The sequence below is a fragment of the Triticum urartu genome, chromosome 2 (genome assembly GCF_003073215.2).
Source record: "Triticum urartu cultivar G1812 chromosome 2, Tu2.1, whole genome shotgun sequence".
In the NCBI taxonomy this organism is placed as follows: domain Eukaryota; kingdom Viridiplantae; phylum Streptophyta; class Magnoliopsida; order Poales; family Poaceae; genus Triticum; species Triticum urartu.
In genome coordinates, this window is record NC_053023.1 from 123,445,302 (window position 1) to 123,517,390 (window position 72,089).

Consider the following 72,089-nt stretch of genomic DNA (forward strand, 5'->3'; position numbering starts at 1 on the left):
TCTCGACACAACATGCATCGCTAATAATACAGTCAGAAATCTCACAGTATTTAATTGCACATTTTTTAGACGATAGCAACTTTGCAAATTTATTGAAGTGTTATTCATCACGTGTTATTCATCACAGGATTGTAATTAACTTCTGACTTATTGTGCCCGTTCAGAGGCCCTCCGCTCCACAACTCTGTCACGGAGCGGAGTGGGCTGCAGTTCAAATTTCCAAAGCGATGGAATAGGTGCTCCGCCAGATTCGTGGAGCCGGTGGATTACCAAACAGGCCCATCATATCGACGTTCCTACTCTTAAATTGTGTGTACTGAGTCTTACGAACACGAACCTGTCAACATTTTAACAGCTAAAACAAGCCAAATCAAGCAATTTTACGCCCTTCAAGTGCTAAAATAGTGAAATATTTTAATAGCATCACACTGCAATAATCAAGCCACGACGACGGATAACATAGTGATCTCCTGACAATATTTACATGCGTGGACACATACTTGCAGTGAACCCACCCAATAAAAGCTGTACATTTTTTTCTGGGATATTTTCTCCCAAGGACTGTTCCTAGCATATTTTAGATATATGTACACCGCTGAATGCTGAGACTACAATGGCTAGAACTAGCAAACCATTTTTGAGAACAGATCATCGAGAGCCGAGTACAAGGGTTGCGCAGCTCTGGGCTTCTCCACCCTCCCAAACAGGATATCGGTCGTGGTCACGTAGGCGTCCCCATAGAAGCGCAGATTGGTGTCTGATCTTGTTGTCACGACATTTCCTTCAAGGGAGACCCCAACAAAGGCACCTGTTTCAAGTTTTGAGATGAAGCTATGAATCAGAAGGATACTGAGATACCTGTAATGAAGCCTACAAGATTCTTAACAGGGAAAGCCAAACATTGGAGACAGAATGTGTGCCTATGACCTTTTTTTCCTCCTTAAAAATGAGATTGTAAAGTAACTTTCAAACATTATTTTACATGACACAATAAACACTCTTAAACTTGACAAATAACTTCAGAGAACAAGCTCAGTCCAAAGTTTAAAAACTTAAATTTGTTTTTTTTTAGAGTTAAATACACTGGAGGTGCCTCAACTTGTCCTGGGCGGTCAGTTTGGTCCCTAAAGTTGCAAAATACATGAAACTAGTGCTTGAACTTGTCTAATCGTGCAAATATGGTGTCTCCTTCCATATCCAAACGTACGTCCAATCTGCATGACGTCCCAGCATGGCGGTGGCCCACCTATAAGTGGCTGAGAGTGGGAAAGTGTTGGGTACTCCGTGCATGAGGAATTATTTTACAAAACCCCCCTTATATTTATTTTAATCACATAGGAAAGACGTGAAATACAGTGTATGCTAGCGAGAAATAAGATAAAAAAATCATCATGAAGGGGTTTAAAACCTCCTGGTCAACTACGGCTGATCTGTCCACTTGCCCAAAATATGTATTGTGTTCACCTCTTAGCTAGAAAGCTATGTGGACGCACGTATCACTCTTTAATTTTCCTAATTCGTTATCTATCAGTTTCATTTTTATTTTTATCCAATTTCTTGTTTAGTTTCATGAGACGTAACTTTCCCATATAAAAAATACAATATGCAATTATTTTTTATTTTAAATATTTTTTCTTTTTTGTTATTGCATACTTTGAAGAGGTAGACATTAACTTTTCAAAAATTTATGGGGATTGAAATAGTTCTGCCTATATTAGAAATTATTGTGTAAATTTATGTATGTTCATTCTGGACCACAAGCACACACTATTATTGTTTATCTTCATTGTATTTCTAAAATACCTAATTATTAACAATTTTACAACGTTGTATTCTGTAAACTATTTAACATGCATTAAAAGGTATTTTGGTGAGTTTTTTAATACAATTATTCAAAAATGTTACAGAATAATTTTAATACACGTTGAACTCTTTTTAAATACACATTGCCAATTTTGTAATGCGAGACAAACATTTTTTAAATGCACATTCTAATTTTTTAATACATGCTAAACATTTTTCAAATGCACTAACACTTTCTTTGAGTTTATGGCAGTCGTATTTTTTCTTACATTTTTTCTTGAACGAAAAAAACAGTGTGAAAAATAAAAATAAAGAACTTGAAAAACTGAAATAAAGTTTGTGCGGGTCCATAGAAGTGCCATATATAAATAAGAATCGCTTGAAGAGGTACATAGCAACCAAAGAGGATTTTTAGAGCATGGTGGCCACTGAGCACATTTTTTAAAGGCTAACATCTGCCACTTAAAAGTTTCAAAAGGAGTTGATTGTTTTCACACAAAAATGTATGCATGTGCTCTAAGTGACTTTCAAATTTCATTTGAAATTATGTTATATTATATCCTGCAAAAAACAAGAGAACATCACGGCCAAACAAAAAGCCAATTTTTGCATGTATTTGTCTTTTTTATCTCTCGCATACAAGCACATATATTAATGAAAATTCACAAGGATATATTACACTTCTATGTGTGCATGTACAAAAAATCAAAAACATTCAGAAATTTTTTAGCTATAAAAAATCCGTTTCTTTGAACTTCAAAAAAATAGGACACAACCCGTGCTCCAAAGTTACTTTATGCATAGCGATGCAATATATGGAGTTCGACCTCAATATTTACTGAGCTATGTATGACATGGTGGACAACCTTTGCGTACAATGCAATGTGTGACAACGAGGGTTCGATCCTGTATCACATTTTTTTCCCTTTTCTAATTTCTAATTCATGAGATTTGCCTGCATGACTAATTATATGAGGGGGTCTTGTAAAAAAATCCTCACGCTCGGGCCACCTAGCGCCTTCCAACTCTCAGCCACTGCCACGCTGGCACGCCACGCAGGCTGGACGTACGTCCGGATACAGATGGAGGCGCCGTATTTGCATGTCAGGACAAGTTCGAGCACCAGTTTCATGTATTTTGCAACTTTAGGCACTAAACTAACCGTGCAAGACAAGTTGAGGCACCTCCAGCGTATTTAACTCTTTTTTTTACTTGATAACAGTGTTAAAATTGTGCTGATCTCCACCCATTTCAGTCATGTCTAATGCACATCTGAAACAACAGCAATAATTCTCGGACGCGACTTTCTTATTACCTTTGCTGCAGCTATAAGTGTAGCATATCCCAGAACCTTTTTCACTTGCTCGAACATCTGCTTCAAGGGCTCTGCCAATTGGTCCTGCTGCCGCACTCAATCCTGCCCCAAGAGAAAGATGCATGCGGCTGCTGAATGCCTTGACAGCTTTAAGATCATGAAGCACAATTATAAAATCTGTCAATTCTCCTCCAATCTGGAAAACACAAAGAAATGTCATTATCATGGTGAGATGATCTTAAGTAATGACATAGTGTAGTTCAGTGTCCAAATAACAAGAGTGCTTCAACATAAACTTGTCTCTGATATCATGCCAATCTCATAAGCAAACAGGACATGATGCTTAATGCATTTCATGGAAATTATTCTGTGAAGATCACAAGAATGAAATGAGTAACATGCATGTTCCTTTTGTCTGGTGAACATCACAAGAATTATATCACCAGCAGATAAGCTTAGGCGTTGCCCGTGGATTCAGAGAGAAGATTTTACTGGAGAAATACCTGCACTCCCCATCCCAATCCAACAGATAAAATCGCTGATGGCGCAGACCATGATCCATCTGATCGGCGAGCAACTACAAGACCAGTGCCCATTTTGTACGTAAGAACTGCACCTGCTTTGGCCACTGTGAGCACAGCAAGCCCCTTTGCTCCCTTGAGGATAGATGATGGTATTGACTTCTCAGGATTTAATCTAGAAACCTACACATACCAAAACAGAAACACTTCTCAGCTCTGGAATGCAAGTATATATCGGTTGGGTACAAAATTAAACATACCTGGCAATATTTCCTCAGTGTGTTTGTTGCCTTGTATATTTCATACTCCATTGATAATCCAACAGGCAAGTTCAACCAGCTCCTCGTACTTGTCCAATCCATGACGTCATGTTTGGCAGGCTGCATGGCATTACTGTTGTAGTTGATCAATAAGGCCTGGAGTGGATCAAGTCTATCGTAGCAAGCATCACACACTCTCTGAGGATCACGCAGTCTGAACTTCATGGGCATCAAGCATCTTCCCTTGGAACATTCTTTGCAGAATATACCTCCACAGAAGCGGCAATGGTGCCTTCCACGAGTCAGAGCTGTGAAAGGACAGCTGCACTGCAGGCATACACTGGTAGAGCTATCCGGTAACCATTCCGGGGGATCTGCCTGAAGCACCTCCCTGTATGCACTGAACTGTAAAGCATTTGCCTCAAGTAGCGGCGGTGCACTCGGAACGCAAACAGATGAATGCAAATCACCATCCTTGCCAGCACCTAGAAATGATACATCCGTGCTGAAACTTTGCTGCCGTGATGCATCATCCCCAATCTTGCTTGGACGCGAAACAATTGCAGCAAGACCACCTAGAACGGTCTTCAGGTTGATAGTTGAGCTAGCTTGAGCTGTCGGAAAGGGATCTTCTCTTGAACCATATTCAGATGGAAAGTCTGGTTCCAGAGATGGCTCATAGAGATAGTCATACACTGGGTATGTGTTTTCTGGAGCTAGATCGGACATAGGAGCCGCCTGGCTGTGGTAGCTATCAATTTTGGAGAGGGATGAGTACGATGTCACTTCATTTGGGGTCTCCATGGGATCATGTAGATACAGCACTCATGTAGGTAATAAGCAATGACACAGAAAGACCTGATAAAACAGAGATGGAAACAAAGATCAATAAGGTGCAGATCCTTCAAAGTGTCGCTACTCTCTAGTTCATAATACAACATTATTATAACAAGCCCATTCTTTCACCCAATTCATTCTGTTTATTGTCTACTTCTAGCAAATATATCAAACTTTATAGTGTATACACGTATGTGAGATATTGCTAACAACTTTGAGTAGCCTTCTAATTGTGCAATGTATTCAACATCACGCATTGCAACAGAGCCACTAACAACCCGTGTAACTCTGTGCATCATGACTCCAAAACAAGAGGTGAAATCGCAGCTGCACTGCAGCAAAACACACCCAAAGTAACTCCCAAAACGCGACCGCTTAACCACGCATGCCTAGCGTCCACGGGTAAGCAACTAAGCAAGCAATTGGGGGCAATTTCTGAAACCCTAGACGAAATAGATGGGTCGATCAACGGAAAAATCAACCCTGCCTAGCCAGTAGAACAGCAACCGCGAACAAACACCACAGATCAATCAAAAAAATACTTCATGATCGCATCAAACGACTCGGCAAGCGTAAGGCAGCTAAGCTAAATCAATCGTCTCCACCCGTCCGCCCTAACGAATCGCCCCGCCGTAGAACGCGCGAGCCACGGAGGAGAATTGAGGGGAGCAGGCGGTACCGACCTATGGCCGCGCCGGATCGGAGGGCGGGGGCCGGGGGCGGGGGTTCGAGGCGATCGTCGCGGGAGGAAGCGTCGGGCGTGGGGATTGGGGTGGGTTTCTTCCGTTCGCCGGCGTGTGAAGGGGAAGAAGTTGAAGGAAGTGCCGATGCGGGCACGCCGCACGCGGCTGCCTCATCTGTACGTTATCGGGCTCGGGCTTGGGCTGGGTCCTGGTCAATCCGGTCCGACCTGGGTGGGCAGAGCCGTGACGGATTCGGTTTGCTTTTCGGACCCGCGGGGCCCACTTCAGGCCCAGGAAGGCAGGTGATGCGGGATGATGGGCCGGCCGGTTTTGCGCCCTCTCCTATCGTGCTGCCGTGTGACACCGGCCGCTCCGGCCTCCGGCGGCCGCGGCAGAAAGCGAAGCTCGACCGCTCGAGACTGGAGCGGCGCGACGGCGTGGCTCGCCCGGGTTCTTGTCGGCACCCGCGGCTGCGAGCTGGCAGTGTGGAGGAGGAGGGCGGCCGGCGCCCGCGTCCGGGTCTTCCGTCTGCGCGCCTATCGCGTGTGAGTCCTCTGCTTAGCTTGTTGCTTCGGTTCCGTGGAAATATCGCTGAAATCTTCCGGGTTAGACCGAATGCTCAAATTATTTTATCGTCGGTCGTAGATTTTGATCTCGGGTGCCTCGAAATCGATCGCCCAGAACTACCGACCAGCGAGCTCTGAAGGTTGTCACGCGCCGCTCCTGCCAAAACCAAGAAATTATTATGTCTTGGACTAAAAAAAGAATCGGAATGGGAAGTATTCGATCTTATATTTCTTTGAATGGGAGTACTATTTATTTCTTGATTCTCCGGCTAGCATCATTACTTCCTTCTTCAATGGAAACTCTCTGTTTTGGCTCGGTTTAAACCCAAAAAAGGCTTCTGCCACACGAAACCTGCTACGGTTAGGAAATGAACAAAAGGTATCAAGAGGTCCCTCACCGTCATTTGCAATGCAATTGCCCCCTATTTGTCAAGTACCCTTCTTCCTATATAGTTTAGGGAGTTAATGTAGCCCTATCGAGTATTTTAGTGGTAAGATTTATAGGAACGAAAAAATATGATTTTTTTTTCCTTTCATTTCATTAGGGTGCGAGGGGTTCTTATTCCACAAGAACGAAATTACCTTTTTCAATATACTACAGGTTTTTATTTAGAAAAGACAATATTTCATACTGAAGGATTTGGATCCATAACCACGAGTTCCAGTGCACTAAGGTCTTGTAGCCCTTGGCAACGAGGCCCTATCCAATAGTATTCCTCATAGAAAATCCATTCTAAAAAAACAACTAAACAAACTTGGGGTTTGTGAGCCAAGGTAAGATTGAGGCGGAGGAGGATGGAGAGGTGCTAGCTTGGCAAGATAGGAAGTTCAATGTGTATGTAGACCTCATGTAGATTTGGTTTCACTGTTACCACCCTTTTCGAGATCTTATAGGATTAGCAAGATGTTCTAGTGTTAACTATAGAGAAATTTAATTAATGAAATATATCTAAAAAGAAAGGAAGCCATGTCTTTGTGAAAGTCTGAAGAAAAAGGATTTTGAATCTTCCTTTTCCCTTTTCCCTCAGAAAAATGACTCAATCAAAATCCGGTCCTAATAAATGTTAATTGCACAGAATTTTGGGAAACTTGGGAGTAAAACAAAGACTATCTTATTCATTCATTCAAATACTGTATCCATGAGAAAGTACCAACAACACAGCATCCATCCAGTTCCCCTACCGCGACAACACGGGGACTCAACAGGAAAAAGTTCATCACTGAATCAAGAACGGTAACAAAGGACAAGCAAAGGCATAACACCCTCCGATCTGTGCTCCATCACTGAATCAAGAACGGTAAAGCGGAGCGCTCGCCCGCCATTTATTTCTCTGGTAAGGACAAATCATTTGCCCGAGGTCTCGCCCTCAACAGCCAATGGGACAGTTTCAGCCTGCACACAACAAAGGCACAGAGAAATTAAGTCTCAAGACATGAACCGAGCTGAAATTATCAAGGTGGTCGAACGCAATGTCATGGCACATACCATTTTGCGGTACTTGAGGGCGTAGAGCATTTCAAGGTAGCGACGAGTCTCGCGCCTGTCGAGGTTGGAGACGTACTTCCAGAAACCATAGACACCAGAAAGGGTCATCAACCTCTCAGAGTACAGCTTCCAGGTGTACCTGCGTCAAGATCCCAGGGCATCAATCTCAGCTCAGTGCTGTTAAAAGAGTCAGAGCATGTGCATCAGATGGTAACATAGATAGGTAACAGAGAATTGCATATGTACTTCTCCTCGATGCGCTGGAGTCCTCCCTGCGAGATCTTGTTCCAGTGGCTCGGGTCTTCCTTGCACTTCCCAAAGAAGTCCACAAGCAGTGCGGAGGCCTTGTCATTCTGGTAAGGATCGATGTGGTAGCCGGACACACCATTCACAATGATCTCAGCTGGACCACCATATGCAGTGGCGAATGTTGGAAGGCCACATGTCATGGCCTCTATCACAGTAAGACCGAAAGCCTCATAGAAAGCAGGCTGAGCACAGGAAGCCAAACATGAAAAAAGAGCGTCAGAACTAGTAAATGTCGTGATTCAGTCATAGTGAGTTCCTAGGTTGACAGTGTCCTTCACCTGCACAAAGGCTCCCTTCATGTCGCAGATGTAGCGGTAGAGCTCACCATTGCGGACACGGTTCATCTGAGCAGAGATCCAGCGGATGTGTCCAATCAGGTTGTACTGTTCAATAAGATCAAACATCTTCTTGAACTCTGCCTGCTCCTCCTTGTCCTTGGACACCTTTCCATGGTCACCACAGACAACCACTAGGTTTACCAGCTCCTGTAGGCGAGGATTCCGCCCATACATTTCTACCAGGCCAGTCATATTCTTGACACGGTCCAACCTAGCCATCGAGAAGATGATCGGCTTCTTCTTGTCCTTCAGCACAAATCTGGAGAGGTAGTCAAGTTAGATAACCAGCACGGTAGGCAATCTATTTTATAAGTCAAGAGTTATATATGATTATACTTGTGCTCAGCATTCTCAATATCACTGAAGAGTAGCTCCTCAATCTCAGTATGGAGGGAGGTAAGCCTCTTCTGCTGTTCAGTGTATGGGAAGTAGATGGACATGTCAGCACCAGGGGAGACGATGTTGAACTTGGGGTCGAAGACATCAATACCATGGACAACACGATAGAGGCCAGGCATTGTGAATGCCATGTGCGACTCGTACTGCCCTACGGTGTCCTTGCTGAAAATTGAACGATAAACATTAGATCAGTTTATCCTATTTGCAAATGACCACGGCGGTGTTTCTGTGAAAGAGAGAATCTTACTTTCCGGCAATCTCTTGGAAAGTACTGGTGATGATGAAGTCGGCATGGTTCATTGCAATCAGGTCGGCTGTAAACTGGCAGGAGAAGTGGTAGTGATCCTCGAATTTCTTCCAGTAAAGGTCGGAGTTGGGATACTTGGTTTTCTCAAGTGCATGAGCAATGGTACACTGCACATGAGGAAATAAGAATTATGATAGGATACTACGGAGATGAGAATACATCTTGTACTGAGCAAAGGGGTAGAATGCGTACATGGGTAACTCCCAACTTGTGAGCTAACAAACATGCGACTAGGTTGCCATCACTGTAGTTTCCAATGATCAGGTCAGGAGTGGCCTGCAGCTCTCCGGCGATCTCGTGTGCCACATCCTGAAAGCAACAGGAAAAAAATTATGGATTGCCATTCTAATGAAACGCTACAAACAACCTGCTGGAAAGTGAAATGCATACATCAGTGTAAGCTTCCAGGTAAGGCCAGACTTCAAAACGCGAGATCCATTTGCGAACAATACCATCTTCTGTTTTGAATGGCACACGCAGGATGTGGGTGTGCTCGGTGCCAAGGACCTTCTCGAGGCGCTGGCCACAGGTGGTGCCATGTGCATCAGGGAGCAACCTGGTGACCTATGTAAGGCCAAAGAGACCTCATTAGGAATCAATTATAAGTTTATAACAGAGAGCTCATATTCGATCATGTTGGGTACTAAACTTACAATTAGAATCTTTGGTGTAATGTCGAGACCTTGCTGCTTGATTCTCAACAGCATCTCATTCTCCATAGCACGGACTTGGTCCAAAATGTAAACAACCTATGGGTTGCCATGACATAAGATAATTGGTGATAACAAAGATTTCATAGTGTTCATTTTATCAAGAGGAAATATGTCAAACTGTCAAAAATGATGTAGGGGATTCTACCTGTCCACCAGTATCAGGGTACCCCAAGACATTGGCCTGAGCAAAGTAACCATGAGGAGAGAGGATAACGACATTGAACACCATTGGGATTGTTCCGAGGAACTTCTCCAAGGAGGATGGATCAGGGGCCTCGAGAAGGTCCAAGAGAAGGTGGATAGTCTCGCTCGCACGCTGAGCACAGTCGCCCCAACCTTTCTCCAAACCAAGTTCCTGGAACCTGAATTATGCAACGATTTTAGTTCTTTGTTGAGAACAATAAGGATTTCAGTGATCATGTGTATGATGATTATATACAGTACCGGTGGTGGAACTCTGAGTAAGGGGTGTCAGCTGGAAGGCCTGACAGATGTGTCTCTGCCTTCCTGAGTGCACCTTGGAGGGTACCGAGACTGCGAATCCTGTCGTTCAACATCATGGTCTGAAGAAAGAAAGAAAATATTACATGCTCGTCATGATTAAGCAGCAGGTATGGTAGTTCCAGTTTAAACTTTCAGTTGGCTCATAGATAGCAATCAGGCTTTTGCACTTACTTAAAGAATTTGTTCTAAAACTTTTTTTACATACAAAATGCACATATCATCAGGGCAAATGCCTGACACATTAAGTAAGATCGTGTCTATATTTTCTTGCAGGCTGACTATGCTCATATGCTGCCTTTAGATATATCTAAGAGATCGCCATGCCATTAACAAATGATGTAAGCCTGTCAGTTTTCAACAACAAAGATGTAGTTTCTATAGAATCTTCAGCAAAGATATAGTCGAATCATCCAATCTACAAAGCCAAACGATCCAATCTACAAAGCAAGACACTGGAGAGTGTAACCTACCATCCCCTTGTAGTTGTGCGCGCGAAGGAAGTTGAGCAATGGGTACATGCTCTCCTTGTCATGGAACAGCTTCGATGACAAGTGCCTGTTCAGGAACTGCACACCGTTGCCAATGGACTTCGACAGCGATGGGCGCGGGAAGGAGGCGTTGAATGGCTCAAAGTCCAGCTCAAGCACAAAGTTGTTATCGATGCTGCAATTTGAACAGAAGAAGTGTTATATAATAAAAACTAAGGTATAATCTGACTTCTTGAATCTTAATAATTTCACAAAACCACAGATACCTTCCATTCGCCAGTTGTTCCTTGAACTGCAAATACTCAGCGACGCTCAACTCCTCAACACCAAGCTCGCTCACATTGACCCTCACATACTCCCAGACGCCGGGCCTTGGCCGGATGGCGAGAGCAACCCATGGAGGGATGACAATTGCCTCCTATATGAGAAACCAACAGATCAAGAGCTGAACATCACTGGAATGACAGTGCAGTGCGTTTTGGTGGTGCAAACCTGTGCGCCCCTTAGGAGATCCTCAAAGGCGGTGTCCTTGAGCTTCTCGCGCTCGGCCTCAGGGATCGCGGCATTGTACTCAGCAGTGATCTGATGGGGCTGCAGCATCCCCTTTCCTTGGTTAACAAGCCTGAACAAGTTATCGTGTAACAGCAGGTGGGTCAGATCTATCAACAAACGTTACTTGAACAAAGTGTGGTAACAATTGTAGCAGTAAGAAAATGTTCAGGTACTTTGTTATAGTATGAATACAACTAGTATTAAGAAAGAAGTTAAAAGACAAATGGAAGGAGCGGTATTATATAGAAATGCAGGAACAATTGTTGAAACTTCATCATCAGTTCTTTTAATGGCCCTTGGTACAAATTTTGTAAAGAAAAAAATCATTGATCCAGCTCATACTATAGCATGACATAGAAATACGCAAGGCAACCACAATTCATCGCTTAACCGTGTCTCACATGCAGAGATTTGTACAAATTGGCAGCCAGTCTAGCCTGCAAAAGATCAGGGACAGACCTTGAGAAGACGGCGACGAGCTCATTGGTGTGCGCAGAGAGGGAATCACCGATGCGCTCCCTCACGCTGTGGATGCGGCTCAGGGCACGCTCTCCGGCAGTCTCCCCCATTGCTGTCCTCAAACCTGAACAGCGGAAACAGTCATGTAAATCTGAACAGCAGAAACAGTGGAGCCTCCTCCCACACAACAGGGCGCTCTGTCCTGGCAACGATGCATGAGCTCTACTGATATATAGAGCCGGAGGAAGAAGAAAGGTTGGCGTGGCGTGCAAGAGTGCCTAGAAGCCTGTGCTTTGGGAACCAGATCATGGGATTAGCGTGAGATGTATTGTAGCCGTTTCTTGCGTGGCTTGGCAAGCTAATTAAAACTGACCAAAGTATATGAGTGAGCACAGGAGCACGGAACTATTGCCGGGCAGGCTCTCCAGTTTTCCAATGGAGGACATGCAGATAATAGAAACGGATCAAGTAATTTAGTACTCCTAGTATTATACAATGACATGCACATGATCCACAAGGCAAGAAGCTTAATTAATTACTGGCCTTGGAAAAACTTTGGAGTACAGAGTTAATAGCTTTGGTCTGCAGGAAAAGTTAATAGCTTTAACAAGTTGCATAAAATAGGAAGCAAAAAAAAAACTGCTAGATTTACTTTTGCATTCCAGAAACTCCGAATATGCTCAAACTGAGGATAAGCCTGGCCTCCCCGAAGGATCCCACACAGGCGGACATGCATGGTATGCAACTCTGCACTGGATCTCTACAGTACTGACATACGCCCATGCGCCTACACTGATTTAGTGTACAGACCGGCGTAATAATCACATGGATCTCCAAGCAGTTCACCCACTCTGCCACCCTAGTTCCAGCTTGCGAAAGAAGAGAGAAGATCTTCTCCTTTGGGCTGGCTAGCTACAGCAACCAAGAGCATGACACCAGGGCTTGGACCCAAAGTGCATGCAGAGACCGAGAAGACCAGATTAATCCACAATCTTTTTATCAGTATATATGCTCTCGAACCTAAGCTGAAGAAACTAGAAAGAGAATTTCGCAGCACCCCTCTTGAATCACTGAAACTAGGCTAGCCCCAGTTATCTCCGTAGTGTCCCAACCATAGCCACTCTTAAAGTACAGGGAAACTGGACATGGTTTCTTTACCTTGCTCCAGAGGAGGAGGGCGAGGAACAAGGAAACGTCACCGGGGAAACGCGAGGCGAACTGGCCCGGGTTTGGTGCGCGGTGAGAGCGAGTGAGATGGCTGGGCGACGGTGCCCGCGCCCCTATTTATACACGGGCGCGCGCGCCGGAGGAGCTGGCTGCCAGGAGGAGGAGGAGGCGTGGGTCAGGTGCAGCCGATGCCACTGCCAGCTCCCCTCGCCGGGCGGCCGGGGAAAAGGACGCTCCCCTTTCCGTCGCTTTGCTCGGCGCCCGCACTGGTTCTTGGCAGCGTCGCATCGACGGCCGTGGAGGCTCCGGTTTGGCTTGGAGATTAGCGCCCGGCCGGTTCCCGAGGCGGTGAAGACAGGTGCTCCGGCTCGGAGGAATGCACCGCGCCAAGTGTTTCGCTTTGTGGCAGGCGCGCCGTGACAAGTGTTCCGTGCTGGCGAGCCATCGGCTGCATGCACTGCCGCTGTCTGCGACAAATTCTGTTGCGTGCGACCGCATTTGTTTTCTTCTTCTTTTGCTGGGAACCGCATTTGTTTTACCTCTCCGCGAAAAGAAGAAGCCGCGTTTGTTCATGCACCTGCACCTTTTTTTTTGCTAGTAAAAGAGCTTTATTGCTAACTAATCAGGCATACAATTATGATACAACGTATCCGTTAGGAATACTGGAATGCAATTAAGCCATAAGCATCTCCTCCTAACATTTGTCGCCTGCTTCGCACATAAGTGAGCCGCCTCATTAGCGTCTCTTCGTACGAAAATTAGCCTAAAACTCTCAAATTGTGCACTCAGTTCTTTGATCTCATGAAGAACTCCAACGATCTCAGCACGATCAAAATCTTTTGTCTCCCACAGCTTTATGATTGCTTGAGCGTCGCTCTCGACGACAACTCTACGGAAGCCTCTCTCCAGGGCCATTCGGACCCCATCCCGAATCGCCTCAGCTTCCATTGCCATCGAGCTTGCTGCAAACTCATACCAAAGGGCCTGTGCACGTAAGAGATTGCCAAAACTATCACGGATCACCAGCTCGGAAGACCCTTGATTGGTATTCTCATCAAAGGAGGCATCAACATTCACCTTGATCACTCCATTTTCAGGTGGTGACCATTTAGCTTTCACCTTCGACGCCTTAACTATGGTTTCTTTTCCTGCCATAACCAAATCCATCACTGTATCAGTAACCCATTTGACAGATTGCGCTATGGTACGTCCAGCCTCCCCATGTCTTCTTGCATTTCGCTCAGTCCATATTGCCCACGCACCACAACAAATAACGCAAGCATCTGCTTGAGAAACCTTGGTTCCATCAACAAGATCAAGTGTCCACGACTGCGGGTGAAGTTTGGGAATTTTAATGCCAGTTAGACTTTTAATCTCGTCCCAAAAACTCCAAGCCCAAATGCAATAAAAAATTGCATGCATTGAAGTTTCCGGCTGCCCACAACTTTCACAGAAGTCAATTTCCTTCATATGTCTTCGCTTCAGCACCGCGCGGCACGGAATGAAATCATGACAAATACACCACCAGAAATTCCTAACCTTTGGAGGAACTTGAAGTCGCCACATTATCTTCCATGCATTTGCTTGACTGCTACTGGAACCCGGCTGGACTCTTTGATGGCATTTAGCTACTAGCTCTCTATATGCTGATCTTACTGTGAAATTCCCATGCTTTTCAAAGTGCCACGCCCATGAGTCCTCGATGAAGCAACCGAGGGGGATCCTGCAGATTGCACTCACATCAGGTTCAACAAAATGCAATTTTATCATATTGATATCCCATTCCCCAGTGTCTTCATCTATCAGATCTTGTACTGTGTTCACGGCTGCACCTGGGAGCTTCACAATAGGTTTGAAACCATAATTAGATGGAATACATGGATCATCCCAAGGCCGAATAGAAGAGCCATCTCCAACCCTCTTCACCAACCCCGGTTTTAGTACCTCTCTGCCATGGAGTATTGCCCTTCAAATGTGTGATGACCCTCTCTTGTTCTTGGCTAACATAAAGTCATGATCATGAAAATACTTGCCCTTAAGAACTCTAGCACACAACGATTTTGGTGTGGTAATTAACCTCCAGCCCTGCTTTGCAAGCATAGCTTGATTAAACATTTCAAAATCCCTAAAGCCCATGCCTCCATCTCCTTTTGGTATAGCTATATCTCTCCATTTTTTCCAATGAAGCTTCATTCGGCTTTCATCTCCACTCCAGAAGAATCGAGCCACTATAACAGTCAACTTTTTACATAGTTTTTTGGACAACCTGAAACAACTCATGGAATATGTGGGAATTGCCTGACAAACCACTTTGATCAAAACTTCCCTTGCTGCGGTGCTCAGAAGTTTGGGAACATACCCATTTACTAGTTTACGGATACTGGTGGCAGTGTGTTCGAATTGAACATCGGATGAGCGACCAATGGCCGTTGGCAGCCCCAAATACTTCTCAACAAGAGCTTCCGTCTCAATCTCAATTTGCTCACGGACCACCGCTTTCATCTCATCGGAACAATTGGCACTGAAGAATATGGCAGACTTCGCTCGGTTCACCATTTGGCCTGAAGCTTCTCGATAGACGTCCAGAGTGTTATTCAATCTGGTAGCTGCCTCAGAAGAGGCATGTGTAAACACCAGACAATCATCTGCAAACAACAAGTGGGACACCCATGGAGCATGTATTCCAATTCTAACACCTCGGGATAGCTGGTCTGGGCCACGGAATTTCAACAAACTGCTCAACCCTTCCGCACATATGAGAAATAGATACGGTGAGATGGGATCGCCCTGCCTGATGCCTTTGGTAGGTCTGAAAGATTCTGAGAATTGGCCATTAACTCGAATTGAAAAAGACACAGTCTGAACGCATACCATTACCCGGTCGATCCACTCAGCAGCAAACCCAAGTTTCTCCATCATCGCACGCAAGTATGTCCGTTCAACCCTATCGTACGCCTTAGCCATATCAAGCTTCACTGCCATATCTCCAGACTTGCCCTTCTTTTTCTTAAGATGATGAATGCACTCATATGCCGTTAGGACGTTGTCCGAAATCAGCCGGCCCGGAACAAATGTTGACTGCTCTTCCGCAATGGTATCATCCAGTACTGGTCTCAGTCGTAGAGCAAGGACTTTCGAAGCTAGCTTATAGAGCACATTACACAAGGAGATCGGTTTGTACTGTGTTAAATCTTGTGGATTTTTGATTTTAGGAATAAGAACCAACACGGTACTGTTCACAATCTCCGGCATTTCTCCTCCCTCAAGGAAAGTGTGAATTGCATCACAAACAACATCTTTAAGTAAGTGCCAATGACGAATATAGAAGCCCGCCGTAAACCCATCAGGACCAGGGGCTTTATTGGGATGCATCATAAAGAGCGCATTCTCTATCTCTTCATTGGAAATTGGTGCACACAGCCTAACATTCATTGCTTCAGTAACTTTGTTTGGAACCCAGTCTGTCACTAGCTCCGGCCTCGTCTCATGTTGGGCTGTGAAGAGATCAGAATAAAAATTCATAGCGAGGGTCTCCAGCTCCGGCTGTGTCATCGCCACTGAGCCATCTGGCTTCTTCAATTTTTTGATCTTATTTATGCGGGATCTTTCTTTCATCTTAGCATGGAAAAATTCAGTGTTTCTATCACCTTCCGACAGCCATAGTACCCTGGAACGTTGCTTTGTCAACGCCTCCTCCCTAGCCAACAATTCAGATATACGTTTCAAGAGGTCTTTCTCGGCTCTAGTTGGTCCAGACCGCAGAGAAGTTGCTCGCACCCTCTCCAGCCGGTGTCTCATAGCTTTGAGCTGTTTTTGAACAGAACCAAACTCCTCCCTACTCCATTTCTGCAGCTTTTGGCGAACGGAATTCAGTGCGTCATATACCCCGGCCAGGTCATTTGCTTGAGGTTGCCAGCTCTCAACTACCACTTCCTCGTACCTCTCATGCCTCGTCCATGCATTCTCGAAACGGAAAGGTTAAGAACCGCATTTAGAAGTTTCTGCGGCTCATGAGCGCGCTGCACCGTCGGAAAATAGCTGGCTACCATTGTATACGTGATTACGTAGTAGTAGTATGTCCTGTAGCAATGAATGGCTCTCGTATGCCGCTGCCGTGTCGCTTGCGGTTTAATTTCCCACCGCACTTGCCTCTCACTCGCAGAAGCTGCACTTCGTGGGGGTTTTTTTTTTTTGAGTTGGACACTCCGTGGTATACTTCATAGTATCCGTGTCCCGTGTGTGACAGAAGTGACTATAGCACCGAAAATTCAATATGGGTTGTACATCCATATGCTCACATTATCTCAAGCATTGACATGTCTTGGGATCTGGGTGCTGCAGTGTATTGCAGTCCATATTTTTATTTTCTCGTCATATTGCTACAGTTCGCAGGCCCACATCTGCAGTGCATTCATTTCGTATGCTGATGTTAGAGCATCTTCAGCCGTTCGCCCCCCCCCCCCCCCCAAGGACGCATAAAAATTGCCCCCTGGGGGTGAGCCGGCGATACAATCGGTGTTGGGGGCGGTTTCGCCCCCCGGCACCGATATTGGCCCACTTTTCAGCCCCATTTTGGCGAATAAAGGGTCCATATGGGCGACAATAGGCCCATATTCGGCGTGGTTCGCCGTTGTTCGGCGTTCAATTACGCATATAAATTTTTTATTACATATTTCATCACAGAAATATCAAATACTTCAACAAAATAATACAACAATAAATAGTTCAATACAAATTATATAGTTCAATAAATAAAAACTCATATTTCATCACACGTCGCGCCCGACGTCACCCTTGAGCCTTCATAGATGCTCTATCAGATCTTGCTGCAGTTGATGATGCACCTGTGGGTCTCGGATCTCCTAACGCATACTAAGATAGGCAGTCCAGGTTGCCGGTAGCTGGTGATCAACTTCGGCTAGAGGACCCTGCCTGTAGTATGGTTCAGTGTCAAACACTGGGTCTTCTTGCTCGCTCTCGATGATCATGTTGTGCAAGATGACACAGCAAGTCATAATCTCCCACATTTGATCTTTCGACCAGGTCTGAGCGGGGTACCGGACAACAGCAAATCGAGATTGGAGCACACCAAATGCCCGCTCGACATCCTTCCTGCAAGCCTCCTGAACCTTCGCAAACCAGACGTTCTTGCCTCCTGGCACAGGGTTTGAGATCGTCTTCACAAATATCGACCATCTCGGATAGATGCCATCAGCTAGATAGTACCCCTTGTTGTAGTGCCGCCCATTGATCTCGAAGTTCACCGGAGAAGAATGACCTTCAACAAGCTTGGCAAAGACAGGAGAGCACTGCAGCACACTGATGTCATTGTGAGTTCCTGGCATACCAAAGAAGGAGTGTCAAATCCAGAGGTCCTGTGTGGCCACCGCCTCAAGTACCACACTGCAACCGCCTTTGACGCCTTTGTACATCCCCTGCCAAGCAAATGGGCAATTCTTCCATTTCCAATGCATGCAGTCGATGCTTCCAAGCATCCCAGGAAATTCTCTTGCTACATTCTGTGCTAGGATCCAAGCAGTGTCTTCCGCATTGGGTGTTCTCAAGTATTGCGGTCCAAACACTGCCACCACTGCCCGACAGAACTTGTAGAAACACTCTATGCTGGTGGACTCGGCCATGCGCCCATAGTCGTCGAGTGAATCACCGGGAGCTCCGTATGCAAGCATCCTCATCGCTGTCGTGCACTTCTGGATGGAGGTGAATCCAAGGGCGCCGGTGCAATCCATCTTGCACTTGAAGTAGTTGTCGAATTCCCGGATGGAATTCACAATCCTGACGAAGAGTTTTCGGATCATCCGATAACGGCGTCGAAATGTTTTCTTGCCATGAAGTGGAGCATCGGCGAAGTAGTCGAAGTAGAGCATGCAGTAGCCTTCGAGACGATGCCGGTTCTTTGCTTTCACCCGCCCGGTGCCGAGCCACCTCGCTGCGGCTTTTCATTGCTCGTCAGCAGCTGGGCGAGGGCGGCGAGCACCATGAGATGCTCTTCTTCCTGGACGTCGCCTCGGCTTCCTCCTCCAGCAGCGCGGCGAGCGCTTCCTCTTCATCCGAGTCCATCGCCGAGGCAGACAAATCGCCGAACACCTTGCATTCGGTGGGCGTGCCCCCGCCACTAAACTGCCCCTCCGCGGCCGAAAACGGCGGCCGAAAATGCCCAGCTGCTGTTGGAGGGGCTACCGCGGCGAAGCTCTGCTATCTTTCCGGCGTGGAATGGCTATCTAGTGGTGAAGGCGGCGGGCGGCGCCGGGATATAGCTACTGGCGGCCGAGTGCGCGGGGGGTGGGAGGCGAGTCAAGGAAGAAAACCTTGACTTTTCCCCTGACGGCGTGGGCCAGCCGCGCTTTTCCCTTGCGCCGGAGCCCCCAACTGCCGCTCCAGTGCGCCGGGTTCGGCCTGTGACCGCCGGGCGGAAAAAGGGCCGAACCGGCGTTTTTCGGCGTCCTGGGGGCGCGACTGGGGCGTTTTTTTGGCGCCGGCGCGGAAAAAGTGGCCTGGGGGGTCTGTTGGGGGCGCGGCTGGAGATGCTCTTAGGTGGTGTTTGGTTCTCTAGTCCTAGGACTTTTTTTAGTCCCAACTAAAAAGTCTCTAGTCCCTAAAAAGTCATTTCCTGTTTGTTTCCAGAGACTAAAAAGTCCCTAGTTCCTTACTAGAGGTTATTAAATGACCGTGTTGCCCCTAGTATATAGAAAAATAACAATCAAATAACACCATAGGGTGGCGGGCCAATGGGTGCATAGAGGGGCATTGTTGGAAAAGTCCTAAAAAGACTCTCCTTGAGAGAGATCCACCCTACAATATGGGGTCAAAAAGCCAAAAAAAATAAGTGATTTTAGCCCTTATAAAAAGAAAACGGATTCTTGAACCTTTTTCACGCTCATGTCATGTCGAGGTACTGCAGAAAAAAGAACTGCAAAATCCGATTCAATTTTTCGTAATCGATTAATTAACATGGTGGTTAACCGTATTATGAAAGACAAAAAAAAATCATTGGCTTATCAAATTCTCTATCGAGCCGTGAAAAAGATTCAACAAAAGACAGAAACAAATCCATTATTGGTTTTTCGTGGAGCAATACGTAGAGTAACTTCTAATATAGGGAGAGTCTTTCTTCATTTAGTCACAAATGCCTAGTTTAGTTCCTAAAAAGTTCCTCTCGTTTGGTCAAAAAGTCTTTAAAAAAGATTTTTTTTAGTCCCTACATAAAAAAGTTCCTAAAAACAAACACCCCCTTAGATGGCTGGTGGAGTGGTGGTACAGATGGATGTATTTTCTGTACAGTCTAGGTGTGATGCTGGTGTTGCGCAGCCGCACGGCATTTACTGGTCCAACTGCCACCTGATTACCACTGTACGTATGTCAGATGGTTAGTGCTCCAAAATCCCTTTGCTATGCCCTCACAAAACAAAAAAAATCACTTTGCAATGTAAAACTGGATGTCACGAGCTCTGGTAATGACATGTTTTTTTATTTTAAGTACATGTTATCCTGGAGCAATGGTTGAGCACCATTTGCGGTCCATTGGGTTGCATGTTCGGTTACTAGCAGGAAAACGAAAGGTAAATAGTACTACTCTTCACATGCACCCAAATTTTAAAACTCGCATTTAAAATGTTCCAAAAAAATCCTGTTTTTTAATGTTCAAAAGGCATGTGTGTACAGCTTCTACAAAACTCAAATTCAAATTCAAAATACACATAGAGCAGCAAAAAAGACAAATATATGATGAATTGTGTTTTTTTCCACAAAAAAGGGTAAAGACATGAATAGTGTCAAAAAGTCGACAATATTCACATCTTGATCAGTTATTTCAGTTTCTCTATATATGTGTTTCAAATTTGGATTTGAATTATTTAAGACCTGTGAGCATACATAATTTTTTTCAAGATATTTTAAACATTGAAATATTTTTCAAACTTATTAGGAGCACCGGAGTATGCAAAGGGTGGTATCACCCGAGTCTCTCCCCAAAACGAAGGGTAGAAAGGAGATTTCAGAATATCCTTAATCTATCCTGAATTTTTGAAAACGCAAATTAGGAGATTTCAGAATATCCTTAATCTATCCTGAATTTTTGAAAACGCAAATTGTATGGATCATGGGGAGTTCTCGAAAAATGGTTCGGCTGACTGGCTGAGTATGTAGAACTTACTAATAGCAAAAATTCAATATGGGTCGCACTTCCATATGCTCCTATTATCTACAGCCCTTATGCCAAACAGCGCCAGGAGGTCACTACCTCCATTCTTCACTATGTTTCGAGTCATTTTAGTGGCTAGCCCATCTTTACCTAAACTGTCCATCGTCCTCCTCCACTGTAAATCTGTAATGCTGCATGTTTTGGTTACTTTTTTTAGTTGCATGTTCGGTTACTAGCAGAAAAACGAAAGGTAAATATTAGGTGATGCTACTCTTCACATGCTCAAATGCTTGCAAATTAAAAAATGCATTTAAGATGTTCCAAAAATATCTTTTTTTGTGAATGCTTAGAAGGCATGTGCGTACAACTTCTACAAAATTCAAAATACATGTAGAGCAACAAAAAAGACAAAGCTAGGATGAGTTGTCTAAAACATGAATAGTGTCAAAAACTGACACTGCTCACATCTGGATTTATCTTTTTAGTTTACCTATGTGTCTTTCAAATTTGGATTTGAACCTTCTTGATTTGTAGACCCATGTCCTGTGAACATTCAAAAAAAATATTCAAGATGTTTATAAGCATTTAAATATTTATCAAACTTGAGAGCACGGAAGCATGTGAAGGATGGTATCACTTGAAACTCTTCCAAAACAAAGGGCACAAAGGAGATTTCAGCACCTCCTTAATCTATCCTAAATTTTTCAAAATGCCAATTATATTGGATTGTAGGGTGTACATGGAAAATTGTTCAGTTAAGTACGTAGAACTTCTTTTTTTCAGGGTGACTACGTAAAACTTACTTTTTTTTGAACATACACAAGCGCTCATATACATGCGCACACACTCACCCCTATAAACGCACACACGCACACCCTACCTCTATGAGCACCTCCGAAAGACTGAGTCGGTATATGCGAGCACCAGGATTTGAACTCTGATGGGTTGGGAATACCACAGTCCCTCTAACCATCCAAGCACACGTTGATTCGCCGTAAAACTTACTACTGCTATATAAGACTTGGTAAGACGAAGCAAATGACTCGGCGGATAAATACAATCATCTAGCCGAGTAGGACCAACGTTAGCCAACTAATGTATCCCCGAAAAAAAAAGGCAAGTACTATTATCTGTGATTTCACTCCAAGTCAGCACCGAAACATACGCACAGCTAAACCTTAGCTTTCCCAGCTAAAATAAAGAATTAGCTTCAGTCCGGCCAAATTCTGGACCAGGTACACTTATAGTGCAAATACCGTTACAGACGCGAAACGTCCATGGACCGTGCCTCCAGCCGTCCAACCCTGATCCACGTGCGTCAGACGTACATACGTACTATCACTGTATTCCGGCAAGGCACCAATTTCCCCAGCTCGCACCCATTCGCATTAACTGCTGCTGCACAGTTCATCATGTTGCTACTTACGGTCCAGATAATATGAGCAAATGCCAGTACGAGCCATATCGCAGCTCTCCTATAACACGACGGTTTTCCAGCTGTCTATCTATCTATATACCAATATAAAAAGACTCAAAGGAGTAGATCCAACCAATCTCAATCATTGAACTAAGTCAATCCAACGACCTAGACTGCTCCAATGGCGAGCGTTAAACGTGTTTAACATGCAATTAGTATCATATCAAATATTGCACTAATCACATGATTAACACATAAATAATAGCATACCTTATATCCGCGTGTAATTAATATATTGACTAAGTATTTAACGTGCGTTGCACGTGCGCAATTACTAGTTATAATAATGTTTGTCGTGTTCTAACAAGGGAGGGGCAAAGCTGTCGGCACGCCTTCGGCTCGCTCCGGTGCTTGTAGTCCTGACTAGGTGGTCTATGGACATCAATGTATATTTTACTTCTTGTGTTCTTTGTACTACATTGACAGTTGATGAATAGATCAAAAGAACCCTATATTTTCGCTACAAAATTAAGAGCATCTACAACTGAAACCTCAAACCTTATATGTTTGGGAAGAATCGTCCAAAAACGCCCCCCCCCCCCAATTGGGTCCCTTAAACTGTCATATATGTCTGATATGTCCGACACCTCCCATAACCAGCTCATATGTAGGGCAGATATGGGGACGTCCAAACATGTTCGCCACGTCGGATCCGGTCCACGTTGGCCCACCTCAACTCCACAAAATTGTTATTTGCATCCCGGACCAAACTCTAGCAATCCACTTTCATTCCGCTCCGCTCCACCCCTCGCCCCCCTCCCCCCCCATCATGCTCCTCTTTGACAATCACTAGCCTTCTTCGACATGGCTGATGGTTAGATACTTTGGATCTGTCTAGTGACTATAGCACTACGACTTTCCGACTGTCTAATACAACAATGTTTGTCCGGCTTCAATGAAGGACGGGTGAAGACGGTGGCGCGCCTTCGACTCGCTACAGTGTTTGTAGTCATCGTTCGGTGCTTTATGAACATCGATGTATTATTTTAGGTGTTCTTTGTACTACATTGACAGTTGATGAATAGATCGAAAGTTTTTCTCAAAAAAATCCTATATACTTGCTACAAAATTAAGAGCATCTACAACCAGAACCTCAAACCTTGTATGTCTGGGATGAATGGTCTGAAAACGCCACCCAACTGGTGTTGGAAATATGCCCTAGAGGCAATAATAAATTAGTTATTATTATATTTCCTTGTTCATGATAATCGTTTATTATCCATGCTAGAATTGTATTGATAGGAAACTCAGATACATGTGTGGATACATAGACAACACCATGTCCCTAGTAAGCCTCTAGTTTGACTAGCTCGTTGATCAATAGATGGTTACGGTTTCCTGACCATGGACATTGGATGTCATTGATAACAGGATCACATCATTAGAAGAATGATGTGATGGACAAGACCCAATCCTAAGCCTAGCACAAGATCATGTAGTTCGTATGCTAAAGCTTTTCTATATGTCAAGTATCATTTCCTTAGACCATGAGATTGTGCAACTCCCGGATACCGTAGGAGTGCTTTGGGTGTGCCAAACATCACAACGTAACTGGGTGGCTATAAAGGTACACTACAGGTATCTTCGAAAGTGTCTGTTGAGTTGGCACGAATCGAGACTGGGATTTGTCACTCCGTGTAAACGGAGAGGTATCTCTGGGCCCACTCGGTAGGACATCATCATAATGTGCACAATGTGATCAAGGAGTTGATCACGGGATGATGTGTTACGGAACGAGTAAAGAGACTTGCCAGTAACGAGATTGAACAAGGTATCGGGATACCGACGATCGAATCTCGGGCAAGCATCGTACCGATAGACAAAGGGAATTGTATACGGGCTTGATTAAGTCCTTGACATCGTGGTTCATCCGATGAGATCATCGTGGAGCATGTGGGAGCCAGCATGGGTATCCAGATCCCGCTGTTGGTTATTGACCGGAGAGGTGTCTCGGTCATGTCTCCATGTTTCCCGAACCCGTAGGGTCTACACACTTAAGGTTTGATGACGCTAGGGTTATAGGGAAAGTATGAACGCGGTTACCGAATGTTGTTCGGAGTCCCGGATGAGATCCCGGACGTCACGAGGAGTTCCGGAATGGTCCGGAGGTAAAGATTTATATATGGGAAGTCCTGTTTTGGTCGCCGGAAAAGTTTCGGGTTTTATCGGTAATGTACCGGGACCACCGGGAGGGTCCCGGTGGTCCACCAAGTGGGGCCACCAGCCCCAGAGGGCTGCATGGGCCAAGTGTGGGAGGGGACCAGCCCCAGGTGGGCTGGTCTGAAGGAAATATGCCCTAGAGGCAATAATAAAGTTATTATTTATTTCCTTATATCATGATAAATGTTTATTATTCATGCTAGAATTGTATTAACCGGAAACATAATACATGTGTGAATACATAGACAAACAAAGTGTCACTAGTATGCCTCTACTTGACTAGCTCATTAATCAAAGATGGTTTTGATTCCTAACCATGAACAAGTAGTTGTTATTTGATTAACGGGATCACATCATTAAGTGAATGATCTAATTGACATGACCCATTCCATTAGCTTAGCACCCGATCGTTTAGTATGTTGCTATTGCTTTCTTCATAACTTATACATGTTCCTATAACTATGAGATTATGCAACTCCCGTTTACCGGAGGAACACTTTGGGTGCTACCAAACGTCACAACATAACTGGGTGATTATAAAGGAGTACTACAGGTGTCTCCAAAGGTACATGTTGGGTTGGCATATTTCGAGATTAGGTTTTGTCACTCCGATTGTCGGAGAGGTATCTCTGGGCCCTCTCGGTAATGCACATCACTTAAGCCTTGCAAGCATTGCAACTAATGAAGTTAGTTGCGGGATGATGTATTACAGAACGAGTAAAGAGACTTGCCGGTAACAAGATTGAACTAGGTATTTGGAATACCGACGATCGAACCTCGGGCAAGTAACATACCGATGACAAAGGGAAAAACGTATGTTGTTATGCGGTCTGACCGATAAAGATCTTCGTAGAATATGTAGGAGCCAATATGAGCATCCAGGTTCCGCTATTGGTTATTGACCAGAGACATGTCTCGGTCATGTCTACATTGTTCTCGAACCCGTAGTGTCCGCAGGCTTAAGGTTACGATGACAGTTATATTATGAGTTTATGCATTTTGATGTACCGAAGGTTGTTCGGAGTCCCGGATGTGATCACGGACATGACGAGGAGTCTCGAAATGGTCAAGACATAAAGATTGATATATTGGAAGCCTATGTTTGGATATCGGAAGTGTTCCAGGTGAAATCGGGATTTTACCGGAGTACCGGGAGGTTACCGGAACCCCCCGGGAGCTATATGGGCCTTAATGGGCCATAGTGGAAGAAGAGGAGAGGCAGCCAGGGCTTGGGCCGCGCGCCCCTCCCCCCTAGTCCGAATAGGACAAGGAGAGAGGGGCCCGGCGCCCTCATCCTTCTCTCTCTCTCTCTTTTCCACCTCATGAATCCTATTCCAACTAGGATTGGGGGAGAAGTTCTACTCCCGGAGGGAGTAGGACTCCTCCTGGCGCGCCCCTCATGGCCGGCCGGCCTCCCCCCTCTAGTCCTTTATATACGGAGGCAGGGGCACCCCAGAGACACACAAGTTGATCCACGTGATCTATTCCTTAGCCGTGTGCGGCGCCCCCAGCCACCATAGTCCTCGATAATATTGTAGCGGTGCTTAGGCGAAGCCCTGCAGCAGTAGTACATCAAGATCGTCACCACGCCGTCGTGCTGACGGAACTCTTCCCCGACACTTTGCTGGATCGGAGTCCGGGGATCGTCATCGAGCTGAACGTGTGCTAGAACTCGGAGGTGCCGTAGTTTCGATGCTTGATCGGTCGGATTGTGGAGACGTACGACTACATCAACCAAACGCTTCCGTTGTCGATCTACTAGGTATGTAGATCATACTCCCCCTCTCGTTGCTATGCATCACCATGATCTTGCATGTGCGTAGGAATTTTTTTGAAATTACTACGAAACCCAACAGGTGCGCCCCCCCCCCCCACCAAGGCCCAAGGCGCAAGGAAGAGTGGAAGGGGGAAAACCCTAGGCTCAGATGGGCCTAAGGCCCACCTAGTGGTGCGCCCCCCTCTCCCCCCCTTGGCCGCCCCCCTAGATGGGATCTAGGGCTGGCCGCCACCCCTAGGGGTGGAAACCTAGGTGGGGGCGCAGCCCCTCCCCTCCCCCTATATATACTTGAGGTTTTGGGCTGCCAGAGACACGATTGAATCTCCCTGTTGGTGCAGCCCTACCCCTCTTCCTCCTCGTCTCTCGTAGTGCTTGGCGAAGCCCTGCTGGAGTCCCGCGCTCCTCCACCACCACCACGCCGTCGTGCTGCTGTTGGATGGAGTCTTCCCCAACCTCTCCTTCTCCCCTTGCTGGATCAAGGCGTAGGAGACGTCACCGGGCTGTACGTGCGTTGAACACGGAGGTGCCGTCCGTTCGGCACTAGGATCATCGGTGATTTGGATCACGACGAGTACGACTCCATCAACCCCGTTCACTTGAACGCTTCCGCTTAGCGATCTACAAGGGTATGTAGATGCACTCTCCTTCCCCTCGTTGCTGGTTTCTCCATAGATAGATCTTGGTGACACGTAGGAAAATTTTGAATTTCTGCTACGTTCCCCAACAGTGGCATCATGAGCTAGGTCTATGCGTAGTTACTATGCACGAGTAGAACACAAAGTAGTTGTGGGCGTCGATATTGTCAATTATCTTGCCGTTACTAGTCTTATCTTGATTCGGCGGCATCGTGGGATGAAGCGGCCCGGACCAACCTTACACGTACGCTTACGTGAGACCGGTTCCACCGACTGACATGCACTAGTTGCATAAGGTGGCTGGCGGGTGTCTGTCTCTCCCACTTTAGTCGGATCGGATTCGATGAAAAGGATCCTTATGAAGGGTAAATAGCAATTGGCATATCACGTTGTGGTTTTTGCGTAGGTAAGAAACGTTCTTGCTAGAAACCCATAGCAGCCACGTAAAACATGCAAACAACAATTAGAGGACGTCTAACTTGTTTTTGCAGGGTATGCTATGTGATGTGATATGGCCAAGAAGAATGTGATGAATGATATGTGATGTATGAGATTGATCATGTTCTTGTAATAGGAATCACGACTTGCATGTCGATGAGTATGACAACCGGCAGGAGCCATAGGAGTTGTCTTTATTTATTGTATGACCTGCGTGTCATTGAACAAAGCCATGTAATTACTTTACTTTATTGCTAACCGTTAGCTGTAGTAGTAGAAGTAATAGTTGGCGAGACAACTTCATGAAGACACGATGATGGAGATCATGGTGTCATGCCGGTGACAACGATGATCATGGAGCCCCGAAGATGGAGATCAAAAGGAGCAAAATGATATTGGCCGTATCATGTCACTTTTTGATTGCATGTGATGATTATCATGTTTTTGCATCTTATTTGCTTAGAACGACGGTAGTAAATAAGATGATCCTTCATTAAAATTTCAAGAAAGTGTTCCCCCTAACTGTGCACCGTTGCGGAAGTTCGTCGTTTCGAAGCACCACGTGATGATCGGGTGTGATAGATTCTTACGTTCGAATACAACGGGTGTTGACGAGCCTAGCATGTACAGACATGGCCTTGGAACACATGCGAAACACTTAGGTTGACTTGACGAGCCTAGCATGTACAGACATGGCCTCGGAACACAGAAGACCGAAAGGTCGAACATGAGTCGTATAGAAGATACGATCAACATGAAGATGTTCACCGATGTTGACTAGTCCGTCTCACATGATGATCGGACACGGCCTAGTTGACTCGGATCATGTAATCACTTAGATGACTAGAGGGATGTCTATCTGAGTGGGAGTTCATAAGATGAACTTAATTATCCTGAACATAGTCAAAAGGTCTTCGCAAATTATGTCGTAGCTCGCGCTTCAGTTCTATTGTTTAGATATGTTCCTAGAGAAAATTAAGTTGAAAGTTGATAGTAGCAATCATGCGGACTAGGTCCGTAAACTGAGGATTGTCCTCATTACTTCATAGAAGGCTTATGTCCTTAATGCACCGCTCAGTGTGCTGAACCTCGAACGTCGTCTGTGGATGTTGCGAACATCTGACATACACATTTTGATAACTACGTGATAGTTCAGTTAAACGGTTTAGAGTTGAGGCACCGAAGACGTTTTGAAACATCGCGAAACATATGAGATGTTTCGAGGGCTGAAATTGGGATTTCAGGCTCATGCCCACGTCAAGAGGTATAAGACCTCCGATGAATTTTCTTAGCCTGCAAACTAAGGGAGAAAAGCTCAATTGTTGAGCTTGTGCTCAGATTGTCTGAGTATAACAATCATTTGAATCGAGTGGGAGTTGATCTTCCAGATGAGATAGTGATGTTTCTCCGAAGTCATTACCACCAAGCTGCTAGAGCTTCGTGATGAACTATAATATATTAGGGACATATATGATGATCCTTGAGATATTCACGATGTTTGACACCACAAAAGTAGAAATCAAGAAGGAGCATCAATTGTTGATGGTTGGTGAAACCACTAGTTTCAAGAAGGGCAAGGGCAAAAAGGGATACTTCATGAAACGGCAAATCAGCTGCTGCTGTAGTGAAGAAACCCAAAGTTGAACCCAAGCCCGAGACTGAGTGCTTCTGTAATAAGGGGAACAGTCACTGAAGCAGAACCACCCTAGATACTTGGTAGATGAGAAGGCTGGCAAGGTCGACAGAAGTATATTGGATATGCATTATAATGTGTACTTTACTAGTACTCCTAGTAGCACCAGGGTATTAGATACCGGTTCGGTTGCTAAGTGTTAGTAACTCGAAACAAAAGGCTACGGAATAAACGGAGACTAGCTAAAAGGTGAGATGATGATATGTGTTGGAAGTATTTCCAAGGTTGATCAAATATCGTACGCTCCCTCTACCATCGAGATTGGTATTAAAACCTAAATAATTGTTATTTGGTGTTTGCGTTGAGCATAGACATGATTGGATTATGTCTATCGCGATATGGTTATTCATTTAAGGAGAATAATGGTTACTCTGTTTATTTGAATAATACCATCCCGATCGTAGTGATACACATTTTCATGCCAAAGGTATAAGATAGTAATGATAGTACCACACAAATGTGGCACTGCAATTTGAGTCATATTGATATAAAACGCATGAAGAAGCTCCATGTTGATGGATCTTTGGGCTCACTCGTTTTGAAAAGTTTGAGACATGCGAACCATGTCTATTGGTGTATATGCATGAAGAAACTCCGTGCAAATGGACCGTTTGGACTCACTTGATTTTGAATCACTTGAGACATGCAAATCATACCACATGGGCAAGATGACTGAAAGCCTCGTTTTTAGTAAAATGGAACTAGAAAGCAACTTGTTGGAAGTAATACATTTTGATGTGTGCAGTCCAATGAGTGCTGAGGCGTGTAGTGGATATCGTTATGTTCTTACTTCACAGATGATTTGAGTAGATGTTGAGTATATTTACTTGATGAATCATGAGTCTGAATTATTGAAAGGTTCAAGTAATTTCAGGGTGAAGTTGAAAGATCGTCGTGACAAGAGGATAAAAGATCTATGATATGATCATAGAGATGAATATCTGAATTACGAGTTTGACACAGAATTAAGACATTGTGGAAATTGTTTCACAACTAATACATCCTGGAACACCATAGTGTGATGGTGTGTCCGAACATCATAACTGCACCCTATTGGATATGATGCATACCATGATGTCTCTTATCTAATTACCATGATAGTTTATGGGTTAGGCATTAGAGACAACCACATTCACTTTAAATAGGGCACCACGTAATTCCAATGAGATGACACCGTATGAACTATGGTTTAGAGAAACCTAAGCTGTCATTTCTTAAAAGTTTGGGGCTGCGACGCTTATGTGAAAAAGTTTCAGGCTGATAAGCTCGAACCCAAAGCGGATAAATGCATCTTCATAGGACACCCAAAACAGTTGGGTATACCTCCTGTCTCAGATCCGAAAGCAATAAGGGATTGTTTCTAGAATCGGGTCCTTTCTCGAGGAAAAAGTTTCTCTCGAAAGAATTGAGTGGGAGGATGGTGGAGACTTGATGAGGTTATTGAACCGTCTCTTCAACTAGTGTGTGGCAGGGCACAGGGAGTTGTTCCTGTGGCACCTACACCAATTGAAGTGGAAGCTTATGATAGTGATCATGAAATTTCAGATCAAGTCACTACCAAACCTCGTGGGATGACAAGGATGCATACTACTTCAGAGTGGTACGTAATCCTGTCTTGGAAGTCATGTTGCTAGACAACAATGAACCTACGAGCTATGGAGAAGCGATGGTGGGCCTGGATTCCAGAATGACTCGAGGCCATATAATCCGAGAGAGGATCCATATATGAAAACAAAGTGTAGACTTTGGAAGAACTACTTGATGGTCGTAAGACTGTTAGGTACATATGGATTTTAAAAGGAAGACGGACAATGATGGTAAGTATCACCATTAGGAAAGCTCGACTTGTCGTTAAGATGTTTTCCGACAAGTTCAAGGAGTTGACTACGATGAGACTTTCTCACTCGTAGCGATGCTAAGAGTCTGTTGGAATTATATTAGTGATTACTGCATTATTTATGAAATCTTGCAGATAGGATGTCAAAACATTGTTTCCTCGACGATTTTCTTGAGGAAAGGTTGTATGTGATACAACCGGAAGGTTTTGTCAATCCTGAAAGATGCTAATAAGCATGCAAAGCTCCAACAATCCTTCGAAGGACTGGAGTAAGCATCTCGGAGTTGGAATGTATGCTTTGATGAGATGATCAAAGATTTTGGGTGTATACAAAGTTTATGAGAAACTTGTATTTCCAAAGAAGTGATTGGGAGCACTATAGAATTTCTGATGAATATATGTTGTTGACATATTGTTGATCAGAAATGACATAGAATTTCTGGAAAGCATATAGGGTTATTTGGAAAGTGTTTTTCAATGAAAAGCCTGGATTAAGCTACTTGAACATTGAGCATCAAGATCTATAAGGATAGATCAAAACGCTTAATGGTACTTTCAAATGAGCACATACCTTGACATGATTTTGAAGGAGTTCAAAATGGATCGGCAAAGAAGGAGTTCTTGGCTGTGTTATAAGGTGTGAACATTGAGTAAGACTCGAAACCTGACCGCGGCAGAATAGAGAGAAAGGACGAAGGTCGTCCCCTATGCTTTAGACGTAGGCTCTACAGTATGCTATGCTGTGTACCGCACCTGAAGTGTGCCTTGCCATGAGTCAGTCAAGGGGTACAAGAGTGATCCAAGAATGGATCACAGGACAGCGGTCAAAGTTATCCTTAGTAACTAGTGGACTAAGGAATTTTCTCGATTATGGAGGTGGTAAAAGAATTCGTCGTAAAAGGTTACACTGATGCAAACTTTGACACTAATCCAGATTATTCTGAGTAGTAAACTGGATTCATATAGTGGAACAGTTATTTGGAATAGCTCCAAATAGAATGTGGTAGCTGCATCTGGGAGATGACATAGAGATTTGTAAAGCACACACGGATCTGAAAGATTCAGACCCGTTGACTATAACATCTCTCACAAGCATAACATGATCAAACCCAGAACTCATCGAGTGTTAATCACATGGTAATGTGAACTAGATTATTGACTCTAGTAAACTCTTTGGGTGTTAGTCACATGGGGATGTGACCTTGAGTGTTAGTCACATAGCGATGTGAACTGGATTATTGACTCTAGTGCAAGTGGGAGACTGTTGGAAATATGCCCTAGAGGCAATAATAAATTAGTTATTATTATATTTCCTTGTTCATGATAATCGTTTACTATCCATGCTAGAATTGTATTGATAGGAAACTCAGATACATGTGTGGATACATAGACAACACCATGTCCCTAGTAAGCCTCTAGTTTGACTAGCTCGTTGATCAATAGATGGTTACGGTTTCCTGACCATGGACATTGGATGTCATTGATAACGGGATCACATCATTAGAAGAATGATGTGATGGACAAGACCCAATCCTAAGCCTAGCACAAGATCATGTAGTTCGTATGCTAAAGCTTTTCTAAATGTCAAGTATCATTTCCTTAGACCATGAGATTGTGCAACTCCCGGATACCGTAGGAGTGCTTTGGGTGTGCCAAACGTCACAACGTAACTGGGTGGCTATAAAGGTACACTATAGGTATCTCCGAAAGTGTCTGTTGGGTTGGCACGAATCGAGACTGGGATTTGTCACTCCGTGTAAACGGAGAGGTATCTCTGGGCCCACTCGGTAGGACATCATCATAATGTGCACAATGTGATCAAGGAGTTGATCACGGGATGATGTGTTACGGAACGAGTAAAGAGACTTGCCGGTAATGAGATTAAACAAGGTATCGGGATACCGACGATCGAATTTCGGGCAAGCATCGTACCAATAGACAAAGGGAATTGTATACGGGATTGATTAAGTCCTTGACATCGTGGTTCATCCGATGAGATCATCGTGGAGCATGTGGGAGCCAGCATGGGTATCCAGATCCTGCTGTTGGTTATTGACCGGAGAGGTGTCTCGGTCATGTCTGCATGTTTCCCGAACCCGTAGGGTCTACACACTTAAGGTTCGATGACGCTAGGGTTATAGAGAAAGTATGAACGCGGTTACCGAATGTTGTTCGGAGTCTCGGATGAGATACCGGACGTCACGAGGAGTTCCGGAATGGTCCGGAGGTAAAGATTTATATATGGGAAGTCCTGTTTTGGTCGCAGGAAAAGTTTCGGGCTTTATCGGTAATGTACCGAGACCACCGGGAGGGTCCCGGTGGTCCACCAAGTGGGGCCACCAGCCCCGGAGGGCTGCATGGGCCAAGTGTGGGAGGGGACCAGCCCCAGGTGGCTGGTGCGCCCCCCCCCCACCAAGGCCCAAGGCGCAAGGAAGAGTGGAAGGGGGCAAACCCTAGGCTCAGATGGGCCTATGGCCCACCTAGTGGTGCGCCCCCCTCTCTCCCCCCTTGGCCGCCCCCCTAGATGGGATCTAGGGCTGGCCGCCACCCCTAGGGGTGGAAACCTAGGTGGGGGCGCAGCCCCTCCCCTCCCCTATATATACTTGAGGTTTTGGGCTGCCAGAGACACGATTGAATCTCCCTGTTGGTGCAGCCCTACCCCTCTTCCTCCTCGTCTCTCGTAGTGCTTGGCGAAGCCCTGCTGGAGTCTCGCGCTCCTCCACCACCACCACGCCGTCGTGCTGCTGTTGGATGGAGTCTTCCCCAACCTCTCCTTCTCCCCTTGCTGGATCAAGGCGTAGGAGACATCACCGGGCTGTACGTGCGTTGAACACGGAGGTGCCGTCCGTTCGGCACTAGGATCATCGGTGATTTGGATCACGACGAGTACGACTCCATCAACCCCGTTCACTGAACGCTTTCTCTTAGCGATCTACAAGGGTATGTAGATGCACTCTCCTTCCCCTCGTTGCTGGTTTCTCCATAGATAGATCTTGGTGACACGTAGGAAAATTTTGAATTTCTGCTACGTTCCCCAACAACTGGGTCCCTTAAACCATCATATATGTCGGATAAAACCATCATATATGTCGGATATGTTCAGCACCTCTCATAACAAGCTCATATGTAGGGCAGGTATGGGGACATCCAGACATGTTCGCCATGTCAGACTCGGTCCACGTTAGGCCACCTCAACTTCACAAAAATGTGTCCATATTCGCATCCCGGGCCAAACTCTAGCTAATCCACTTTCATTCCACTCCGCCCCCCCCACACACACACCACCCCACCCCACTTTGCTCCTCTTTGACGATCTCTAGCCTTCTTCGACATGGACGGCAGTCGGATACTTTTGATCCATCGACTGGGAACTCGTCCCATGCGGGGATGAGGAGTTAGCCGGCCGACTGACTCTCCTCGGGTCCCGGGAGGAAATCCAAGACCCGACATTAGAGTCTCTCTAGTGGGAATCCATTGTACCCGTGCAAGTAGGGCTTGGATCCAACGGCGCTGACGGCTTGAGACGCGTGACCGCGGCGAAACCGTAGGCTGCGAGAATCGGGTGGAGGGACCACCATGCCCAACCGGACTGCCCCGGGCTGGCAGCGCAACCCATTCGATGGAGCCTCGTCCCCACGACGTCGGGCTATGAGTCTAAGGTCAACGCCGCCAGACAACACCATCACAGATGCGTCGAGTAGAGTAGTGTCCGCCGTGCGAGGAAGAAGTTGACTCACATCACGGAGGCTGTGATGCGCTTTGTTGAACAAGACCAAGGATGCCCTTCACGCGTGCCTGCATCCTGGCGAAGCGGCAAGTCTGGACGACGCGTGCCCTCGCAAAGGATTAAACCCTGGCAGTATGTGCCCTTGTCTCACTGTCCCCAAAAAGAGGAGGAGGATGTCGGTGATGGATCGGACAGCTCCAGCAATGAGTATATTCGGCTCGACCCATATTGCCTCTTCGATCGCTATTTCCGCAACAAAGACGGCAAGGGCAAGGATGGTCGTGGGTGAATTTACTCCATAGCCATATTTTATAGCTAGTAGAACATGCCAATTTTTGGTAGTCAAGCCTATATGTTGCTATGTGTATTGACCTAGATGAATTATGTTTGTTGTTTTAATGTTGCATGATTGTAAGGGGTTCGAAATTTGCTAAATGAGGAAGACAGTTGTGGATGCAGACATTTTAGGGGATGATCCGGCGCGCTGTCCGTGGATGCTTAAGGGCCGGATTCGTGAATTGTGGTTGTAGACAATTTAATGGCATCTCTAACTGAAGTTTGAAAGGGCTTAACTTCTAAAAAAACGTTTTCGGGGAGTTAAGCTGTATTTTGTTGAACTCTCAACACCTTTAACTCCTTAAATATTTAAGAAGAATTGTTTATTCTCTTCTAAGTTTAAGGAGTCAAAACAAACTCTCGGCAAAATATTCCCTCTCTTGTGCAAGGCAGCCTCCCTCCCCCCTCTCTCTTGCTTGATCGTCTCCACTCCTCCGCTGCCTCCTCCTCCTAACGTTCCTTGCCTCCGACGACCACCTTGCATGTCGTCCGGCACCCCACATGGCCCTTCTCTCGAGGCAATGGCAATCGGCCATCGGGGTGAAGAAAGGAAAGCCAGAGCCGAAAGAAAAATTCAGACTAAGACAACCCATGAAAATCTTGTTGAAGACATTGTCTCTGGGATGAGGTGTCATGAGGGCGTTTATCCCTTCCTGAAGGCTTGTCGCGGAAGAAGTCAACCTAGTCGTACGTGTTACATTCATATATTTTAATGGTTCTGTAGTAGTTGTTTTTCTATGTACTCCCTCCGTTTTTATTTACTTCGCAAATTAGTTTTGTCTTGGGTCAAACTTTCTAAACTTTGAGCAAGTTTATACAAAAATAAATAACATCCACAATACCGAATCAATACCATTAAAATCATCATTCAACATTTTTTATTATATATATATATATTTATTTATTTATTTATTTATTGTGAAAGTTTAGATTATTTTCAATAAATTTGGTAAATATAAAGTTTGACTTAGGTCAAAATTAATATGCAGAGTAAATAAAAATGAGGAGTACTCCGCATATTGATGATTTTGGCCCTGTCGCCTGACATCAACATTAACAAGCATGGTTGTGTGAATAAATTGATGTAGAAGCCATGGTTTCCACCTTCTTTTCGGGGGGAAAAGCCCATGAAAATCGTTAGCTTATATAGCATCTCTCTTTACAACCAGAGATGCTAACCAAGTGCAACCTCCAAGCTGCATTTCTTCCCTATGGTGACAACTTTGTTCATTTCGAGCCCGTCTCTCTTGTCCTGTGGTTTCCGTCGCCTCTCTTTTGTTTCACTTCTGGCACTAGCAAATGCGCCTCGGCTTGAGCATAATGCGTATGCTGCAACCTCGCACGGCAATAATTGGCGATGCCATACATCTTATGATCCAAGCAAAGTTTAAGAAACCAACTGACATTTTTCCTTCCGAGCTTCGGTCCCCGTCGCTGTCTATCCATACCGAGCAAAATTTGCGTCGCATCTGCTGCCTTTCACGGAGCATTTAAGCGCCTTTGCCCAAACTTTTCCCCGTCTGCTTTTTCCTCCGAGGAAAAGAGGCAATGAGAAGGGCTAACAATGAAGCCTAGATGCAGTGGGTCAGTTACAGGTGACATCTCACTACTGTAATGCTCACTCCATGTTCGTAAACAGGCAGTGTTTTAGATATCAGCAGTCCTCTACCTGTACATTGGACTGTTTTAGCAAGAAATTCTACGAAATTTAACATTATGAATTTATGATACGTACTAGACACATCTCACCAATCTTACTACTGTAGTACTGTAGCATTCTTTTGGATAGGTAGTCGTCTGTTTACATATACGAAATCAGTGACTAGCATGTGTTCGAGATAGCCAGGACAGAGATTTGATGGCACGGGTGCCAGATTGCTCTCCGTCTCCGAACTGATTGCAGAATCCTTGCTCGAAAGTTGAATGAGATCTGGCGCGATCTTCTCTTCACAGATCGAGCATCACTTATCCTTGTGTCGCGGAAAGATAAGAGGCATTGATCGCCTGTCGTGACGAAAGTGGCGTGGTGTTGCTGCTAAGTTGGAGGATTAGGGATCGATTCTCGTGCCACTACACGTGATGAGTGGAGATTGTTAGCTATGCCTCTCGTGGGATGGCTTGCTGTGATTTGCTTCAGCTGCTTTGGTGACAGGTTTCATCTGTTTTGATACCGCCGGGTTATGCAAAATGAGAAGAATTAACAAGACGTGGAAAGAGGAGACATATTCTCAGCTCGAACCAAGCCCGTGGCTCAACTTTCCGCGGGAGCTATATATATATATCACCCGTACCGATTCATTTTTTTTAATACGGTATAATCAAAATCACTCACATACACGAGCATACACTCGTCCATATGAACGCACACACGCATACCTTACCTCTATAAGCACCTCCGAGAGACTGAGCCGTCATAGTATCTTGAGATTGATGAAATTCCCACCGACACCTTGTAGTCAACGGGAACGTCACATCATCGGAAAGCGTGAAATAAATTCAGGAAAATGCAAGCACTAATGTCAAGTCTAGGACTTGAACTCTCATGGGCTAAGAATACCATTGTCCTACTAACCATCTAACTCCAGGTTGGTTCACTACCGGTTCCTAACTAGGCCGCGTCTCTGGCGTCCGCGCGTATATTTTTAATGTACATTTTTGTAATATCATGCAATGTAAATTAACGCTATCAACGTTTTAAAAAATCCAAACATTTTCTGTACATTGCGGTAACATTCTTTAAAAAAGGAATATATGAGTGTTAAATTTCTTGGAAATATGATTTAAAGAAAAATAATAATGACAAAACAAAGAAATACGAACTAAACCTTAAGATAATTGGGCCGTCCCAACTGGCCACTACGTTCCAACTCGCGTTAGGCGATATATAATTGGGCCGTCCCAACTTTTTCCTCTTACTTATTTTGCTTTTCTGTGTCGGTTTTCAACTGTTTTCTTTTGGGTTTTGGTGTTCTGGGTTTCTTCACTGGTTTCTTAGGGTTTACACATGATTAACAGTTTCTCCAAATACATTTTTAACATTTTTTGACTATGTGTCAAACATATTTCAAGTACAGCTTAGACCTTTTAAAACTATGAGAATATTTTTGTAGATTGCATAGACATTTTTGAAAAAAGTCATGATATAACTTTTTTAATGTAACATACATTTTTTTGAATCACACAAACTTTTTTACATTGTATATTTTTTTAGAAAATATCACGTATATTTGTTTTAAAAACTGGCGAACATTTTTAAAATGTCACAAACATTGTTTTAACGCTGCCATCATTTTTTGAACATCCTAACAATTTTTTTACAGTTTATTAACATTTTTAAAATTTGTTTTTCTTTATATTTTTGGAATATAGGTGTTTTAAATTTCTTTGAAATATGATCAAAAGAAAAAAAATGAATGAGAAAAAATGGGCAGGCCCAACTGGACACTACGTTCCAACTCGCGTGGCGATATATAGACACGCGTCGAACTATTTGTTCCTGGGTAATGTCCGAAATGACAGGCATGGCTCGTTGACTTTCATAGGGGTGTTTTTTCTTTCTCAACACTCTGTTTGAACTAAGGTTGTGTCAGTTTATTCAATTAAAAATGTTCTTATAGTTAAGCTAAATAAAAGTTGTTTCATTTTTCGTGTTCATTCCACCACTTGTCTTCGGGCATTGCTTAATTGAGGTTGGCATATATAGTTAGCATAGCACGATGTGTCTCCCACAATAATTGTCAATAAGATTAGTCAAGCACCACCTAATTTGGTTATTTATTTACATAGTTCTATAAGTGCATGTGTTAGCAATCCATAAACCTACGTAATGTTTTTTTCATCAGTGTGCTGTCTTCAGTTACGCTATCTTAGCACCACGATTTCATCTAGGATGATGAGGCATTCATTTCCCGCGAATACCAGTGCTTTCTAAAAAAGTGACCCTCGCAAGAAGCAATGGCTTGACAATAGTCATGTTTCCTATGATCATCACCGAAATTGCATACTTATGGTCAAATTGAATAGGTTTTTACTGAGTTTTTTTTAAAAAAAATCTATGTGTTTAATGTGATTCATTAGCGAAGGGGGGAGGGGGTCACCCTATATTTTTAGAAACGACTAGGGCCACATTTCGAACAAATGAATTTAAGAGGAATTTCATATGAATGAAAGTACATGGAATTTTTTCCTACGACATACTCTGGGTTGTAGGACTACTTGTGAAAATTCGTACAAGACTCTTTCCTTTCCTTCACATTTTGGAAGAACCTAAACATTTGCTTAATGTTTTTAACCAGTGTTTGTCTGCAATTATGTTATCTTATAAAATAGCACCACAACTTCTACGATGACGATGCATTCATTTCCAGCCAATATCAATGTTGTGCAAAAAGTGACTTTCGCAAGAAACAATGGTTAACAATAACCATGTCTCCTATAATCATCCCTAGAATTGCATACTTATGGTCAAAATGATAGGCTTTCGCCGAGTTTTCTTAAATAAATTCCATATGTGATACGTCCATTTTGCATCATGCTTTTATATCGGTATTTATTGCATCATGGGCTGTTATTACACATTATGTCACAATACTTATGACTATTCTCTCTTATTTTACAAGGTTTACATAAAGAGGGAGAATGCCGGCAGCTGGGATTCTGGGCTGGAAAAGGAGCAAATATTAAAGACCTATTCTGCACAGCTCCAAAAATCCTGAAACTTCACGGAAGACGTTTTCAGAATATATAATAAATATTGGGCGCAAGAAGTTCACCAGGGGGGCCACACCCTGCCCACGAGGGTGGGGGCGCGCCCTACCACCCTGGGCGCGCCCCCTACCTCGTGGGCCCCCTGGTGGCCCTCCGATGGCCATCTTCTGCTATATGAAGTCTTTCGATGGGAAAAAATCATAAGCCATCTTCTCGGACGAAACTCCGCCGCCACGAGGCAGAACCTTGGCAGAACCAATCTAGGGCTCTGGCGGAGCTGTTCTGCCGGGGTAACTTCCCTCCGGGAGGGGGAAATCATCGCCATCGTCATCACCAACGCTCCTCTCATCGGGAGAGGGCAATCTCCATCAACAGCTTCATCAGCACCATCTCCTCTCAAAACCCTAGTTCATCTCTTGTATCCAATTCTTGTCTCCAAGTCCGGGATTCGTACTAGTAGGTTGCTAGTAGTGTTAATTACTCCTTGTAGTTCATGCTAGTTGGTTTATTTGGTGGAAGATCATATGTTCAGATCCTATATGCATATTAATACCCCTCTGATTATGAACATGAATATGCTTTGTCAGTAGTTACGTTTGTTCCTAAGGACATGAGAGAAGTCTTGCTATTAGTAGTCATGTGAATTTGGTATTCGTTCGATATTTTGATGAGATGTATGTTGTCTCTCCTCTAGTGGTGTTATGTGAACATCGACTACATAACACTTCACCATTGTTTGGGCCTAGAGGAAGGCATTGGGAAGTAATAAGTAGATGATGGGTTGCTAGAGTGACAGAAGCTTAAACCCTAGTTTATGCATTGCTTCGTAAGGGGCTGTTTTGGATCCATATGTTTCATGCTATGGTTAGGTTTACCTTAATACTTTTGTTGTAGTTGCGGATGCTTGCAATAGAGGTTAATCATAAGTGGGATGTTTGTCCAAGTAAGGACAGTACCCAAGCACCGGTCCACCCACATACCAAATTATCAAAGTACCGAACGCGAATCATATGAATGTGATGAAAACTAGCTTGACGATATTCCCATGTGTCCTCGGGAGCGCTTTTCTCTATATAAGAGTTTGTCCAGGCTTGTCCTTTGCTACAAAAAGGATTGGGCCACCTTGCTGCACTTTATTTACTTTTGTTACTTGTTGCTCGTTACAAATTATCCTATCACAAAACTATCTGTTACCACTTATTTCAGTACTTGCAGAGAATACCTTCCTGGAAACCGCTTATCATTTCCTTCTGCTCCTTGTTGGGTTCGACACTCTTACTTATCGAAAGGACTACGATAGACCCCCTATACTTGTGGGTCATCAAGACTCTTTTCTGGCGCTGTTGCCGGGGAGTGAAGCGCCTTTGGTAGGTGGAATTTACTGTCACTTGTTACTATGGAAAGTAATCCTCTGAGAGGCTTGTTTGGGGTATCTTCACCCCGACCAGTAGAGTAAAGAGTTGCTCCTCAACCTACTGAAAATGAAAATGAAAATGTCTGCTTTGAAATTCCTTCGGGTATGATAGAAAAACTGCTAGATAATCCTTTTGCAGGAGACAGAACAATGCATCCTGATAAACACCTAATATATGTGGATGAAGTTTGTGGATTATTTCAGCTTGCAGGTGTACCCGGAGATGTTGTTAAGAAGAAGGTCTTCCCTTTATCTTTGAAGGAAGATGCATTGACATGGTATAGGCTATGTGATGATACGGGGTCATGGAACTACAAACGATTGAAATTGGAATTTCATCAGAAGTTTTATCATATGCATCTTGTTCATCGTGATCGCAATTATATATATAATTTTTGGCCTCGCGAAGGAGAAAGCATCGCTCAAGCTTGGGGGAGGCTTAAATCAATGTTATATTCATGCCCCAATCATGAGCTCTCAAGAGAAATGATCGCACCATGCTCGATACTTCTTGTGTTGGCTCTTTTATTAAGAAGACTATTGAATTCAAATGGGATTTATTGGAAAGAATTAAACGCAACTCTGAAGATTGGGACCTCGACGAAGGTAAGGAGTCAGGTATGCCACCTAAGTTTGATTGTGTTAAATCTTTTATGGATACCGATGTTTTCCGTAAATTTAGCACTAAATATGGACTTGACTATGAGATAGTAGCTTCTTTCTATGAATCTTTTGCTACTTATGTTGATCTCCTCAAGGAGAAGTGGTTTAAATATCATCCTCCCATAGAAGTAAAAGTAGTTGCACCTATTAAAGTTGAAGAAAAGACTATCACTTATAATGATCCTATTGTTCCTACTTCTTATGTTGAGAAACCACCTTTCCTTGTTAGGATAAAGGATCATGCTAAAGCTTCAACTGTGGTTCGTAAAAGCAACACTAAAACTTATACACCTTCTGAGCAAATCAAAGTTGACCCTGATATTGCTATTGTTAAAGATCTCTTGTCTGATAATATTGATGGGAATGTTATTCATTTTCTTGATGAGACTGCTAGAATCGCTAAACCTTATGCTAAAGATAAAAACAGACATGTGGTAGGCATGCCTGTTATTTCTGTTGAAATAGGATATCAGTGTTATCATGGCTTATGTGATATGGGTGCTAGTGCTAGTGCAATACCTTACGCCTTATACAAAGAAATTATGCATGATATTGCACCTGCTGAGATTGAAGATATTGATGTCACAATTAAACTTGCCAATAGAGATACCATTTCACCTATGGGAATTGTTAGAGATGTTGAAGTCTTGTGTGAGAAAACTAAATATCCTGCTGATTTTCTTGTTCTTGGTTCCCCACAAGATAGCTTTTGTCCCATTATATTTGGTAGACCATTCTTAAACACTGTTAATGCTAATATAGATTGCAAAAAGGTTGTTGTTACTATCAGTTTAGATGATATGTCTCATGAATTTAATTTCTCTAAATTTAGTAGACAACACTGTGAAGAAGAATTACCTAGTAAGGATGAAATTATTGGTCTTGCTTCTATTGCCGTACCTCCTAGTGATCCTTTAGAACAATATTTGCTAGACCATGAAAATGATATGTTTATGAATGAAAGAAGAGAAATAAATGAAGTATTATTTAAACAGGAACCTATTCTGAAACACAATTTGCCTGTTGAAATCCTAGGGGATTGTGACGCCCCCGATTCAATCGTACACTAATCATACACGCAAACGTGTACGGTCAAGATCAGGGACTCACGGGAAGATATCACAACACAACTCTACAAATAAAATAAGTCATACAAGCATCATATTACAAGCCAGGGGCCTCAAGGGCTCGAATACAAGAGCTCAATCTAGACGAGTCAGCGGAAGCAACAATATTGGAGTACAGACATAAGTTAAACAAGTTTGCCTTAAGAAGACTAGCACAAACTGGGATACAGATTGAAAGAGGCGCAGGCCTCCTGCCTGGGATCCTCCTAAACTACTCCTGGTCGTCGTCAGCGGGCTGCACGTAGTAGTAGGCACCTCCCGAGTAGTAGTAGTCGTCATCGACGGTGGCGTCTGGCTCCTGGGCTCCAACATATGGTCGCAGCAATCGAGCATAGAAATGGGGGAAAGAGGGAGCAAGGCAACCGTGAGTACTCATCCAAAGTACTCGCAAGCAAGGAGCTACACTACATATGTATGCATTGGTATCAAATGGAATAAGGGTATCATATGTGGGCTGAACTGCAAAAAGCCGGAATAAGAGGGGGATAACTAGTCCTGTCGAAGACTACGCTTCTGGTAACCTCCATCTTGCAGCAGAAGAAGAGAGTAGATGGTAAGTTCACCAAGTAACATCGCATAGCATAATCCTACTCGATGATCCTCTCCTCGTCGCCCTGTTAGAGAGCGATCACTGAGTTGTATCTGGCACTTGAAAGGGTGTGTTTTATTAAGTAACCAGTTCTAGTTGTCATAAGGTCAAGGTACAACTCCAAGTCATCCTGTTACCGAAGATCACGGCTATTCGAATAGATTAACTTCCCTGTAGGGGTGCACCACATTTCCCAACACGCTCGATCCCCTTTGTCCGGACACACTTTTCTGGGTCATGCCCGGCCTCGGAAGATCAACACGTCGCAGCCCTACCTAGGCACAACAGAGAGGTCAGCACGCCGGTCTAAATCCTATGGCGCAGGGGTCTGGGCCCATCGCCCATTGCACACCTGCACGTTGCGTACGCGGCAGGTGAGCAGACCTAGCCTCCCTTATACAAGAGTAGGCGTTCCAGTCCAACCCAGCGCGCGCCGCTCAGTCGCTAACGTCACGAAGGCTTCGGCTGATACCACGACGTCGAGTGCCCATAACTGTCCCTGCGTAGATGGTTAGTGCGTATAGGCCATTAGCCAGACTCAGATCAAATACCAAGATCTCGTTAAACGTGTTATTTTGAAATAACCGTGAACGCCGACCAGGGCCAGGCCCACCTCTCTCCTAGGTGGTCTCAACCTGCCCTGTCGCTTCGCCACAAAGATCCACACAGAGGGCTGTCGGGAAAGTATGTCCTTCCAGCCCCCAATTCGTGAATCAACCGCGGGTACTCCTCGAGCCGACCCGTCTTTAGTCATCACATGTATCATGTATAAAGTATGTAGTATATACCCGTGATCACCTCCCGAGTGATCACGGCCCGATAGTATAGCATGGCAGACGGACAAGAATGTAGGGCCACTGATGATAAACTAGCATCCTATACTAAGCATTTAGGATTGCAGGTAAGGTATCAACAGCTGTAGCAACAATGACAGACTATGCATCAGAATAGGATTAACGGAAAGCAGTAACATGCTACACTACTCTAATGCAAGCAGTAGAGAGAAGAGTAGGTGATATCTGGTGATCAAAAGGGGGGGCTTGCCTGGTTGCTCTGGCAAGAGAGAGGGATCGTCAATCCCGTAGTCGTACTGGGTAGCTGCAGCGTCGGTCTCGGTGTCTAGCGAGAGAATAGGGGGAAGAAACAATAAATATTAAGCAAACATATGCATAACGATGCATGACATGACAATGAGCGGTGCTAGGTGTGCCCTAACGCAGTAGGAGGTGATACCGATGAAGGGGGGGAAACATCCGAGAAAGTATTCCCGGTGTTTCGCGTTTGCGGACAGATGGACCGGAGGGGGAAAGTTGCGTGTTTGCTATGCTAGGGATGTGTGGAGGACGAACAGGCTGCGCATCCGGATTCATCTCGTTGTTCTGAGCAACTTTCATGTACAAAGTTTTTCCATCCGAGCTACGGTTTATTTTATATAAAAATTTAAAATGATTTTCTAATTTCAGGATTTAATTTAATTCAAAATTAAATTTGCATTTAAATGCTATGGGTACACAGGAAGTGTACCCACATTGTGTCTAAGGGGCTGGCAGGTGGGGCCCTGGTCAAATGTCCAGTCAGCGTTTGATTGGACCTTTGACTGGTCAAAAGGGGCCCATGGGACCCGCATGTCATTTACTGGGTTATCCCAGTCAGCGGTTTGACTGGTCAATAGGACCAGTGGGACCCATGTGTCATTGATACATGTTTTACTAAACAACATCTGATTAACTAATCTGGTTGATTAGGTTATTAAGCAGGTTAATTAAGTTAACTAATTAAATTACTAATTAATTAACAATTATTATTTAATTAATCTCTTTCATTCTTTTTTTGAGCGTGGGCCCCATATGTCATTGTCCAGTTTATTAATTGGTTTGTTTTTAAAGCAGGGTTAGTCTAGCGGGTGGGCCCCCGGCGTTAGTGAATGTTTAAGGGGGGTTAGTGACTAACGACAGCACGTCACCAGATTAGCGTCGGCGACGAGCTACAGAATGGCAGCGGCATAGGAGCTCGCCGGAAACGGCATACGGGAGCCGTTCGCGGCGCGGATGGGTCCATTCGAATACCTACACGACGGTGCATCGCATGGTGGTGGTGGCACAGCCGGGGGTAGCCAGCGTTGACCGATACGACGACGGCCGATGGCAACACAAGGCGGCCGAGATGGGAAGCAGCGGGCCATGGCACGCACGCGCGTGAGCGTGGCCCGGCGTGGCTGATTGCGTGTGCGCGCGCGGTCCAGGGATGGGTGAGCGTGGCTCGGCCGTGGTGGTCGGGCGGAGAAAGGGGCGGGTCGAGACGGGTCCTCACCCACGCAGCAGGGGAACGGGCAGCGTGGCTCGGAGAAGCGGCGCGACGAGGGGACGGGGACGATGCAGTCCGGCGGGGAGGCGGCGCCGGCGAGGTAGCGGGTGAGCCGGCGAATGGCAGCGAGGGTGATCCGGTGGCGGCGGCATCGAGCGGGGACGGGGTGGGGGCGCCGAGCGCTGGGCGCTAGTCGGGAGGAGGTGAGGATGGGGCGGCGTCGGTGTGGCGGTGGGGCGCCCGCGTGAGGTGGGGCGGTCCGACGACGGTGTCGGGGGCGAGCGGCATGCGCCGCGGCCTCGTCTCGGTCGTGCCCCGATCTCGATCTAGATCGGGGGGCGGAGGGGGAGCGAGGTGAGTGGGGGGCGAAGTGGGGGCAACACGGGGGGTTAGGGTTACGGGAGTGGGGGTTATGGGGGTAGTGGGAGCCCGGTTGGGCCAGCCAGGCGGCCTGGTGGCTTGCTGGGCCGAAGCCCAATGAGGGGGGTTCCTTTTATCTCTTTTTTTGGCATTTTGTTTGTCTTAATTTTTCCTTTTGTGTTTTATTTTTAGTTTCTCTCTATTTTAGTTTTTATAATTATGATCTTAGTTCCTAAAATAGTATCACTACTTATTATTCTAATGCCACTATATCTTGGGCACCCAAAAGAATTAGTTTAATATTTTATACTTTAAAAAAAGGCATGTAATTATTGGTTTTGGCTGATGTTCTATTTAACTTGGAGTATTTAAAAATTTCATAACAATGTGGTTTCACCACCATAACCATCCATGATTTATTTGCTACAATTTGAACATTTTAGATTTGACGGTTGAAAACTTTTATTGTTAGCTTGATTTTGATTTTGAATTTGAATCGGTTTTGAACTAACGCGAGATTAGCAACAGTAATCGAGGTGTCGTGACATCATTAGCAGAGGATCACTGTAGCTTAATTATCCGGGCGTCACAATTCTCCTCCACTACAAGAAATCTCGTCCCGAGATTTAAGAGGTGGAACAAGGGGAAAAGGTCTGATTACGAAATTCTAACGGATCTTCTTGGTCTTGGTTGTGCTCCTCGAAGAGGTCGATCCATTACGTTGATGTCTTAATTTCTCTGTTGCAAGCCATCATGATGAAGTCGGCATCCTTTCTTCGGGAACTCCATCGTACTTACGAAAGAATAAAGGGGTGGGTATCCCAGGAGAATGGACCTCCACAAGGTTGACTATCTGGTCTATAACATCGGGGAAGGTGGCGGAAAGTAACTCTCGAATTGGAACTTAAGAAAACACCGAGAGCAAGTAAGACGGTGCAATAAGAAGTTTCGAGAGGATAGGCAATCGTTCATTGCCTGAAACAAAACGTGATAGGGTTCATAGCAATGGGAATAAGTATTGTGTCTGATAACAGAATTGGTGATCTTTCGGAAGGTGGCTCATGGCTTACGTACGAGGCCACGCGCGAGGAATAACCTTAAGAACAGGGGGTGTATAGGAGAGTCAGGTTTCGATCCTATGGAACTGTGGGTTATGGGCCCACCATGTGGGTTAAAAGTAGGAAGGCGGTGATGTCTTGCACGATCATGTTAGTAAGGCATGTCAGAGGGTAGCCTGTCAGTTATATGTCAGCAACAACGTCGGTACCAAGAGCGAGGGACAAACAGAACCATCTTCCTGCTCATTCAAACGAGGCGGACCAATAGGCAAAGTTCTCGTCCATCGGTGGTTACCGGAATGTCATCAACAATAGTAACAGGGTCTTACTGACAGAGTTGTACACCGATGTGTTTGCACAAGAAGGGAATTATTACTGCTTAACTCATATAGATCATAGAAAGGGTTTAAACAAACCAATGGAAAGGGAAAAGTGTCTATCAGATTAAACAGAACAATGGAAAGGAAAATGTGTTTAAACACATGTTTCAAGGTTATATCCTTCCCAAGGACAAGCAGAGCATGATATCCATGACATGATACAAAGTAGAAAACTCTTTAGGTAAGGTGAGAGAAATTTCATGATATTACCCATACAGCGGTGTTTGGATAATTGAGCAGGAAACATTTAGCATTGGGCTTCAAATGTTCTTGTTGAAAATCGGAGTATCACAGACATGCTTCGAGATAGCATTGACATGGTCTTCAAGCAAAGGTTAGACTTGGATATACAAAGGATTCATCAGTAACAACTTATAGAATAAGTCTTACAATTTCCTCATGGAAGAATGGTTAGCCTTGCTAAAATGGAAACTATAACAATAGGTCCTCCGGCTAGTTGTGCTAGGCTTGACATCACCTTACTGGGTCATATAAAGACCAATGTTATAACTCTTGGAAATATGTCCCAACCATCATATCTGACCGAGATTCCATTCCGATTGGTGTCTGGATACCTCAGACTCAGTATGCCTGAGAAGAAAAGGTGCAACACAAATTGATGAGATGACATCGTAAGATTCTCGGGAAATGAACTATGTAAGCAAGTTCCAAAACAAGAGTTCATCAGTAAACCAACAAGAGGATGAGGAGGTGGCTGATGGAATCAACGACAATTCATCGAGATTTCCAAAAAGATAGGTCTCCACAATTATGTGATCAAGGAGGTAACAGTTGTCATATCAAACGATATAACGATGTATGCTGGAGGAGAAAAAAATACTTAATTAAACAATGGTTGAAAGGTGCACCCAAAATATGGGTTGGGTTGCACGTTCAATGTTAGAATGCTGACGGCGAGAAGCATCACTGTATCAAGAATTTCATAAGAGGTGGTGAAACTCTCACGACATTCTTGACATAAAAGATGGTAATACTTCCAAGGTAAAGAAGAACAAATGCAAGGTAGCAAGGATCTCAAGGTATAACACAAAACACGAACAAGTTTGTGTTGAACGGAAGGCAATAAAGTGGTTGATGATAACACGAATCATCGAGGGGCAAGGATGGTATTGCCCATCAAGAATTCGATATATATCTTGGAAGAGCTTAGGATGTTGATGATGATCCCGACACAGTTGTTGAGAGATTTCATGAAGATGTAATCGGTCGGCGATGCCATCAAGTCCAATGATGATGAAGCGAAAAGTTATGGGAACCAGGGGTATGACATGAACTCGAACTCAAGTTTGTTGTTCAAGGAGAAATGGTATGATGAGGAAGATCGACGTAAGATTAGGTCATCGTCGAAAATTGTGCTTCGAGAAGAAGGACCAGGTCGCACAGTTAAGATCGGCACGACAAGGATATAGCCAACCAGGCTAGGAATGACTTGAAGGATTATTAAACTCATAAACAACGAAAATTACTTAGGGTTATCGAACCGGAATGTGGAATCGGTTCGCATATCGATGTCCTCGGTTGACGACAACCCAGAACCCAGGAAAATTGGAATCAGTGAGAAATAATCAATTGATGAAGAACCCATAAGATGTAACACAATTCTTAGATATTCTCGAGATACCAGAGGGTAATACTCGACGGTAGATCAAAGTAGAGGTTGGACTAGGGTATTGACTTGCAAAAGACAAGTGCTATAACTTGTTTGAGAAATGGTAGTTAAAGGAGAACATGGCCGGAACCACGATTGTAAAAGGCCGGATCCTAGATATAAGATGAACTTATACCAAGGGAATATTTAATTGAAGAGAAGCTTTAATGATACGATCTACATCGTGTCCATGGGCATGAACACAAGTTCAAGGTCGACTCCCACTTCTCCAATGCATAACCTTTCATTCACTTCTCATTTTCGAAGAGGTTGTAATGTTGAATTTTTATCTAGCAAAATACCAGAAGAGTATGACTCGTGAAAGCTTTCGAGTTCACACATATTAAGGAAGGCATAGGTTCAACCCAGCGGGGCATCATGGAAACATATACCACAAACTTTCAGGAGTAATTAAGACAAGCTTGAAAGTAGAGCATGGTTGTCAAAGCAGAGGATACAATTTACCAAAGGTATTATGTATCAGGGAAAGAACTTCTCGAGGTCTTTGTATACGAAGGACACTGTCAGATGATAATTCAACAAAGGATCTAACGATCCATAATAGAGCTGATGTGAGCATCGGCACACAACCAGAGGAAGGAACAATGCGACAGCATTGATCATAGAAACAACTGACTAATTCAAAGCTCAAATGCAAAGGAATTATGATTTCCCATTCAAGGGATCAAAAGCAAACGCTCTGATTAAGGATGGATAAGTTGAGTAGGTTTAGGGGTACAATCGATGGCAATTTGATTGCTTGAGATCCAGCTCATCTTTAAAATAACATCTGAGGTAGAAGGATGAATTATAGGATCTAATTGAGGATTGCGAGCATTCGCAACATATTGAATCAATGGACTCAAAATGGTAGTGACAAATGCTGCCAATAAGATTACTATACTTATGGGATTAACCATAATGTAAGTAAGCAAGAATTTCAAGAGCAAAAGGCTCCTGAGGATTTGCAGAAGATCGAATGGTATTTTGAAGACTTTTGTGAAACACATGAACAACTGGGGATGAGCGGATACTCGACAAGTGCGAGGATTTATCCATAGGAGTATTAACGCAGAAAAGAGCTGCAAAGCGGTGGGCACAAAGGATTCTCGGATTATCGGTGAATTTTTCAGGGTATCAAGTAATAACAAGGGCAACTCGGAACGGATGCATGAACTACAAGTGTAAGCAGTTATCTATCAGGATTTATCGGTGGTTAGGGATAGCAAAAGTGGTGGGCACAAAGTCTCGAGAGAAAATCAAAGAGTGTCTTCAGAATCTTCTGGTGAAGCAAGCGATCGTTTGGACCGAGGGGCTCTTCGGAAGAAAGTATTTACGAGAACCTAGAGTTAGAGTTAGCAAATCATTTAACCCGAATAGGAGAGAGATCAGAGTCCCGGAGTAAAGATCAAGGAGTAAAAGATCCTAATACCACCCAAATGGCGACGTGGGCCCATAAGACACACAGCCATGTTAGTAAAAAGTTTTGCAATGTCTAGACTCGACTTCGGCCAAGGAGTGTGGAAGGGGAATTCATACAGGCAGTCGGCTCTGATACCAACTTGTGACGCCCCCGATTCAATCGTACACTAATCATACACACAAACGTGTACGATCAAGATCAGGGACTCACGGGAAGATATCACAACACAACTCTACAAATAAAATAAGTCATACAAGCATCATATTACAAGCCAGGGGCCTCAAGGGCTCGAATACAAGAGCTCCATCATAGACGAGTCAGCGGAAGCAACAATATCTGAGTACAGACATAAGTTAAACAAGTTTGCCTTAAGAAGACTAGCACAAACTGGGATACAGATCGAAAGAGGCGCAGGCCTCCTGCCTAGGATCCTCCTAAACTACTCCTGGTCGTCGTCAGCGGGCTGCACGTAGTAGTAGGCACCTCCCGAGTAGTAGTAGTCGTCATCGACGGTGGCGTCTGGCTCCTGGGCTCCAACGTATGGTCGTAGCAATCGAGTATAGAAATGGGGGAAAGAGGGAGCAAGGCAACCGTGAGTACTCATCAAAAGTGCTCGCAAGCAAGGAGCTACACTACATATGTATGCATTGGTATCAAATGGAATAAGGGTATCATATGTGGGCTGAACTGCAGAAAGCCGGAATAAGAGGGGGATAACTAGTCCTGTCGAAGACTACGCTTCTGGTAACCTCCATCTTGCAGCAGAAGAAGAGAGTAGATGGTAAGTTCACCAAGTAACATCGCATAGCATAATCCTACTCGATGATCCTCTCCTCGTCGCCCTGTTAGAGAGCGATCACTGAGTTGTATCTGGCACTTGAAAGGGTGTGTTTTATTAAGTAACCAGTTCTAGTTGTCATAAGGTCAAGGTACAACTCCAAGTCATCATGTTACCGAAGATCACGACTATTCGAATAGATTAACTTCCCTGTAGGGGTGCACCACATTTTCCAACACGCTCGATCCCCTTTGTCCGGACACACTTTTCTGGGTCATGCCCGGCCTCGGAAGATCAACACGTCGCAGCCCTACCTAGGCACAACAGAGAGGTCAGCACGCCGGTCTAAATCCTATGGCGCAGGGGTCTGGGCCCATCGCCCATTGCACACCTGCACGTTGCGTACGCGGCAGGTGAGCAGACCTAGCCTCCCTTATACAAGAGTAGGCGTTCCAGTCCAACCCAGCGCGCGCCTCTCAGTCGCTAACGTCACGAAGGCTTCGGCTGATACCACGACGTCGAGTGCCATAACTGTTCCCGCGTAGTTGGTTAGTGCGTATAGGCCATTGACCAGACTCAGATCAAATACCAAAATCTCGTTAAACGTGTTATTTTGAAATAACCGCTGACGCCGACCAGGGCTAGGCCCACCTCTCTCCTAGGTGGTCTCAACCTGCCATATCGCTTCGCCACAAAGATCCACACAGAGGGCTGTCGGGAAAGTATGTCCTTCCAGCCCCCAATTCGTGAATCAACCGCGGGTACTCCTCGAGTCGACCCGTCTTTAGTCATCACATGTATCATGTATGTAGTATGTAGTATATACCTGTGATCACCTCCTGAGTGATCACGGCCCGATAGTATAGCATGGCAGACGGACAAGAATGTAGGGCCACTGATGATAAACTAGCATCCTATACTAAGCATTTAGGATTGCAGGTAAGGTATCAACAGCTGTAGCAACAATGACCGACTATGCATCCGAATAGGATTAACGAAAGCAATAACATGCTACACTACTCTAATGCAAGCAGTAGAGAGAAGAGTAGGCGATATCTGGTGATCAAAGGGGGGGCTTGCCTGGTTGCTCTGGCAAGTGAGAGGGGTTGTCAATCCCATAGTCGTACTGGGTAGGTGCGGCGGCGGTCTCGATGTCTAGCGAGAGAAGAGGGGGAAGAAACAATAAATATTAAGCAAACATATGCATAACGATGCATGACATGACAATGAGCGGTGCTAGGTATGCCCTAACGCGGTAGGAGGTGATACCGATGAAGGGGGGAAACATCCGGGAAAGTATTCCCGGTGTTTCGCGTTTGCGGACAGATGGACCGGAGGTGGAAAGCTGCGTGTTTGCTATGCTAGGGATGTGTGGCGGACGAACGGGTTGCGTATCCGGACACGTCTCGTTGTTCTGAGCAACTTTCATGTACAAAGTTTTTCCATCCGAGCTACGGTTTATTTTATATAAAAATTTAAAGATTTAAAATGAATTTCTAATTTCAGGATTTAATTTAATTCGAAATTAAATTTGCATTTAAATGCTATGGGTACACAGGAAGTGTACCCAGATTGTGTCTCAGGGGCTGACAGGTGGGGCCCTGGTCAAATGTCCAGTCAGCGTTTGACTAGACCGTTGATTGGTCAAAAGGGGCCCATGGGACCCGCATGTCATTTACTGGGTTATCCCAGTCAGCGGTTTGACTGGTCAATAGGACCAATGGGACCCATGTGTCATTGATACATGTTTTACTAAACAACATTTGATTAACTAATCTGGTTGATTAGGTTATTAAGCAGGTTAATTAAGTTAACTAATTAAATTACTAATTAATTAATTAACAATTATTATTTAATTAATCTCTTTCTATCTTTTTTTGAGCGTGGGCCCCATATGTCATAGTCCAGATTATTAATTGGTTTGTTTTTAAAGCAGGGTTAGTTTAGCGGGTGGGCCCCCGGTGTTAGTGAATGTTTAAGGGGGATTAGTGACTAACGACAGCACGCCACCAGATTAGCGTCGGCGACGAGCTACAGAATGGCAGCGGCATAGGAGCTCGCCGGAAACGGCGTACAGGAGCCGTTCGTGGCGCGGATGGGTCCATTCGAACACCTACACGACGGTGCATCGCATGGTGGTGGTGGCACAGCCGGGGGTGGCCAGTGTCGACCGATACGACGACGGCCGACGGCAACAGAAGGCGGACGAGACGGGAAGCAGCGGGCCAGGGCACGCATGCGCGTGAGCGTGGCCCGGCGTGGCTGATTGCGTGTGCGCGCGCGGTCCAGGGATGGGTGAGCGTGGCTCGGCCGCGGTGATCGGGCGGGTCGAGAGGGTTCCTCACCCACGCAGTAGGGGAACGGGCAGCGTGGCTCGGAGAAGCGGCGCGAGGAGGGGACGGGGACGATGCAGTCCGGCGAGGAGGCGGCGCCGGCGAGGTAGCGGGTGAGCCGGCGAATGGCAACGAGGGCGATCCGGTGGTGGCGGCATCGAGCGACGACGGGGTGGGGGCGCCGAGCGCTGGGCGCTAGTCGGGAGAAGGTGAGGACAGGGCGGCGTTGGTGTGGCGGTGGGGCGCCCGCGTGAGGTGGGGCGGTCCGACGACGGTGTCGGGGGCGAGCGGCATGCGCCGCGGCCTCGTATGGGTCGTGCCCCCGATCTCGATCTAGATCGGGGGGCAGAGGGGGGGCGAGGTGAGTGGTGGGGGGGCGAAGTGGGGGCGACATGGGGGGGTTAGGGTTACGGGAGTGGGGGTTATGGGGGGAGTGGGAGGCCGGTTGGGCCGGCCACGCGGCCTGGTGGCTTGCTGGGCCGAAGCCCAATGAGGGGGGGTTCCTTTTATCTCTTTTTTTGGCATTTCATTTGTCTTAATTTTTCCTTTTGTGTTTTATTTTTAGTTTCTCTCTATTTTAGTTTTTATAATTATGATCTTAGTTCCTAAAATAGTATCACTACTTATTATTCTAATGCCACTATATCTTGGGCACCCAAAAGAATTAGTTTAATATTTTATACTTTAAAATAGGAATGTAATTATTGATTTTGGCTGATGTTCTATTTAACTTGGAGTATTTAAAAATTTCATAACAATGTGGTTTCACCACCATTACCATCCATGATTTATTTGCTACAATTTGAACATTTTAGATTTGACGGTTGAAAACTTTTATTGTTAGCTTGATTTTGATTTTGAATTTGAATCGGTTTCGAACTAACGCGAGATTAGCAACAGTAATCGAGGTGCCGTGACATCATTAGCAGAGGATCACTATAACTTAATTATCCAGGCGTCACAGGGATCCTCCTCCACCCAAGGGTGATCCCGTGTTTGAGCTTAAACAGTTGCCTGATACTCTTAAATATGCTTATCTTGATGAGAAAAAAGATATATCCTGTTATTATTAGTGCTAACCTTTCAGAGCGTGAGGAAGAGAGATTATTGAAAACTCTGAAGAAGCACCATGCTGCTATTGGGTATACTCTTGATGATCTTAAGGGCATTAGTCCCACTCTATGTTAACATAAAATAAATTTGGAAGAAGATGCTAAACCAGTCCGTGATCATCAACGACGGCTGAATCCTAAAATGAAAGAAGTGGTAAGAAAGGAAATACTAAAGCTCCTTGAGGCAGGTATAATCTATCCCGTTGCTGATAGTCAGTGGGTAAGTCTTGTCCATTGTGTCCCTAAGAAGGGAGGTATTACTGTCGTTCCTAATGATAAAGATGAATTGATTCCTCAAAGAATTATTACAGGTTATAGGATGGTAATTGATTTCCGCAAACTAAATAAGACCACTAAAAATGATCATTACCCCTTACCTTTTATCGATCAAATGCTAGAAAGATTATCCAAACATACACATTTTTGTTTTCTAGATGGTTATTCTGGTTTCTCTCAAATACCTGTGTCAGCCAAGGATCAATCAAAGACTACTTTTACTTGTCCATTTGGTACTTTTGCTTATAGACGTATGCCTTTTGGTTTATGTAATGCACATGCTCCCTTTCAAAGATGCATGATGGCTATATTCTCTGACTTTTGTGAAAAGATTTGTGAGGTTTTCATGGACGATTTCTCCGTCTATGGATCTTCTTTTGATAATTGCTTGAGCAACCTTGATCGAGTTTTGCAGAGATGTGAAGAAACTAATCTTGTCTTGAATTGGGAAAAGTGTCACTTTATGGTTAATGAAGGTATTGTCTTGGGGCATAAAATTTCTGAAAGAGGTATTGAAGTTGATAAAGCCAAGGTTGATGCTATTGAAAAGATGCCATGTCCCAAGGACATAAAAGGTATAAGAAGTTTCCTTGGTCATGCTGGTTTTTATAGGAGGTTCATTAAGGACTTCTCAAAAAATTCTTGACCCCTGACTAATTTATTACAAAAAGATATACCATTTGTTTTTGATGATGATTGTGTAGAAGCATTTGAAATACTTAAGAAAGCATTGATATCTGCACCTATTGTTCATCCACATGATTGGAATTTACCCTTTGAAATTATGTGTGATGCTAGTTATTATGCTGTAGGTGCTATTCTAGGGTAAAGAGTTGATAAGAAATTAAATGTTATTCAATATGCTAGTAAAACCCTAGACAATGCTCAAAGAAATGATGATACTACTGAAAAAGAATTCTTAGCAGTTGTATTTGCTTGTGATAAGTTCAGACCTTATATTGTTGATTCTAAAGTAACTATTCACACTAATCATGCTGCTATTAAATATCTTATGGAAAAGAAAGATGCTAAACCTAGACTTATTAGATGGGTTCTCTTGCTACAAGAATTTGACTTACATATTGTTGATAGAAAGGGAGCTGAGAACCCCGTTGCAGACAACTTGTCTAGGTTAGAAAATGTGCTTGATGACCCACTACCTATTGATGATAGCTTTCCTGATGAGCAATTAAATATGATAAATGCTTCTCATACTGCTCCATGGTATGCTGATTATGCTAATTACATTGTTGCCAAATTCATACCACCTAGTTTCACATACCAGCAAAAGAAAAAGTTCTTCTATGATTTGAGGCATTACTTTTGGGATGACCCACATCTTTATAAAGAAGGAGTAGATGGTGTTATTAGATGTTGTGTACCTGAGCATGAACAGGGACAGATCCTACGCAAGTGTCACTCCAAAGCTTATGGAGGACCATGCTGGAGATAGAACTGCACATAAGGTATTGCAATCTGGTTTTTATTGGCCTACTCCCTTCAAGGATGCCCGTAAGTTTGTCTTATCTTGTGATGAATGTCAAAGAATTGGTAATATTAGTAGACGTCAAGAAATGCCTATGAACTATTCACTCGTTATTGAACCATTTGATGTTTGGGGCTTTGACTATATGGGACCTTTTCCTACCTCTAATGGATATACACATATTTTAGTTGCTGTTGATTACATTACTAAGTGGGTAGAAGCTATTCCAACTAGTAGTGCTGATCATAACACCTCTATTAAAATGCGTAAAGAAGTTATTTTTCCAAGATTCGGAGTCCCTAGATATTTAATGACTGATGGTGGTTCACATTTTATTCATGGTGCTTTCCGTAAAATGCTTGCTAAGTATGATGTTAATCATAGAATTGCATCCCCTTATCACCCACAGTCTAGTGGTCAAGTAGAATTGAGCAATAGAGAACTCAAATTATTTTTTCAAAAGACTGTCAATAGGTCTAGAAAGAATTGGTCCAAGAAACTTGATGATGCATTATGGGCCTATAGAACTGCATATAAAAATCCTATGGGTATGTCTCCGTATAAAATGGTCTATGGAAAAGCATGTCACTTACCTCTCGAACTAGAACACAAGGCATATTGGGCTATTAAAGAGCTCAATTATGATTTTAAACTTGCCGGTGAGAAGAGGTTATTTGATATTAGCTCACTCGATGAATGGAGAACCCAAGCCTACGAAAATGCCTAGTTGTTTAAAAAAAGTTAAAAGATGGCATGATAAAAGGATACAAAAGTGGGAGTTTAATGTAGGTGATTATGTATTGCTATACAACTCTCGTTTAAGATTTTTTGCAGGAAAACTTCTCTCTAAATGGGAAGGTCCTTACGTTATTGAGGAGGTCTATCGTTCTGGTGCCATAAAAATCAACAACTGCGAAGGCACAAATCCGAAGGTGGTGAATGGTCAAAGAATCAAACATTATATCTCAGGTAATCCCATAAATGTTGAAACCAATGTTATTGAAACCGTAACCCTGGAGGAATACATAAGGGACACTTTCCGGAACGTTTCAGACTCCGAAAAGGAATAGGTATGTGGTACGGTAAGTAAACCGACTCCAAAACAGTTCTAAAGGCAATATTTCTCCGTTTTGGAATATTTAGAAAAATAGAAAAATAAGAAGCAGTCCGGGAAGGACACGAGGGCTCCACAAGGGTGGAGGGCGCGCCCCCTACCTCGTGGGCACCTCGTGCGCTTTCCGGACTCCGTTTTCTTACACGATACGTATTTTGGTCGGTAAAAATTCATTATATAATCTCCCGGGGGTTTTGACTCCTGTATTACGCAAATATCTCTTGTCTTTGTTTCGAGTTGTTTTCTGTCAGGGTTGTCAAGGCCAGGCACTATGTCATGTCCCTCCTCCTCCAACCATGAGGCAACGACGCTTGGCTAATGAAGATAGAGCTGAAGAGGGAAGAACCCATGGAGATCAACAAGGATGAAGGGATCAAGAAAGCCACAGAGGACCAAGCTCCGGCAACAGAAGACATCCTTCAACTTGATCACAATCTTCTTACCCCAACTGAGATCAAAGCTTTCAAGATGATTGAGCTAGCTCGTATACAAAATAAGTATCTCACACGTGAAAATATTTTGTTGAAGGAGCATATCATCGCACTCAAAGGCATTATCCGCAAGTTAGAAGACCTCCTACGCTCGATGTGCGACTATCCAGCATCAAAAACTCCACCTTCTCCACCAACAAAGAAGAATTGAGCATCTGGTATGGGCACTCCCCTTGGCAACTGCCAAGCTTGGGGGAGTGCCCCGGTATCGTATCACCATCACTTTTATCTTTACCGTTTTTCTTAGTTCGATCCTTTTGGTAATATCTTGATCTAGTAGAATAAAGTTTATGGCATGATCTAGTTTTGAGTTTTGCTTTATGATCCCTCTATGTAATCGAGTCTGTGAGCTATATATAATAAAGATTAGTGTTGAGTCAAGGGCTTGATTATTTTGCCATGATCCTAAGTGAATAAAATAAAAGAGAAATAAATATATAAAAAGGAAACAAAGAGATCATATTGATCTTATGGAAAGTAATGAGCTCACACAGAAAAAGTATGATGAATAAAAATTGTTGAGAGTTGACAAACATAGTTTTGGTCATCGTTACAATTAATAGGAAGTAATAAAGAAAGAGAGGTCTTCACATATAAATATACTATCTTGGGCATCTTTTATGATTGTGAGCACTCATTAAAATATGACATGCTAAAGAGTTGAAGTTGGACAAGGAAGACAACGTAATGGGTTATGTTCTCTTACACATGAGATAAATTATATTGTCATGGATCATCCAACATGGTTGAGCTTGCCTTTCCCTCTCATGCTAGCCAAATTCATCGCACCAAGTAGAGATACTACTTATGCTTCCAAATACCCTTAAACCAGTTTTGCCATAAGAGTCCGCCATACCTACCTATGGATTGAGTAAGATCCTCCAAGTAAGTTGTCATCGGTGCAAGCAATAAAAACTGCTCTCTAAATATGTATGACTTATTAGTGTGGGAGAAAATAAGCTTTATATGATCGTGTGATATGGAAGAAATAAAAGCGACATGCTGCATAATAAAGGTCCATATCACAAGTGGCAATATAAAGTGACGTTCTTTCGCATTAAGATTTTGTGCATCCAATCATAAAAGCGCATGACAACATCTGCTTCCCTCTGCGAAGGGCCTATCTTTTACTTTTATCTCCTACCTTGCATAAGAGTCATGGTGATCTTCACCCTTCCTTTTCACATTTTATCCTTTGGCAAGCACAGTATGTTGGAAAGATCCTGGTATATATGGCTAATCGAATGTGAGTTTTCATGAACTATTATTGTTGACATTACCCTTGAGGTAAAACGTTGGGAGGCAAAACTATAAACCCCTTTCTTTCTCTGTGTTCGATTAAAACTCCATACCCATAAGTATTGCGTGAGTGCCAGCAATTGTGAAAGACTTGTTGGGGAACATAGTAATTTCAAAAAAATTCCTAAGCACACGCAAGATCATGGTGATGCATAGCAACAAGAGGGGAGAGTGTAGTCTACGTACCCTCGTAGACCGACAGCGGAAGCATTATGACAACGCGGTTGATGTAGTCGTACGTCTTCACGGCCCGACCGATCAAGCACCAAAACTACGGCACCTCCAAGTTTTAGCACACGTTCAGCTCAATGACGATCCCCGGACTCCGATCCAGCAAAGTGTCGGGGAAGAGTTCCGTCGGCACGACGGCGTGGTCACGATCTTGATGTTCTACCGTCGCAGGGCTTCGCCTAAGCACTGCTACAATATTATCGAGGAGTATGGTGGAAGGGGGCACCGCACACGGCTAAGAAAACGATCACGAGGATCAACTTGTGTGTCTAGAGGTGCCCCCTGCCCCCGTATATAAAGGAGCAAGGGGAGGAAGCCGGTCGGCCCTAGGGAGCGCCAAGGAGGAGTCCTCCTCCTAGTAGGAGTAGGACTCCCCTCTTTCCTACTCCTACTAGGAGGGGGAAAGGAAGGGGGAGAGGGAGAAGGAAAGGGGGGTGCCCCCCTCTCCTAGTCCAATTCGGACCAGAGGGGGAGGGGGCGCGCGGCCCATCCTGGCCGCCCCTCTCTCTCTCCACTAAGGCCCATAAGGCCCATTACTTCTCCCGGGGGGTTCCGGTAACCCTCCGGCACTCCGGTTTTCTCCGAAATCACCCGGAACACTTCCGGTGTCCGAATATAGCCGTCCAATATATCAATCTTTATTTCTCGACCATTTCGAGACTCCTCGTCATGTCCGTGATCACATCCGGGACTCCAAACTAACTTCGGTACATCAAAACTCATAAACTCGTAATATAACTGTCATCAAAACCTTAAGCGTGCGGACCCTATGTGAAGGAAATATGCCCTAGAGGCAATAATAAACTTATTATTTATTTCCTTATATCATGATAAATGTTTATTATTCATGCTAGAATTGTATTAACCGGAAACATAATACATGTGTGAATACATAGACAACATAGTGTCACTAGTATGCCTCTACTTGACTAGCTCATTAATCAAAGATGGTTATGTTTCCTAACCATAAACAAAATAGTTGTTATTTTATTAATGGGATCACATCATTAGTTGAATGATCTGATTGACATGACCCATTCCATTAGCTTAGCACCCGATCGTTTAGTATGTTGCTATTGCTTTCTTCATAACTTATACATGTTCTTATGACTATGAGATTATGCAACTCCCGTTTACCGGAGGAACACTTTGGGTGCTACCAAACGTCACAACGTAACTGGGTGATTATAAAGGAGTACTACAGGTGTCTCCAAAGGTAGATGTTGGGTTGCCGTATTTCGAGATTAGGATTTGTCACTCCGATTGTCGAAGAGGTATCTCTGGGCCCTCTCGGTAATGCACATCACATAACCCTTGCAAGCATTACAACTAATATGTTAGTTGTGAGATGATGTATTACGGAACGAGTAAAGAGACTTGCCGGTAACGAGATTGAGCTAGGTATTGGATACCGACGATCGAATCTCGGGCAAGTAACATACCGATGACAAAGGGAACAATGTATGTTGTTATGCGGTCTGACCGATAAAGATCTTCGTAGAATATGTAGGAGCCAATATGGGCATCCAGGTCCCGCTATTGGTTATTGACCGGAGATGTGTCTCGGTCATGTCTACATTGTTCTCGAACCGTAGGGTCCGCACGCTTAACGTTACGATGACAGTTATTATGAGTTTATGCATTTTGATGTACCGAAGTTAGTTCGGAGTCCCGGATGTGATCACGGACATGACGAGGAGTCTCGAAATGGTCGAGACATAAAGATTGATATATTGGACGGCTATATTCGGACACCGGAAGCGTTCCGGGTGATTTCGGAGAAAACCGGAGTGCGGGAGGGGTTACCGGAACCCCCCGGGGAAGTAATGGGCCTTATTGGGCCTAAGGGGAGAGAGAGGGCAGCAGCCCAAGAGGTGGCGCCCCCCCCCCCTCAAGGGAGTCCGAATTGGACTAGGAGGGGAGGGCGCGGCCCCCCTTTCCCTCTCCCTCTCCCTCTCTTTCCTTCCCCCCAAGTCTCCTAGTTGGACTAGGAAAGGGGAGTCCTACTCCCACTAGGAGGAGGACTCCCCCTCCCTTGGCGCACCCCATAGGCCGGCCGGCCTCCCCCTTGTTCCTTTATATACGGGGGCAGGGGGGCACCCTAGAAAACACAAGTTGATCCTCGTGGTCGTTCCTTAGCCGTGTGCGGTGCCCCCTGCCACCATATTCTACCTCGGCCATACCGTTGTAGTGCTTAGGCGAAGCCCTGCGTCGGTAGAACATCATCAGCATCACCACGCCGTCGTGCTGACGGAACTCATCCCCGAAGCTTTGCTGGATCAGAGCCCGGGGAGCGTCATCGAGCTGTACGTGTGCTAAGAACTCGGAGGTGCCGGAGTAACGGTGCTTGGATCGGTCGGATCGGGAAGACGTACGACTACTTCCTCTATGTTGTGTCAACGCTTCCGCAGTCGGTCTGCGTGGGTACGTAGACAACACTCTCCCCTCTCGTTGCTATGCATCACCATGATCTTGCGTGTGCATAGGAATTTTTTTGAAATTACTACGTTCCCCATCGGTGGTATCAGAGCCTAGGTTTTATGGTTTGATGTTATATGCACGAGTAGAACACAAGTGAGTTGTGGGCGATATAAGTCATACTGCCTACCAGCATGTCATACTTTGGTTCGGCGGTATTGTTGGACGAGACGACCCGGACCGACATTACGCGTACGCTTACGCGAGACCGGTTCTCCCGACGTGCTTTGCACATAGGTGGCTTGCGGGCGACAGTCTCTCCAACTTTAGTTGAACCGAGTGTGGCTACGCCCGGTCCTTGCGAAGGTTAAAACGGAGTCAAATTGACAAACTATCGTTGTGATTTTGATGCATAGGTGAGATTGGTTCTTACTTAAGCCCGTAGCAGCCACGTAAAACTTGCAACAACAAAGTAGAGGACGTCTAACTTGTTTTTGCAGGGCATGTTGTGATGTGATATGGTCAAGGCATGATGCTAAATTTTATTGTATGGGATGATCATGTTTTGTAACCGAGTTATCGGCAACTGGCAGGAGCCATATGGTTGTCACTTTATTGTATGCAATGCAATCGCGATGTAATGCTTTACTTTATCACTAAGCGATAGCGATAGTCGTGGAAGCATAAGATTGGTGAGATGACAACGATGCTACGATGGAGATCAAGGTGTCGCGCCGGTGACGATGGTGATCATGACGGTGCTTCGGAGATGGAGATCACATGCACAAGATGATGATGGCCATATCATATCACTTATATTGATTGCATGTGATGTTTATCTTTTATGCATCTTATCTTGCTTTGATTGACGGTAGCATTATAAGATGATCTCTCACTAAATTATCAAGAAGTGTTCTCCTTGAGTATGCACCGTTGCCAAAGTTCGTCGTGCCCAGACACCACGTGATGATTGGGTGTGATAAGCTCTACGTCCATCTACAACGGGTGCAAGCCAGTTTTTGCACACGCAGAATACTCAGGTTAAAACTTGACGAGCCTAGCATATGCAGATATGGCCTCGGAACACGGAGACCGAAAGGTCGAGCGTGAATCATATAGTAGATATGATCAACATAACGATGTTCACCATTGAAAACTACTCCATCTCACGTGATGATCGGTTATGGTTTAGTTGATTTGGATCACGTGATCACTTAGAGGATTAGAGGGATGTCTATCTAAGTGGGAGTTCTTTAAATTTGATTAATTGAACTTAAATTTATCATGAACTTAGTCCCTGATAGTATCTTGCTTGTTTATGTTGATTGTAGATAGATGGCTCGTGCTGTTGTTCCGTTGAATTTTAATGCGTTCCTTGAGAAAGCAAAGTTGAAAGATGATGGTAGCAATTACACGGACTGGGTCCGTAACTTGAGGATTATCCTCATTGCTGCACAGAAGAATTACGTCCTGGAAGCACCGCTGGGTGCCAGGCCTGCTGCTAGAGCAACACCAGATGTTATGAACGTCTGGCAGAGCAAAGCTGATGACTACTCGATAGTTCAGTGTGCCATGCTTTACGGCTTAGAATCGGGACTTCAACGACGTTTTGAACGTCATGGAGCATATGAGATGTTCCAGGAGTTGAAGTTAATATTTCAAGCAAATGCCCGGATTGAGAGATATGAAGTCTCCAATAAGTTCTATAGCTACAAGATGGAGGAGAACAGTTCTGTCAGTGAGCATATACTCAAAATGTCTGGGTATTATAATCACTTGATTCAATTGGGAGTTAATCTTCCAGATGATTGCGTCATTGACAGAATTCTCCAATCACTGCCACCAAGCTACAAGAGCTTCGTGATGAACTATAATATGCAAGGGATTAATAAGACTATTCCCGAGCTCTTCGCAATGCTGAAAGCCGCGGAGGTAGAAATCAAGAAGGAGCATCAAGTGTTGATGGTCAACAAGACCACTAGTTTCAAGAAAAAGGGCAAAGGGAAGAAGAAGGGGAACTTCAAAAAGAACGGCAAGCAAGTTGCTACTCAAGAGAAGAAACCCAAGTCTGGACCTAAGCCTGAAACTGAGTGCTTCTACTGCAAGCAGACTGGTCACTGGAAGCAGAACTGCCCCAAGTATTTGGCGGATAAGAAGGATGGCAAGGTGAACAAAGGTATATGTGATATACATGTTATTGACGTGTACCTTACTAGAGCTCGTAGTAGCACCTGGGTATTTGATACTGGTTCTGTTGCTAATATTTGCAACTCGAAACAGGGACTACGAATTAAGCGAACACTGGCAAAGGACGAGGTGACGATGCGCGTGGGAAATGGTTCCAAAGTTGATGTGATCGCGGTCGGCACGCTACCTCTACATCTACCTCCGGGATTAGTATTAGACCTAAATAATTGTTATTTGGTGCCAGCGTTGAGCATGAACATTATATCTGGATCTTGTTTGATGCGAGACGGTTATTCATTTAAATCAGAGAATAATGGTTGTTCTATTTATATGAGTAATATCTTTTATGGTCATGCACCTTTGAAGAGTGGTCTATTTTTGATGAATCTCGATAGTAGTGATACACATATTCATAATGTTGAAGCCAAAAGATGCAGAGTTGATAATGATAGTGCAACTTATTTGTGGCACTGCCGTTTAGGTCATATCGGTGTAAAACGCATGAAGAAACTCCATACTGATGGGCTTTTGGAACCACTTGATTATGAATCACTTGGTACTTGCGAATCGTGCCTCGTGGGCAAGATGACTAAAACACCGTTCTCCGGAACTATGGAGAGAGCAACAGATTTGTTGGAAATCATACATACAGATGTATGTGGTCCGATGAATATTGAGGCTCGTGGCGGATATCATTATTTTCTCACCTTCACAGATGATTTAAGCAGATATGGGTATATCTACTTAATGAAACATAAGTCTGAAACATTTGAAAAGTTCGAAGAATTTCAGAGTGAAGTTGAAAATCATCGTAACAAGAAAATAAAGTTTCTACGATCTGATCGTGGAGGAGAATATTTGAGTTATGAGTTTGGTGTAAATTTGAAAAATTGTGGAATAGTTTCGCAACTCACGCCACCCGGAACACCACAGCGTAATGGTGTGTCCGAACATCGTAATCGTACTTTATTAGATATGGTGCGATCTATGATGTCTCTTACAGATTTACCGCTATCGTTTTGGGGTTATGCTCTAGAGACGGCCGCATTCACGTTAAATAGGGCACCATCAAAATCCGTTGAGACGACGCCTTATGAACTATGGTTTGGCAAGAAACCAAATTGTCATTTCTTAAAGTTTGGGGCTGCGATGCTTATGTGAAAAAGCTTCAACCTGATAAGCTCGAACCCAAATCGGAGAAATGTGTCTTCATAGGATACCCAAAGGAGACTGTTGGGTACACCTTCTATCACAGATCCGAAGGCAAGACATTCGTTGCTAAGAATGGATCCTTTCTAGAAAAGGAGTTTCTCTCGAAAAAAGTGAGTGGGAGGAAAGTAGAACTTGACGAGGTAATTGTACCTGCTCCCTTATTGGAAAGTAGTACATCACAGAAAACTGTTTCAGTGACACCTACACCAGTTAGTGAGGAAGCTAATGATGATGATCATGAAACTTTGGATCAAGATACTACTGAACTTCGTAGATCAACCAGAGTGAGATCCGCACTAGAGTGGTACGGTAATCCTGTTCTGGAAGTCATGCTACTAGATCATGATGAACCTACGAACTATGAAGAAGCGATGGTGAGCCCAGATTCCGCAAAATGTCTTGAAGCCATGAAATCTGAGATGGGATCCATGTATGAAAACAAAGTATGGACTTTGGTTGACTTGCCCAATGATCGGCAAGCAATTGAGAATAAATGGATCTTCAAGAAGAAGACCGGCGCTGACGGTAATATTACTGTCTATAAAGCTCGACTTGTCGCAAAAGGTTTTCGACAAGTTCAAGGGATTGACTACGATGAGACCTTCTCACCCGTAGCGATGCTTAAGTTTGTCCGAATCATGTTAGCAATTGCCGCATTTTATGATTATGAAATTTGGCAGATGGATGTCAAAACTGCATTCCTGAATGGATTTCTGGAAGAAGAGTTGTATATGATGCAACCAGAAGGTTTTGTCGATCCAAAGGGAGCTAACAAAGTATGCAAGCTCCAGCGATCCATTTATGGACTGGTGCAAGCCTCTCGGAGTTGGAATAAACGCTTTGATAGTGTGATCAAAGCATTTGGTTTTATACAGACTTTTGGAGAAGCCTGTATTTACAAGAAAGTGAGTGGGAGCTCTGTAGCATTTCTGATATTATATGTAGATGACATATTACTGATTGGAAATGATATAGAATTTCTGGATAGCATAAAGGGATACTTGAATAAGAGTTTTTCAATGAAAGACCTCGGTGGAGCTGCTTATATATTAGGCATTAAGATCTATAGAGATAGATCAAGACGCCTAATTGGACTTTCACAAAGCACATACCTTGACAAAGTTTTGAAAAATTTCAAAATGGATCAAGCAAAGAAAGGGTTCTTGCCTGTGTTACAAGGTGTGAAATTGAGTAAGACTCAAAGCCCGACCACTGCAGAAGATAGAGAGAAAATGAAAGATGTTCCCTATGCTTCAGCCATAGGCTCTATCATGTATGCAATGTTGTGTACCAGACCTGATGTGTACCTTGCTATAAGTTTAGCAGGGAGGTACCAAAGTAATCCAGGAATGGATCACTAGACAGCGGTCAAGAACATCCTGAAATACCTGAAAAGGACTAAGGATATGTTTCTCATATATGGAGGTGACAAAGAGCTCATCGTAAAAGGTTACGTTGATGCAAGCTTTGACACTGATCTGGACGATTCTAAATCGCAAACCGGATACGTGTTTACATTAAACGGTGGAGCTGTCAGTTGGTGCAGTTCTAAACAAAGCATCGTAGTAGGATCTACATGTGAAGCGGAATACATAGCTGCTTCGGAAGCAGCAAATGAAGGAGTCTGGATGAAGGAGTTCATATCCGATCTAGGTGTCATACCTAGTGCATCGGGTCCAATGAAAATCTTTTGTGACAATACTGGTGCAATTGCCTTGGCAAAGGAATCCAGATTTCACAAGAGAACCAAGCACATCAAGAGACGCTTCAATTCCATCCGGGATCTAGTCCAGGTGGGAGACATAGAGATTTGCAAGATACATACGGATCTGAATGTTGCAGACCCGTTGACTAAGCCTCTTCCACGAGCAAAACATGATCAGCACCAAGGCTCCATGGGTGTTAGAATCATTAGGTGTAATCTAGATTATTGACTCTAGTGTAAGTGGGAGACTGAAGGAAATATGCCCTAGAGGCAATAATAAAGTTATTATTTATTTCCTTATATCATGATAAATGTTTATTATTCATGCTAGAATTGTATTAACCGGAAACATAATACATGTGTGAATACATAGACAAACATAGTGTCACTAGTATGCCTCTACTTGACTAGCTCATTAATCAAAGATGGTTATGTTTCCTAACCATAGAACAATGAGTTGTTATTTGATTAACGATGGTCACATCATTATTGGAATGATCTGATTGACATGACCCATTCCATTAGCTTAGCACCCGATCAGTCGGATATGCTAGTTAGTTTCGTTGATTGCTGCATAGTCTTCATGATATCGTCGTGGGCGCTTATCACACCCCGTTGTACGCAGTTTCGTTCTCCCTTATGCTCGAACCTGTATCTGATGTGTGCAACTCCCGGTTTTACCGTGCTAGCCTAATACAAGACATCTCTGTGTCATCGCCTCCTCGTAATGACAGATCACAACATGATCACTACTCCGGCCTTAATATAGGCAAGATACTCCAGTCGAGTTGCTCTGCCACGATGGTGTTAAGAATAGTCGTGTTCTGGTGGCTAGATATTCTCGGATGTGACTATAGCGCATATCGTCATCTCCGCCCACACCTTTCGGTTCTGCTGCCCAGACCGTATCTCTGGGGCCTCTCCGTTTAATGCACAATCATTGGACGCATACAGCCAGGACATACGGTACATTGCATATCTAGTGGACATGTTGCTCTTTGTGTGCAGATGCGATGTTTCTCTCAGGAGCGGTCGAGCCAACGTGTGTGTGTCTCACACATCATGTGGTGTTGACTTTTCGGTTTGCGTGTTCACTCGCAACGGTCGGTACCTACTATGACCGTTTACCGATGTTAAAGCTCTTACAGACTCACTATAGTGTTCTGTTTCGCGAGACCTCGATGTATTTGTGATGAGAAGATTACCAATGACTAAAGAGAACTGTTAGCTCTCTTGCTTCCAGCTGGATTCGGCTATGAGACGAGCCAATATCAACCTGCCGTATTGGTCAAGCCCAAGCTTGGACCGGGGCAAACACCACTACACGTGCTTCGGAATTGTCCTCGTATACTCGGGCAAGTATACCAATGACAAAAGGAACAACGTATGTTGTTATGCGGTTGACCGATAAAAGATCTTCGTAGAATATGTAGGAGCCAATATGGCATCCAGTCCCGCTATTGGTTATTGACCGAGACGTGTCTCGTCATGTCTACATTGTTCTCGAACCGTAGGGGTGGGCCGCACGCTTACTACGCCTGGAGGGTCTTACGCTGGTAGGGGGAGGCTGCTGCTGCTGAGACTTGCTGAGGACCGTGCTGCTAGTCCACCACTTCTTCCTCTGAGCCGTCATGGGCCAAGAAGCTAAGGACAAGATGAAGACTCTCTTCTGCATGCAGGCGAAGGGACAGTACAGGGCTCACGTGGCATGACAAGGAGAGTCGCCGCCGTGACAAGAAGGTTATGAGGCTCTTTGGAGAGGATGTGTCTGGCGGGTCTGAGGACGTCATCACAGGGCTCATGAGCAGGCTCAAGCCTTGGGGATGTCAAAGCAGGGATACAAGTGGACCAGTTCAGAGGATGACCTCGAGGAGACTATCCCCGCCGCTGAGTCTGACGAGGAGCAACGAGGAGCAGTGGGCTCTGGCGGGGTTAGGTCGAACCCCCGGAGCGAGTATTCATACTGTCTGACGTCCACCTGGCGCTGTCGTTGGTAGGAGAGAGGTGTGCACATCGTCGTGCAGCCATGTATACGCAATCTCGTGGCGCGCCGCTGCCCAATCAAGGATAGAGGTCCCGAATTGGACTACGGGAGGGGTAGTCAGGCGGATCTCCTCGCCTCTCTTCTCCCTCTTTGCTCTTGCCTCTTGTTTTCCTCCCCGCTCTCGAGTTCCTGCTATTTTGGGGTGCTACGCTGCGGTTAGCGTCCGGGTCTCGTACTCTTTCTCGCTCTTGTGTACGTGTCAGGAGGACTCACCCTCTACCTGCTCAAGCGCCCCCACATTAGACTCGCTGGCCTCCCCCTGTTATACTTATGTCACTCACTATGTGAGGTCTCTCAAGGGTGACAACACCTCTAGTGGTTACATTGCTAAGTATCCGTATCCTTTGTGATTCGGATATGCCCTTTAGTCTCGTGTTTCGATGACCCTACTTAGGCGCGGGCACTCTAGTTTCTACCTACCGTAGTCGCATACCGTTGTAGTGCTTTAGGCGAGCTCGTCCATTGCAGTCTCCCATGAGAGCTCATGCTAAACATGCTAGTTCACATCAACTAGGGGAGCCGGCTCACCGATCCTAGTATCTACTAGAGTATTACGTGGTCTTCTGCGAGTATTAACTTACTATGCTATTTTTCCTCTCTCGCGAAGCAAATCCCGTTTTGTCATCATAATTCCATCTCAGACATAAGGGGGAGATATGCTAGAGACCATAGTTCTATCCCCTAGATGGTTTTGGGACTGGATGTACAACGACATTTGCGAAGCCTGATATCGACGTTGTGCCACTTTAAGATAATACTGCCAGACACTGTCTTTTTGCTCGAGAGCATCCAACGTCGTATGCTTGATTGGGTGTGCCTCCGCCGAAGGACTGACGAAGACGGGCAGTCTTTTTCTCACGGTTCTGTATGAGGGAATCTGTGAGATGCGTAGGCATAAGCTTTCCTCTACTTCGTGAGTTAGATTGAGCGGGAAGTCCCGCGTGTCGGATTCAGGCTTTGCGTAGATCGATGCATCACCGTAGCACATCTCGGTTGCTACGTTAAGTACCACCTACCCTCTCTCTCCCCTTATCTTGTTGCTATTGGCGAGCTCCTTCTGCTTTTACTCTGCTTCCACTTCTTGCGTGTGCGTCTCGCATTTTTTGAAATTACTCGTTCCCGCTCACTATGGCGCGTTCGTTGTGTGGTTAGCATGCACATTACCGAGACATGTCTCCCTGTCATAACCCAATAGCGCGAGAACGGTTTGAGTACTAGTCCTGCTGCATTATTGTGCGTCATCACCACCATATTCGTGACGTAAGAGTTATCTATCTAGGGCATCCGCGGTCCGAGCGTACTCGACACGCACATCGCGTGTTCCCTGTCGATGGGTATGTTACTTGCCGCGGATATGCAGCGATCGCCGGTATTCCAATACCTAAGTTCATCTCGTTACCGTCAAGTCTCTTAGCTTCGATCTCTCCGAGGTCACAACTACATCGGATCTGAATACCGCCCACATCTCCAAACTTCGGATAGCTCGTGCGCAGACTATAGCGCTCTGCAAGGGCCCACTATGGCTGAATGGCTGTGTCGCCCTTTGCATTACGAGACGGCACAGATGAAGTAGGAGACGGACTCTACCGTATATCATATCTTACGAGTCTGCAAGTGACTCCGCTCTGTTAATCTCGAAGATATACACGCTTTCGAACCCCCAGTACCTTTGGCGGGAACACCTGTGAGCTCGTTGATATAATCACGCCCCGCACTGATTAGCTCTCGGATCAGGTTTTGGTTAGCACACTCAAGTGTCGCCTATCCGGCAAACACGGCCGTTCGCATAATCTCATGCAGTCGATGAAGGCACTACACTAGTGTGGATCTAAGTCGTATTTGCTACATTACGCGATTAGCTTTGCGGAAGTAGGCAACTCGCAATAACAAGTTCTTCCCTTCTCCCTACGTACGGACTTTTGCGTGCTCTTCAGCTAAATGGATGGCTCTGTCAAATCACATCATTCTTCCTCACCTGATTGTGGGATCTCGTTAATAAAGATGCACCAACTCTTTTTGTTCATGTTTAGGAATACTAAGCCATCTTCGATACTTAAGACCGACGCCTAGTCAAGTAGAGCATGCATATACACTACCTGTTGCTCTATGGAGAGTTCTACTATTCACTACATGTTATGAGTCGGCGCTTTCAGCCTTCGGTTATATTATCTCAACTCTCTAGCCATGGAATAATAACATTATATTGCGTCGAGTATTCATATGATTATCGATTATAAATAATAACTTTTAATTATGCTCTTCGGGCATATCTTCGTCACGTAGCTGAGGTCATAATGGTTAGTTCACTAGTCCTGCCATGGTCATCAACTGCTACCGTAGGGTCTCACATCACCATGTGGGCATTAACACCCATTAGTTCAGGTCATCGCTCATGGAACCCTGTACAAACCGGCGATACTAGACAAAGCCGTCTACGGTAGTATCGCAATGTGCTCTATGCTAGCTACATCGTCTATGTGAGATATTCACCCACCGCGCAAAGGAGCTTTGCATAAGAGGTAGGAGTACCGTGCGTGGACTATTTGCGCACTGTTGCTTAGTACCGTGTTTGCCGCGAGGGCTGAAGGTTGAGTTGTTTGAGTTATACGAGCAGATTGCAGTGCTGTTTCCACGCGACTCTATTAAAGGGGGTCCCCTTCTCTCACCACGTGTGACACATCACCTCTTCCAGCCACTAGCTCCACTCTTCTTGGCTACCCAACGCTCCAATTTTCGCACCGATCTCACTTCCAAGCTATTTACC

General features: G+C 44.6%; 3 protein-coding genes across 3 annotated transcripts; 1 reads left to right on the top strand and 2 right to left on the bottom strand.

Annotated features, from left to right (window-relative positions):
- Positions 1-394: 394 nt before the first annotated feature.
- Positions 395-5,566, bottom strand: LOC125536294. The gene is made up of 5 exons (XM_048699485.1): positions 5,420-5,566; positions 3,900-4,757; positions 3,622-3,822; positions 3,119-3,314; positions 395-808 (listed from the first exon to the last, which is right to left on the bottom strand). The coding sequence occupies exons 2-5, from the start codon at positions 4,701-4,703 to the stop codon at positions 624-626; spliced, it is 1,386 nt and encodes a 461-aa protein (XP_048555442.1). The 5' UTR covers positions 4,704-4,757; positions 5,420-5,566; the 3' UTR covers positions 395-623.
- On the top strand, positions 5,422-6,217 carry LOC125536295. Its single transcript, XM_048699486.1, has 2 exons — positions 5,422-5,964; positions 6,065-6,217. Exons 1-2 carry the CDS (start codon positions 5,422-5,424, stop codon positions 6,176-6,178), a joined length of 657 nt encoding a protein of 218 aa, XP_048555443.1. The 3' UTR covers positions 6,179-6,217.
- Positions 6,218-7,081: 864 nt separating this feature from the next.
- LOC125536293 (sucrose synthase 2) lies at positions 7,082-12,852 on the bottom strand. The gene is made up of 16 exons (XM_048699484.1): positions 12,699-12,852; positions 11,541-11,664; positions 11,022-11,151; positions 10,796-10,947; positions 10,512-10,704; positions 9,982-10,100; positions 9,683-9,899; positions 9,478-9,573; positions 9,215-9,388; positions 9,017-9,133; positions 8,765-8,931; positions 8,455-8,679; positions 8,059-8,377; positions 7,718-7,962; positions 7,472-7,610; positions 7,082-7,378 (listed from the first exon to the last, which is right to left on the bottom strand). The coding sequence occupies exons 2-16, from the start codon at positions 11,648-11,650 to the stop codon at positions 7,331-7,333; spliced, it is 2,451 nt and encodes an 816-aa protein (XP_048555441.1). The 5' UTR covers positions 11,651-11,664; positions 12,699-12,852; the 3' UTR covers positions 7,082-7,330.
- Between the last annotated feature and the right edge of the window lie 59,237 nt (positions 12,853-72,089).

Bases quoted from the DNA above. Each gene is read 5' to 3' on its own strand.
- LOC125536294 (XM_048699485.1), bottom strand. From the start codon at position 4,703: ATGGAGACCCCAAATGAAGTGACATCGTACTCATCCCTCTCCAAAATT. The intron at 3,823-3,899 runs GTATGTTTAATT...TGGTATGTGTAG, and splicing joins CACTGAGGAAATATTGCCAG to GTTTCTAGATTAAATCCTGA. The intron at 3,315-3,621 runs GTATTTCTCCAG...TGTGTTTTCCAG, and splicing joins GATTGGGATGGGGAGTGCAG to ATTGGAGGAGAATTGACAGA.
- LOC125536295 (XM_048699486.1), top strand. From the start codon at position 5,422: ATGGCCGCGCCGGATCGGAGGGCGGGGGCCGGGGGCGGGGGTTCGAGG. The intron at 5,965-6,064 runs GTGAGTCCTCTG...CGTCGGTCGTAG, and splicing joins CGTCTGCGCGCCTATCGCGT to ATTTTGATCTCGGGTGCCTC.
- LOC125536293 (XM_048699484.1), bottom strand. From the start codon at position 11,650: ATGGGGGAGACTGCCGGAGAGCGTGCCCTGAGCCGCATCCACAGCGTG. The intron at 11,152-11,540 runs GTCTGTCCCTGA...TAACTTGTTCAG, and splicing joins CTCGTCGCCGTCTTCTCAAG to GCTTGTTAACCAAGGAAAGG. The intron at 9,389-9,477 runs GTAAGTTTAGTA...GGCCTTACATAG, and splicing joins TTACACCAAAGATTCTAATT to GTCACCAGGTTGCTCCCTGA.